The sequence below is a fragment of the Benincasa hispida genome, chromosome 1 (assembly GCF_027475165.1).
Source record: "Benincasa hispida cultivar pf3 chromosome 1, pf3_genome.v1.1, whole genome shotgun sequence".
Lineage (NCBI taxonomy): Eukaryota > Viridiplantae > Streptophyta > Magnoliopsida > Cucurbitales > Cucurbitaceae > Benincasa > Benincasa hispida.
The window spans coordinates 35,030,049-35,102,137 of NC_143478.1; the positions used below are offsets into that span (position 1 = coordinate 35,030,049).

Genomic DNA, 72,089 nt, shown 5'->3' on the forward strand with positions numbered 1-72,089 from the left:
GCGTTAATGACTATTGCATCCCTATTAATTCTCATAATTAAACTTCCATTGCTCAATCTGTTTAGTTAGGAGTAGGAGTAGCGCATAATCCTTTAGCTTCTATCTTTTCACTTTTATTCATCGTCTCAAATGCATCACTTCACAAATAGTATTGAGTTACAAATCCCTGTGTTCGACCTCGGATCATCTCGAGAAACTTACATTCTCGTTATACTTGGCAAGAAAGCGAGAAAACTTGTGGCAGGAACGTATGGTCATTGCATACATACTTAAATGTATATTGTGTATTTTCTAGTTCAACGCATGGCTATCAATGCATGGAGATCAACACATATCATAAATTGCATATTTATTTTCGGCTCATGTTTCTTAATGCAACAATAAACGTCTTAATTTGTCTTTTCTGTTTTGAATAGTAAAGTGACTAAGTGTATATATATATATATATATTAATCATTGAAAAATAATAAATTTTCCAAAGAATATTAGATAATAAGTTTCTAAACAACTCTAATTTCATATTAAGTTTTAAAAATAACTATGAGTAAAAAATTTGAAAAATCAAAATTATATCAAAAGAAAATTATAGACTTAATTAACTAAAAATAACAGACAAAGTAATTAGTATTGTAAGTAAGAACAATTCATTAGTCGTCCATGTCAAAATGAGAGCATAGTTCAACTAGCATCAAGTAAGTACTATCAACCTTGATGTCAAAGATTCGATTCTCTCATCCCACGAATTTAATTACAAAGAGAAATATTGGATCACACAAATTGACTATTTGAGAAGAATACAAGGTATTTTTCGGACCATGTGCTTCAATCTAATAATCTAGTCGAGTTTGTGTCCTAACCGTTTTCTTGCACTCCCATTGTCTAAAAACATAGCAATCCATGAATTACAATATTATCAAACAAAATCTAGTGCTTAATTTAAGATTTTCAGAAATAATTCCACTTCTTTTACGAGAAATCAAACCTCTAACTTCTAGAGAGTTGGGATATGTCAATAATTGTTGAGCCAAGTTCACTTTGTTTTTTTTTTTATTATTATTAATTCATAACCCAAAGCATTATATACATTAATACATAGTTTACCACTTTTATACATTGTTATATTGTTCACTGATATATTATTGTTATTATTATTATTATTGTGATGATGATGACGACGCGGACGATGAAACAAGGGCTTGTAGGTTTGATATGTACTAGAGATGATGATGAAACAAGGGCTTGTAGGTTTGATATGTACTAGAGACTAGCCCATAGGGTCATATTCCTTTAAATCTATAATGGGTTCAATCACATTTTCGTATTAGTTGAAATTTAAGATTATTGGTCATTCACAATTTGATATTATATTCATAATCATAATCAATATAGTTTAACTATTCTTTGTTATTTTTTATATAAAAAATCGACTATAATTAAATGACAACACTAAGAAAATTACTGAACTATTGATGAGCTCGTTGATTTATTTAATAAATAATTGGTCTAAATATTGACCGAAGATAATTTTGAGCCAAAGTTAAAAAATTTGACGAATTTCTGAGTTTTGGTAAATTTATTTAAAACTTAACCAATCTATTGGTCAAACTTAATTTTGTATTTCAAACTCGATATTGGATTAATATTAGAATATCTTACGAAGATTTTTATATTTTGTTTTAGTTACAAGTTCGAGAAAATAGAATTCTAATTCGATCAAGTTAGAAGTTTAGTATGAAAATTATTTTAATCCACAATTTTTTAGTTTTTTTTTTTCCAATTGACAACTCCATCACTTCGCGATTAAAATTTGACTTCCAAGTTCCAACAACTTCATTACTTTTCCCTTAAAATTGTATTTTTTAGAAAACTTAAAATTGTATTTTATTATTATTGAAATATATTGCTAGCATTTGGTATGACAGGTAAAATTAAGGGACAGTTGCAGATATAACAAAAAAAAATTGATATTGCCTGTGTTGTCTATGTTTTTTTCTCTTTTGCAAATGTAGCTGATAGCTGGTAGAAATACAAGCTATTGTAGCTTTTTATTTAGAATTATGAGGGCCAACAAGCAGAATATGAGTTGATACTACTAAGAATTTATGTGAAAAGTGAGCTTGCATCGATCAGCACCGAAAATCTTTGCTAACCCAATATTATGCATTATTATGCGTCAAAATGTCTATTTTATAGCTATCTCAGGAATCGATCACATGCGTTGAATCCCAGACCATCGAAAAGTTGATCGCATGCATTCATCTTATGGATGTTGTGGCTACAGAGTAATAACCGTGATAGAGAGTTGATCGCAAGGTGGGTGGAATGCATTGGTACTTTGGAGAAACAAGCATGAACGCATACCTTGAGAGTATAAAAAAGATAAGATGATATTGACATTTCACCTACCACATCAGAAGTGGCAATGATTCGAGCGAGACCACCAATGCTGTTAGCGTTTGAGCTCTATAAATAAAACCTTAGAGCCCAAATTCAAGGTATCCGAGCTTCTACCTTAAAGCGGATCCTTGTAATCACAGATGAGAGCATGAGCAGACATTCTTTGAGGATTCTCCACCTCCATAGCCCTTTCCGAGTGACGACCACAGTTATGTCGAAGATAGAGCCCGAGAGAGACTTCTCCCACCACCAGCAGCCTTGACGCATTTAGGATGAAAAGTAAGAGATTGTTTTCATCTAACCTTCCACCTCTCCTCTTATCTCTATATTGTATTATATTTTAGCTTAAGACATTAATACATTTTGTAATCAATGCATCTCTTAGTTCCTTCAGCTCCATCTTCTTCATATTCTTTTCCTTTGTCATCGTTTAGTTATCAAAGGTAGTCACATACTCAATCGTGCAGCCCAGAGATAGGATGCATGTAGTAACCCACCGAGAGGTGTGTGTTGTTGGAGTATAGTGAGTTAATCTTCTTTGCTTGGTGTGAGGTGGAAGAAACGCTCGTCTATGAGCCATTGCAATGCTTGTCTATGAGCTGTTTAGCCGCAACTAACTGCTGAGAGGGTGAGTAGTGGAACACACTAATTGTTCCTAGAGATAGGCACGATCTTATGCTCGACACAACCATGCATTATAGAGATATAGGCATGCGGCTAGCCACCGAGAGGTGTGTGATGTGTTAGTGTGACGAGTTGGGATTACTTGGGCGACCTAACATAATGAACATTATTATGCGTCAACAGTTGCTGCATCTCTTCCAATTCTCATAGTTAAACTTCCATTGCTCAATCTGGTTAGTTAGGAATAGGAGTAGGGGAATATTCCATTAATTTTTGTCTTTTTACTTTTGTTCTTCACCTCAAACGTATTACTTCACAACATTATGAGTTGTAAGTCCCTGAGTTCGACCTCGGATTACCCCGAGAAACTTGCGTTCTAGTTAGACTTGGCGACAAAGCGAGAAAACTTGTGATAGGAATGCATGATCATCGCATACATTCTTAAACGCAAATTGTATATTTTCTAGTCCAACGCATGACCATCGACGCCTAGAGATCAATGCATAACATAAGATGCATATATATTTTTCCTCTCTCCTTTTCCAACCATCAGTAGCAAAAAAACACCAACTCAACCCAAATAGAATTAATAAAAGTCTGAAAAACCTTATATACCCAAATCATACAGAGATTCAACGAAAATGGAAAACATGTTAACTTTCCAAGTATATTTGAGGTACTTCATTAATAAAGGACTAAAATTATATACCTTATATATGTAGTATATAATTATATATATAGTTTCTAATTCATACATTACGTTATTAGCTAGTTAGGTAATCTTAATGATATACTTGAATTTTGAATGAATGTTGATATATACTACTGATACACTTCAATACTTATATACAATTGCTATATTTTATAGTAGGTATATTTGATGCTTGATAGCGTAATGGTGTACTTGGAAAGCTTGTTGATTGATGTCTGATACTTTGTTGATATATTTAATATAACGTCAATTGAATTTTTAACTAATATATATTGTATACTTTATTTTAGGCATATCATTAAAATAAAGTTTATCAATACAATAGTGTATTGAAGATACATTCAATATCACGTAGATCAATTAATTAAGTGTATCAATATACCAAAAATAAACTATATCAATACAATAGTATATCAATGATATACTTAATATTAACTACATCAGTTAAGAAATATCAATTATGTGATTGATACACTTTTACACTTTGATATTAATTGTATAAGCTTTCTAAAAACTATGTCAAACAATTAGAGAACCAAGGAATACATTATCACGTTTTCTAAAAACTCTTTTTATCATTTTCAAAATTCCTTGAGAAAAACGTTTTTAATGTTAAAAAAAGAAAATCCAATTGGTTACCAAGTTCATGGAGTAAGCTATAAAGTCAGTATATCAATGTAAAAACAAAGCTAATTATTATGGATTTCAGTTGCTTCTTCCTTTGCCTTCTCTGTTGAAGTAGCAGTAGAAGCAGAGCATCTAAAATGGAGGTTGAGCACGCGCCATTGTTACAGCACCTTGGTCATGGCGACGAAAAAGAAGTGGGTAAGGGAAGAATCCGGTGGTGGAATAGTATCATTGACATCGAGGAGACCAAGACACAGTTGTTGTTTTCGCTGTCCATGATTATTGCTAATGCTTCCTATTACTTAATTCCTTTAGTTTCTGCCATGTTCGTCGGTCATCTTGCCGACCTTGAGCTTGCCGGTGCAACTCCTGTGCCATCATTTCCGGATTTTCTTTCTCCTCTGGACTTTGTGGTTGTTCTTAGTCCATTTTTATATTTTTATCTAAAGAGTCTTTTGAAGACATTCTTCATGTCAATAGATAAAAAACAAAAAATAATAAGAGAAAATTTTGTTGATTATTTTCTATCTTTTATAAATTCTTTTAATGATGTAATGAAAATTTTGATTGAATAATCAAGCGAACAAAGCATCTATATTGAAAAATGGTGTTTTTGTTTTGTTGCGGACATAGAACAAATTGATATCTTTCTCTTCTTTTGATCTATAAGTATGATTTTTCATCGATCAATTTACAGGTTTTCGTCGATCAATTTACAGGTTGATGAGGAAGGATTTTTACATTTGTTTCCTTTTTCTTTTTTAAATATGAAATTCAATGTAAAAATATTGATAGAAATTATGTTGACATGTCGATAAAAATTTAATACAATTCTATGAGATCGCGAGTGTGTTTGGTTTTGAAAATAAGTTTTTTTTTATTTTTTTTTTAAAGTTGAATTATTTGGCAACCTTTCAAAATAGCTTTTGGAACACTTTCAAAGTGTATTTTAAATAATTATTATCAAAAGATTTAAATAAAAATCATTTTATTAAAAAATATTTTTTTTTCTAGTCAATCCAAACAAGACATACATTTATACACCGATTCTTTTCTTGGAGATACTCTCCTAGGTCAAAGATTTGAACCCCTAATTTGAAACTTTCATACACTACAAGAATTTTGGGCTTTAATGTTGGTTGGAAAAAGTGAAATCAGATGTATAATGTCGGTTTAAAAAAATGGATCTTTAATGTCAGTTTTAAACCGACATTGAAGATGGACAAACCGACATTAAAGGTCTAATTTATTTTTTTTCTCACTTTATTAAAAAATCACTTTCATTTCGACAAATCATGCCCCCAAACCCTTTCATTTCTCTCTTACCCAAACCCTATCTCTCCTTGGTCGTGCGAATCAGGGTGTCCGTCCGTCCGTCAATGGTTGTCCGCCGTCTGTCCGTCCGTGGTTGTCCGCCGTCTGTCAGTCTCTGTCACTCTCCATCACATTTGCCGTCCGTCCGTCAGTCTCCATCGCGTCAGTGTTTAGATCTGTAGCCGTGGGTCGTCTCTACCAGTGTGTCATGGGTCGTCTCTGTTGTGGGTTGTCTCTGTTGTGGGTTGTCTCTGCCAGTGGGTCGTCTCTGCCATTTGTCGTTGCTATTCCTTGTGGTTGTGGTCGTGAGTCGTCTCTGCCACGAATCAAATACTCTATTGATATTATAATATTTACACGGGTCCTTAGTCTTCTAAGAGGTATTCATTTAAACATGAACTGGTTTTAACTTACAACAAAGTATTTGATTTGTGTTTTCTGAACTCCGAAAGGTTAATGTAGGTTTTTCTTCCTTGATGGATGTTCGCATAGCGTATCTAGATATAATGAGACTGTTTGCTGAATTTGTGAATTATTGACAAATACCATCATGATATATAAATCTGTGAAAAAATAAGGTATTTTTCTTCTTTAGAAAGGTTCTGGATTCTTATATGCAGGTTCATGGCAGCAAATTATTCTCAAACCCTCCACTATTGGGCAAACATTACATGATAGTATAAATTCTTAGACTTTCTTTTTAGGATTGTTGATTCATTGTTTGCATATGTTAAATTGAGATAAGAATTAAACTATTTCAGAGTAAGGTTATTTTGGAAAGTAGTTGAATTATAATCTTTGAGCCAACTCATTTGAGCAATAATGAAATGATTTTGAGTGAAGCCACAAATGCCTGTATTTTTGAGTTACATCTAGGTTCAAATCCTATAGAGCGTGATTTGATTCTTGTTGTTGAAGACTAAATTTTGATTCTTAGGGATTTGGAAGGAAGATAGGAAGATTGCATTGGACATGTTTTAAGAAGGTTAACAAGTGGAGAAGGTAATACAAAAAGGACTTCATAACAATATTAATAACAAGTAGAAGGTGATATTTATAAGATGCTTATCTTAAAAGTCTATTTGTTCTAAATTTGTTGATGTTGCATATTTTACAATCATATTTTTATGCTTTTAAATTTCCCTTGTTATTGTTTTTTTTTTTTTTTTTTTTTTGTAGATTAAGTTTGCATATTTTTAATTACAATCATGAATAATCAATCGGATGAAAATGAATAGAATGGTCCATTTGAGTATGGTTTAAGGGTCGAGATTTTTATTAAAAATGGTCCTATCAACATTCAAATATACCGGAATAGTCATGAGTTGTCCATGTATGAAGTGTGTGAATGCAAAGACTCTAATGTGAACAAAATAAGAAGATCCATTATTTTTTAATTGGTATAGATTAAAGTTATCAGACATAGATTTTACACGGTGAATCATTACCAATTACCGAGTAAGAGAAACAATGAAAATATGTACTCGAGACAACACCAGTGGAATTAGGATCTAATTACACTCTAATTGCTTATAATTAAAAGTAAACTAGCATGCAAATAAATGGAAAAATAGTAAATTAATAGATAGGATACAACCTTTGTAACTCCCGAAAACTGCATTTCCTCGCTGAATCTCGACCCGAACTCTTTCGGACCACTACTAGAGTTGACCTACTATCCCTGGACTCAGAACCAGGTTGTGGGACCCGATGAATGAAGAAAACCGAGAGAGAGAAAGAGATGGAAAAAGATGGAGATTTTTGGGTTGGGTTTTTAATTTTTCAGCCCAATTTTGAAAACTACCTTTTTGCAAAAAAATGGCAAAAGTCTTTAATCCAAATTCAAAAGCCCATTTTATAAAAAAAAAAACTATGCAACATTTACATGAAACAAATCCATGGAAACCCAACACCTAGAATTCACTATCTAAGTGGACTTATGTCTCCACTATAAGCCAACACCTAGCCACTATTTTGTTAGTGAAATTATCCAACAAAAGTGGTGGATTTTCCCACTACCTTTAGTCAAAGGGCAAAATAGTCAGTTTGTCAAAGTCACAACTTTGACCAAAAATCAACATTTTGACCTTTTTATGATTTTTTTCATACCTTTTTATGATTTTATTCCCGTGTTGACTATTTTTGACCTCCCGAGCATAATTCCACATATTCATTTCTCAAAATTTAAATCACATTTTGAATATAAGGTCGATCAAAGTTTGACTTTTCAAAGTCAACTCTTTGACTTGTTACATCCGTTGACCATTTCCATTATTTTCGAGCTTCCAAATATGAACGTATTCATATTCTTGATATTTAAATCACATTTAAATATTAAAGATGTATCTCTAAACTGAAAAACCGACTACTATATCACATATACTTGTCGGTTTCTCTCTCTTTACCTAATTCGAACAATTCGAATTATTCTGTCATACTGTTCTAAGTTTATTCCATATGAGCTAGTAGGGGAACCTAATGGACCTATAGATCATGGGCTCCAATGATCCGAGATTAGCTGGCTAAACTCTTTAGATGGAGTTAATCAACATTCGTTAACTAACGGGTCATTCCACTATAGTTCCGTAGTTGCACTCCTCTCACTATAGATATATTTGTGTCCATTTGATATAACCATGATTAGTAAGCTAATCCTTCACAGGTTGTTCGTAATCTCGGCTGGGTCATAAAAACCGTTTTACCCCCGAGACTACATCTTATTCCTTAAGTTCCACTGATCCTCTAATGAACAATTAGTTTAAGGTCAAACCTATAAACCGAATCCCTCTCGGGCCAAGGAGAGGGTGGGCCCCCTTGTTCAAGACCTGGATTCAGTACTAAAGGCAACAACCTATCTACTATCCCTATAATGGGTAAGAGTGAATTCCGTCTTGCACCCTATATTCCCAGCTATCCACCTGATCTTACCCCTGAAATAGGAGGTTTATTGGGCCAGCGATAATGAGCTGCCCTCACCTATGCAGATTTAAGGATAATTTCGAGTGAACAGGATTTCATAGTTAGCTTAGGATTAAGATTAAGTTACCTAGGTCATCAATTGATGAAATAGTCAGTTTTATACATAAAACGACATTTAGAACGTAAAAAGTGACTATTTCATTGTTCAGTCTTATGCAAACTCATTGCATAAGATGCCCCCACTCACATATCTCTATATGAACGATTCAGGATCACATCGTTTGTACTAACTACAAAGTGGCCGCATCCATAGATCGCGAATAAGGCGCCCAACCTGATTCATATACTATAGACCATTTGTGGCTATATATTGTGAACTTGATCCACATTTATGTCACTACATAAAGTTCAAAACTACATTAGATAGCCCTCAGAACCCGTTAGTTTTATGGATTCAAGATGATAATTTCGAATAACCAGTTTAAATCCAAAAACAAAAAATAGAATACAGAATAGGTTTATAAATTTAAATGATTACAAACTACAGTTTTAGGACATAAAATCCAACAAAAAATGTGTCTACTAGTGAAACAGGCGAAGTTGATGAGGATGATGTTGATGTTGATGACACAATTGGAATGTTTGAGGTTGCATATAATAACTATTTTAGTGAAAAATCCGATAATTTTGATGAATTATTAGATGATGTGAAGAAACCATTGTACTCAAATTGTAAAACTTTTTCCAAAATATCTACATTGGTAAAGTTATATAATTTGAAAGCTAAATTTGGATGGAGCGATAAGAGTTTCACTGAGTTGTTGGAATTAATTCATGACATATTACCTAGTCCTAATGAAATTCCAATTTCTACTTATGAAGCAAAAAAGATGTTGGGTACTCTTGAAATGAAGTACGAGAAGATTCATGCATGTAGAAATGATTGTTGCTTGTTCAGAAAAGAACTCTCTAATGCAAATGTATGCCCCATTTGTGGTACATTAAGATGGAAGCTTCAAAAAAATTTAAAGGAAAGGGTAAGAATATCCCAGCAAAAGGTTTGAAAGAATGTTTTCGAAATCAAGAAACAAACAAGTTATTGACCATGACATGCTATAAAAAAAAAAAGAAATAGATGGTTTATTAAAACATCCCAAAGATGCCCTAAGTGGAAAAAAAGTAGACAATTTATGGCCAGAGTTTAGGTCAAAACCTAGAAATCTTCGTCTTGCTCTTTCGACAGATGGGGTAAATCCACATGGAGATCTTAGTAGTAGATATAGTGATTGGCCAGTGATGTTAGTGACGTACAATCTACCTCCATGGTTGTGCATGAAGTGAAAATTTTTTATGTTTACACCAATATCTAGTCCTAAACAACCGGAAAATGACATAGATGTTTATTTAACTCCGTTAGTAGATGACTTAAAAAAACTTTGGAAAGATGGGATAGAATGTTACGATGCATATGAAGAACAAGATTTCATGCTTAAAGCTATTTTATTATGGACCATTAATGATTTTCCTGCGTATGGTAACTTGTGTGGTTGTACGGTTAAAGGATATCGTGCATGTCCAATTTGTGAAGAGAATACTTCATCCACTTATTTACCAAAAGGGAAGAAGATGGCATATCTCGGGCATCGCAAGTTTCTACCCCGCCATCATCCATATAGGAAAAAAAGAAACTTTTAATGGTACATAAGAATTAGAATTTGCTCCAGAGCCATTGAGTGGGGAAGAAATTCTTGCAGAAACAAGTAAGTATCAATATTCATTTGGTAAGAAAACTATCAAGGAAAAGAACAGTGGAGATAGCCCTTCAACTTATTGGAAAAAAAAATCTATTCTTTTTGAGTTAGAATACTGGAAGTATCTTGACGTGCGACATTGTTTAGACGTGATGCACATTAAAAAGAATGTACGTGCAAATCTTATTGGCACATTGCTTGATATTCATGGTAAAACGAAGGATAGAATAAAAACTCGATTAGATCTGATGGAACTGAACATTAGATCAGAGTTAGCCCCCTCAAGTAGGACAGAAGAAAGTCTTTTTACCTCTCGCATGTTATACATTAACACGAGCTGAGAAATTGAGTTTTTGTAAGATACTATCAGAAATTAAAGTACCTGAAGGCTATTCATCGAACATTCAAAGTTTAGTGTCGCTCACATATTTGAAACTTTACGGACTTAAGTCGCATGACCATCACATTCTTATGCAACAATTATTACCGGTAGCCATTCGTGATATTTTACCCAAACATGTAAGATTTGCAATTACTCACCTATGCTTCTTCTATAGTGCTATATGTTGCAAGGCGATCGATTCGTCTTAGTTAAAGGGTATGCAAGAGGATATCGTTGTCACTCTATGCCTCTTAGAGAAGTATTTTCCACCATTATTATTCCCAATAATGGTACACCTTGTAGTGCATCTCATAAGAGAAGTTGAGTATTGTGGACCTGTTTATTTAAGATGGATGTATCCTTTTGAATGATACATGTAAGTGTTGAAAACTTATGTACGAAATAGAAATTGACTAGAAGGATGTTTTGAAGAAAATTATATTGTCGAAGAGAATATAGAGCTTCGTTTTGAATTCATATCTGGTGTAATTCTATTGGGCTTAACTCATCAATAAAGAAAGCGAACTCAAACATTGATAGAGCATTGTCAGCTACTTCTTTTATCAGACCGAGTAAGGATAAGTTGGATCAAGCTCATCTTTATGTCATTCGAAATGTAAATGATGTGCTTTCTTACGTCAAGTATGTAGATCTCCATATTATTCTCATTTTAGGTTACTTGATTATTCAATAATCTACTAACTTTGTCATTTATAATAGGCAACATATGGATATTTTGTCTAAGCTCAATTCTAGTAAAAATAAAAGTAGAAAGTGGCTTCAAGAAGAGCCTAATTGTACATTCAGTCGGTGGTTGTCCACATGGGTAATCTCTAGAGAACTACTATTTGATGTATAGTTAAATGTTAACTACTAAAATAGTGTGAAATATATCGTAGGTTGCACTAGCTCTCGAAGTTCCCAAAAATTACATATCGTCTTCTTTGAGATGGATAGCTAATGGACCTTGTCCAATTGGGCCAATAGGTATGGTTAACTAATGGAGGTAGCAAAGAAACACAAATGTTGATATATCTATTGAGATTGATGATACAACTGCACGATACATTATAAAATGATGTTGAGGTAGATGAGTTGATAAATAATGTATTAATCATGGTATGTCATTTACTGGGTGATATGATTTAAATATAAGATTATATGTTTTTGTGTGAGTAATGTTTTTTTTTTTTTTTTTTTTTTTTTTTTTTTTTTTGCAGATTGACATGGAAAGTTCAACAAGTAGCAGTGAGGATGATAGAAATATGATCCCACAAAAACATAGCTGAATAAGTATACCACGTGGCCCAACTACAATGTCTGAGTGACACAAATAAAAACATATGGGCAACGGTTGACCATTGATTATAATGAACATGGACAACCGGTTGGATCTAGAGCAAAGAAGATGCAAAGTTATATAGGAGTTTTTGTTCGAAAAAAAATACCTATAACATATAATTCTTGGAAAAAAGTTCCAAACCATTTAAAAGACAAACTTTTTGATTGTGTAGCGGTGTGTTTTCTAAAATTTTAATTCATGTGCATAGTAGTTTATTAGTTTATTGTTTAACTACTTTTTTCATTGTGCAGATGTCATTCGATGTGGACTCTAAGTCCAAACATTGTATACTAATGTCTTCCTCTAAGAAGTTTCGGACTTTCAAGACAATATTGACTCAAAAGTTCATACTTCCATTTAAGGATGAACCCTCGGTCTTGCAATTTCCTCCCCACCAATATTCTCATATAGAGAAAAATCAGTGGACATCGTTCGTCAATGAACGATTGAGTGAAGAATGGGATGTGAGTTATTCACAATAAATTAAATGTCAACATTATCATTTTTTTGATAGGTAACTTCAACTAGATTTGTTGTATAGAAAATCAGTCGTCTTCAAAAAGAAAGACGTGCGAAATGTGTATATAATCATCACATTTCTCGGAAGGGTTATGTGAATCTTGCCCAAGAATTAGTGAGTTATTCGACTTAAATTAAATCTTTTATTCTAATATGTTTATGCTAATTAAATATGTATGTTCATGTAGAACCTATCGAATGATTCTTCTTATAGGGCGAGTTTATGGAAAAAAGCAAGAAAAGGACAAAATAATGAATACTTTGATGAAGTTACTCGAGAATGTGCCAATCGAATTGTAAGTATATGTTGTGCAAAGGTTAAGATGACATATATATAATGTTTGGAACTTGTGATGATATAGATATTGTGTGAAAATTATAATATGTTTTACAGGATAAATTGGTTGAAGTCTATGAAGGTGAAGATGTTCCCACCAAAGCATTGGGTACAGAGGAACATTGGGGATATGTTAGAGGAATGGGTGATTTTGTTTCCCATTCTCAATATTTCAAATTAGTAAAACCAATGTCCTCAATGAGTTAAGAAATTGAAGAAGGCTCTAGTAAAAAATGTTTGACATGGTAAAGTGTCAAGAGAAAGAACTCACAGCAGACAATCTCATCAGTCCAAATCATCTGTTGGAAATGTTGCACTAAATACATCTGAAGAAGACGATATTGAGAAGATTTCTAAAGAAGATTTGGAGGTAATTTATTTGTTGTGATTTTTAAATTTTAATCATATTGTACGTGCTTAACCATGCATGACATAAGTTCTTTTAAATTTGTTAAGGGGACACCATGGCACTTGGCTATACGAACTATAGATAATATTGTTGTAGTAGCCATAGCATTTGATGATGAGTGTCATGCTTAACTGTTAAAGTTCTGATTAACATTGGAGAAGATTTTCCTATACCAATTCCTATGAAAGGAAAAATAGAGATCTTAAATCAAGCAATGGGTAACTTCGTAAAATGGCCTCGTGAACTTGTAGTTATGGTTGACGAGAAAAAAGTTTAACTATTAAAGTTTTGATTTGACATTGGAGAAGATTTGCCTATACCAATTCCTGTGAAGGGTAAAATAGAGTCCTTAAATCAAGCAATGGGCAACTTCGTAAAATGGCCTCGTGAACTTGTAGTTATGGTTGACGAGAAAAAAATATGTCTCTTTTTCAGTATATGAGTTTGGTTATATACTATTTTTCCTACTTTGAATTTTTGTAACTTTGGTTATGGTAGGACCATTCAACAATTAAGAGCTTCAGCTAGTCCTCCAAATATACTGATGCCAATGGTACCATCAAACTATTGAATGGACATACCATGCATAACATGAACGATGTAGACATGATCCATATCACTTTGGACGAGCATATATTTGGAAGAGACAAATTTATTTATTTAGGTCACGATGATCTGATCCAAAATTGCAATATGGTTGAAATAGGCTACATGCGTATTTTGACATACATTGCGTAAGTATTACTCATCTAGATTCGCTCATATATACTTTGTTTCATGTTTAAATAAGAATTTTTACTTTGTTTAGGTATCTTTGGGATGAATGTGATCTTGATATTACGAAGAATTTTTTTATAATTGATCAAGCAAGAATATCGCCACATGTGAAGTCTCAAGATATTCGATCCAGAAATTTAGCTAATCAACTAGAATTGGCTAATTTAGACCAATTAATCCTTATTCCATATAACACAAGATAAGTTGATACAAGTTCTTAAGTTATTTTTAATTTGCATTATACACGTACTAATATTTCAAAATTGTTGTTTATTATAGTTATCATTGGATATTGATTGTAATCAATCTACAAAAAAATTTTGTTTATGTTTTGGACTCTCTTCGAAGTAAGGTTCAAGAGGATTTTCATGGAGTTATAAATATGTTTAACTAATGTTTTCAAACTATTTAATGGATTGAAAATATGGCAAGCCAAGCACGATCTTTAACACCATTGGTCTTCTCCAAAATGGAAACCTGTAAACGTAAATTTGCATTCATTTTTTAACAATTTATGTTCATTCGAACATAAGAATAATTGTTTTCAACTTCTTTATATGCAGTGCCCTCATCAATTAGATTCTGTAGGATGTGGGTACTATGTGCAAAAGTATATACACGAAATAGTGCATAATCCTACTACTCCCATTACTAGCCTCATACATAAATTATTTATTTTTTATATAGTATTAGCTTTAATTTAATAAATGGACGTAAACTTATGTTGAATTTATCTTTTTTTTTCCTCTTTGTAGTTCAATACAAAAAATGCATATATCCAAGGAGAGATTGACGTAATTCGAACCCAATTGGCAAGTTTTGTTGGCGATTTGTGTAAGGATGTAATTCTTGTTTTTTGTCTCAATAGAATGCAAATGCTAGTTTAGAATGATTGCAAATTTATCTAACCATGATCTGTTTATTATTGGAAGATTTATGTATACTATTTTTTGTGTTCATGGGGTATTTGGTATAAGTATTCATGGAATTAGTACTAATTGATATTTGTGAATGAGAAAAATGACGGCATGGTGTAAGTATTTATATGAAAGTTTGGTATTGTTATGCAAACGTTGGTGATTAGTGTGTTTATTTCATATTTTGATGAGTATATGTAATGGATTGGAAATATTGATTCTTGGTTGTGGATAAATTCATAGATGGAAGACAAATATTGATGGGCTTGCCATACAAATTATTTTTATACTTTTTAATATAAAACAATGACGGACATTTCCTGACCCATACGGGACATATAATGTCATTTTTAGCTTATTGACCAAAAAAATGGATTCGAAAACGGAATTAAAAAAAACGGATAGATTCTGTGCTTCAATGTCGGTTAAGAGAGTTTCATTTGAAAAAAGTCTTCAGCTGCAACCAACATTAAAGGGCTTTAATGTCGGTTGCAATAAACATTGAAGCTCTTTAATGTCGGTTGGAAATTTCATTGAAGACCTTTAATGTCGGTTACAACCGACATTGAAGACTGTATTATTAAAGCCCTTTAAAAAATCGACATTAAAGGCAACCGACATTAAAACCCGAAATTCTTCTAGTAATAACTTAAAAAAGGTAAATTAAAGAACAATATTTACCTACTAATTGGGCTCCACTTATCTTTTATAGCCCACCCATTAGCCAAAAAAAAATGCCAAAATATTAAGAAAAATGTTGTTGTGACACATGTGGTAGAAAAAACTTAGGTGCGACTCGAGCACCTAATAAAACATGTCATGTGGTAGTTTTTCTTTTTTAAAAAATAATTTTAAAATTTTTTCTATAGGATAGAACATGAGTTGCATGAGGATTAGACTGCATCTAATCATTACTCAATTATAATTAGACCTAACTAAAAACTTGTATGGGCTCTTAAAATGACCTTGGAGTATAGGAAAAACTTCATTTATGAACCCAATGAAAAAAAAATGAGCTTCGTTACTCTTATCAATAGATCTATACATAAAATCATTCTCTTCATGCTCTGATTCCCATTTCTATTCAATTTTTCTTTGATTCTAGATTAGACTTGGTGGAGCACTAGGGACACTTTGTGGGCAAGCATTTGGTGCCAAACAATATAGGAAGCTTGGGTTGTATTTGCAAGCCTCTTGCATTGTATCTTTATCCTTTTTTGTTATCTCATCTGTCTTATGGTACTACTCAGAGCCTCTCCTTATTTTACTCCATCAAGATCTTCCATTCCAAAAGTTGCCTCTACCTATGACAAATTTCTTATTCCAGCATTATTTGCTTATGGACTTTTCCAAAACCTCCTTAGGTTTCTTCAAACACATTCTGTTCTTTTTGCCCTTGGTTGTCTTTTCAACTGTTCCTATGATCATTCACATTTGTGAGGCATATGTTTTGGTGAATTGGACAAGTCTTGGTATCATTGGACCTGCCTTGGCAGCTTCCATTTCCTTGTGGATATCTTCTCTCATTTTGGGGACATATATGTTTAAGACAACTACCAAATTTCAACAAACATGGGAAGGGTTTTCATTTGAATCCTTTAACTACTTTCTCAGAACACTCAAACTAACCATCCCTTCTGCAACTATGGTTTGGTAAGTGCCCAACACCCTCGACCTTCTATCATTTCGTACTTTTTAAACCTTTTAAAAGCAAATGAGTGTGTTAAGAAACGATGGACCCCAATGATAGTATGATACTGTCTATTTTGGACATAAACTCTTATGGTTTTATTTTTTACTTTACCCCCTTCCTTATAAATTCATGATCATCTCTTTATCTAGCCAATGTAGGACTTTGATTGCATTTTCGAATAGAATGTTTTGTTTTTCTCATTGAATCGGCATTGGAAATACCTCAATTTTTGTTGAGCATTAAACTCAAATTGTCAGGTTTTTTGGTGGTATTTAGCAGGCATTTGGAAGGTCAAACGATATCCAAATTTAATATGTGATCATGAATTTTGATGCCCCAGATGTGTACTTTCTGATGGTTCAAGTCTCAAGTCGTTTGGAATTTTTCAAGAAAAGTAATGACAATTTGAGTAACAAAGGGTCAAGAATTACTACAACTTTTGAAATTTTGTCTTAATTATTGTAATCTCTTTCATTTGCTCTTATTAGTGATTTATTGAAGAAATTTAACACTTTGTGAGACTATATATAGTGGTATTGTAATCTTTGCCAAGACAAGGTTGAGAAACAAATCAATAGAAGATTGAGTTTACTTTATTCTTTCTCTCTTCAATAAAAAACTCCACCACTCAAATAATTTAGTTTTTTTTTTCAATTTGTTGGTGTCTATTGTTTAAATTGTCTAGTTTGGAGTACTAGGCCTTTAAATTTTTAGTGTTCTTAGCCGAGCTTTGGAACTTCCAATACCTTATTGTCTTCATGCCATCGCTTATAAGGATCACAATAGGCTAAGACAAAAGTTGAATCAGGGACTTCTTTTTCATCACCAAAAGTTGGAAAATCATATTCTTGCAATTTTTCTTCTGAGCTATCAGAGGAAATGCAACTGACAAAAGTTCTGACATATCCATCAGATTCGCAATCTTCATTAGACTCCTCATTAGACAGAGTCAATATATAACCTTTGTTCTGTCGTTTCAAGAAGGTCAGACATTTGGCTTGGAAGTCACCAAAACCTTCACACTCTCTGCATCTAACAAATTTCTCCTTAGCAAATAATCTACCTTTATTAATATCCTTCTTTATCCTCTAATCTTTTCTAAGAACCAAACCCTGAATGACCTCTTGACTTGGTATTCCGATGAGGGAAAGAGCTTGGCCTTCTGTCAATATTTTTTAACACATGAGATAATTGTTTTGACAGGAGAGAAATTGCGTCAACATGATTTTCATCTGATTCTTCAACTCGATCTTGTTCTTTATCTTCTAAACGGATTGCAAGGCAATGCTACGACTCTTTTTATCAGGCTTGTCCTCTAGAGACATTTCAAATGTAAGAAGAGAACCAAAGAGATCATCAACTCTCACAGAAGAATTATCATGAGCTTCTTCAATTACAGTCACTTTCATATTGGGAAGAGATCTAAGGATTTTTCTCACAAGTTTCTCCTTTGAGATTTTCTCTCCAAAAGCAAAGGATTCTTTTGCAAGTTCAAGAAATTTCACATTAAACTCTTCTATGGTTTTATCTTCGTGCATCTTAAGATTTTCAAATTTTGTGGCTAACAATTGAAGTCTTAATATTTTAACTTTTGATGCCCCTTCATGAGCAACAACAAGAATATTCCAAGCTTCCATTACAGAGACACATATGTTTATCAGCCTAAAAATGTTTTTTGTCAACACCATTGAAAATGACATTTAATACTCTAGAGTTTTTTTAGAGAGGCTTTATCCTTAGCCTTGGACCACTCCACTTCTGGTTTGAGTTCCTTTTCACCTTTTATATTAGTGATTTTACGAGACAAAATTTTAGGATCTTTTGTCATTGGACTTCTGAAAGGCTATCATCCTTGCCTTTCAATATGCATAGTTTGTTTCATCCAAGACCGATGGACGAGAGGTAGAGCCACCTTCTTTGGTTCTTTTCGTAGAAATACATCAGGATCACAACACCAGAGATAATAGTGACCCACCCGCTCTGATACCAAATGAAAATAATATTGAAGTACCTATCGCACAATAAAATGTGTTACAAATTTCATGACAATTCACAAAACAATTAACAAATAGAAATAGAAAAGCAAAATAATACTAGATATCGTTAACCCAGTTCGATGATTAACACCTATGTCTTGATGGCAGTGTGTCCATGGAAAGATAACTTCACAAATAAAAATGTAATGCAATTATGACATATTTCTTTATCTATATTGATAACTCTAATACAGTGACCTCTATAAAGCTCAACCACTAAATCATAGACTCCCGTAGATGAGATATCCCTCTCTTTTGATACTTAGACTCCTCTTAAGTAATAATATCAGTGATGAATGTCTTAAGCTCTCCCTAAGAAACAGACTTCCTCTCGGCAAGACTTGAGTTCCCCTCAAGATGTGAGACTACTTCTCACTTGTAGGTTATCTTTTCTATTCAAGTAAAGAACACTTCACTTGATTAGTTGAGGATCCCCCTAAGCTTGAGGATCTTTTCTCAAGTAGTATAATGATGAAGTACATAGCAGCTTTGAGTATATCTCCAATCTCACAGCATCACAATCTTCAATGGCTTCAAAGATTGATAGAATAAACACTTGTGACGAAAGAAACTTCACAAGACAAATAGCTCTTAAATTCTTTTTTTCAAAATGGCTAGCCTTCTAACAAAAACAAAGTTTCTTGATATACATGTAGCGGATGCAAAGAAAACCAACCCTAATTTTCAAAATTACTTGCACATGGAGAAGGAAAGATCTGCAAGAATACTACAGATATAGAATAATCCACGTAAGAAGGTATTTTGCAGAGACGACATTTCTATATGACAACCTTAAGCCACAAGATCAAATACAGAGACATTCTAAAAGACATCAGCTGAACATAAATAAATATTGTCAATACACAAAGTGTAACATCATTTCATATGGTTTTATAATTGTCTTCTGGGGAATTTTTGGTAGTCTTCTACTCTTTAAGAGATGGAGACATACGTACTTCAAGTGTCTAAGAAATATAATCGAGAAATTTTAATGAAACAATTAAAACTAGGTATTTTATTTCTCCATTTATCACATAAGAAGGCTAATCTAAGGAAGTAATCAAGATGTTCAAGATAAATTATTCTAATCCCGTCAACACACCAGTGGAATGGGGAATCCAACTATTACGTTGTGAAGGAAGGCGAAAGGGTAGACCTAACACTCTTTAAAAGCTTGGTTGGAAGTTTGCAGTATTTAACATGCACAAGGCTTGACATTCTTCATGCAGTTGGAGTTTTCAGTCGCTTGATGGAGAAACCAACAACCACACACTCAAAAGCAGCAAGGAGAATTCTTCGGTACATCAAAGGTACGACAAACTACGATCTTTACTATTTTGTTTATGATACTTATAAACTCTTGGGATATACTGATATTGATTAGGGTGGAGATGTGGATGACCACAAGAGTACGACTGGTTTTGAGTTTTACATGGGAGACATTGCCTTCATGTGGATATCAAAGAAGCAATCAGTTATTACTTTCTCCACATGTGAAGCAAAATATGTGACAGCTATCTCATGTAGTTGTCATGCAATTTTGCCGAGAAATCTACTATGGGAGTTAGGACTACCACAAGAGGAGCCCATCAAAATTTTTGTAGACAACAAATCAACAATTGCTTTGGCTAAGAATACAATCTTCTATAACTAGAGTAAGCACATCGATGCGCGTTATCATTATATTAGAGAGTGAATCGGAAGAAAGGATGTGCAATTAGAGTATATGAAGACTCACAATCAGGTAGGTTGCATTTTTATAGAGCCTCTTTAGAAAGAAGACTTCACAAGATTGAGAGATTTGCTTAGAGTAACAAAATCAAGTTTAAGAGGAGATATTGAAATATAGACTTGATTTTGGGTTAGAATTATTTGGACTTAGTCCAAAACCCAATTTCTAGTAAGTATCAAGTATTAGAATTCTATAGACATTACATGTAGGAGATGCTTAGAGTAGATTGAAGGATTATCTAGAAAATATGAGAAAAAAGTCTTATTATAAAGAATATTCGAGAGAAATTTGTAACCAATAGATCATAATGTGTTGACAAAATTCTAGTCATAAAATTAGGGGTGCCAACTATTATAAATAAGAAGGATGTCTTACCATTTATATCAAGCCAAAAGAATTAGAAGTGTTCAATATCACAAGTAGTCTCTTTCTCAATTTTCTCTCCAAAATTTCCTCTAACTTACAAAATTTCTTTCCAACATTATGGTATCTTTTTTAAAAAATTTAAAATTCAAATATGGGCAAAGTTCTAGATTTGTTAGTGAAATACTTCAAAGGAATATACTTTATCAATTTTGAGTTGAACAAATTTGTGGTGGAAATTCTCGCCTTTCTTTTCCAATCTACTTCACGTCATCTTTCAAATAATAATTTTTCTGACATTACTGGCTTATGTGAATTCATCAACTCACTTTTGTTAGCATTGAATCTCTCTAACAACCAACTATTATATTTATGAAAGCATTCCAACTTGTATCCATAACTTCAATGTCTTGACACAAACATCATACCCAATTGACCCAATTCTCATAATAAATAAACAAATAATAATAATAAAAGTGTATTTGAAGTATCAAATAAGGTGTGAGAGTCTTCTCTCTGAGTTTTCTAACCCTAACCGATAACATAGGTTAATTTAGATGGCGACCTCTAAAATGAGAGTTTGAAGTATAACTTATACAAAGTCTTCCATTTTTGTTTCACTACCGGAGTTTTCAAAGATATTGACTACTTGTGATAGAATGAAAGGACTAAAAATTAAGATTATAGTTTTCCCTCTTTAGTCACTCCCAATCAAATTAAAAGATATCACATTACGTGAAATTTAAGTCATATTGAACCATTCAAAATTTCTATGAAAATATGTTAGAATCTTGATTCTCAATTTAAAGTTTCAAGTAGCACAATATATATGTAAGAAAAAAATTAAACAATGTGGACGAAACTTTTTGCTTGTTTAGGTAAAAATGTACCTTCTTTGTTTTTGTTGAGATATTTATGCGTTAATTTATGTATTATGCATATATTTAGGCTATAATGTGTAATGCATCTTGAAACCTAGGGAGCAATGAAAACAAGAATCAAAATCAGGGATCAAATGAAAAGAAGAATCAAAACCAGGGACCAAAAAGATACTTTATCCTAATAAACTTTTTTTAACTTCATAAAACATCTCATAATTTTACATACGACTTCTAAATTTAATTATAAATTGAAGCATACAATGAGAGTATCCATGGCTCTGATTTGGTATTTTGCTTCCATCCATCTCATCCTTTTGTTTTCTATGTTAAAAAATATCTTGACTTTTTTGGACAATTGCGATTAACAAACTTCCTGTGTTACAAAGTTTGTTTTTAAGCTATTGTGGCCTTCCAACCCCTATTCTATCCTCTCATCATTCAAACACCAATTTCTCACGATTTCTAGTTGAGTTGGACCTCTCTTGGAATCATATTAATTTCAATTCCTCCAAATTTTATTCATGGTTGATCAACTTAACTAATCTCGTTCATTTAAATCTTAGATCCAACAATCTACAAGTATTTCTTGATCTAAATTCTACTCAAGTTAATTTTCGTTCTCTCAAGTCTTTCGGAAGTCTTTGCAGTTTAAATTCATTACACTTATCTCAAAACAATATAGGAGGATTGGTATCTAATTTTCTCAAAGCTTTTCGACCACGTGTGCTTCACTCATTTCAGTCTCTATATCTTGCATTAAATAACTTTAGTGGATTCTTTCCAAACTTTAAAAGAATTAGACTTGGAATTATATCTCAATGACAATTTATTGGAAAGCGAAGTTTGTGAAACTCATTTTGCAAAGGTTACACATCTAAAATATTTGGATCTATCTACATAAATCCTCATTGGTTTTGGACCAACTTGCCTCGAAACTTGAACTACATAAATCTTTCTGGGAATAAAATCATGTGTGAAATTTCAGACTTGCCATTGAATTACTTCAAAGGAATAGAGACTAATAATTTTGAGTCGAACAAATTTGTGGACCGAATTCCTGCCTTTCTTTTTCAATCACAATATCTCAGTCCTTCAAATAATAATTTTTCTGACTTGACATGCTTATGCAAAATTGGCATCTCTCCTTTAAAGGAATTGGACCTTTCTAACAACCAATTATCAAGACAACTTCCTAATTGTTGGGACTCCATGGACAACTTAGATGTATTAAAATTGTCTGATAATTACTTTTCTAGAGACCTTCCACATTCATTTGAATACCTTACTTTTATGCAACAATCAATTCTGTGGAGGCTTTGATTCTTTGTCCAACTTGTCATCTTTGAAAGCCATTGATGCAATGAATAACAATTTATTTGGAGCAATACCATCGTGGATTGGATCAGAGTTGCTTCATTTGACTTACCTGAATTTGAAGTCAAATAACTTCTATGGAAATTTGCCTTCAAGTATTTGCAACCTCAAACGGATTTATGTATTGGATATTTCATCCAACAATGTATCTGGAAGCGTACCAACCTGCATTCATAATTTTCAAGCCTTCAAACAAACATCAGACACAAGTAATGATTTTGATGTTCACGATAATAGTATGGAGTTGAAGTGTTTTTTTTCCTTGTACAGACACGGGCACTTTGGAGATATATTTAGCCAAGTATGGGAGCTCTCTAGTGGATGAATAATTAAACTTCCAATGTGTCTGCAGAATTGTTTAATTAGATTTTTTTTCTCTTTAATTTTAAAGGTTCAACAGAGTGTTGTCGAAGTTCGAGTCTATTTCGAATCTATAATTTAGTAGAGTTATTTGAATGTCTTTTGAAGGGATCTCAAATCTAAGACAATAATAGACGTTCATTACTATCACTATCAATCATTGATCTGATAAATAGTGATAGAAGTCTATTACTATCCATCATTAAAAATTGAGAATTTCAGGCCTTCAACATTTTTTTTTTTGTGCCTTCATTGTTCTTGTTGGACATTTACAAAGCATTCAAAATAAAGTTTTCTGTATTTGCAATTAGTTTTAAGTTTTGTTATTTTTTCAATATTTAGCCTCATTTTTTCATATATGCAAGATGAGCCCTTAATAAAAATGGAATAAATATTATAATTATATATTGGCACTCAACGTGAATATGCCTAAATTTTATTTAATTTAGATAGTAGATTTGTAATTAAATAAAAACTCAAAGGGGTAAAATAGTCTAAAAATGATTTTAAAAAAATCCTTTCTTTTAATATATATATATTAACAAATTACTAGAGGGATAGGGAATAATAGATGCAACCAAGTATCTCAACTAGGTTGACGCACCCTTAGCGTCCTAATCACATCCCAGATCTAAAAGTACTTCATTAATCAAAGAGAAGTACAGAACGAGTTAGAGGAGAGCTCAAAGACAAATCCATATACAAGTCGTTTGGTGTTTTCTATGAAAAGTTATGCCAGTTCCAGTAACAAAAGGGTCAAGAATTACTACAACTTTTGAAATTTTGTCTTAATTATTATAATCTCTTTGCTTTTATTAGTGATTTATTGAAGGAAATTAGGGAAATATTTTGTGAGACTCTATATAGTGGTAATGTAATCTTTGCCAAGACGAGGTTGAGAAAGAAATCAATAAAAGATTGAGTATTAGTGTCCATACTTTATTTTTTTCTCTCTTCAATAAAAAGCTCCACCACTCAAATAATTTTTCTTTTCAATTTGGTATCAGAGCTATGTCGAATCATGGGAGCACAGTGTTGGGATAGATGCAGTTACCACGACTCACCAAGATAAACTATGACAACTGGAGTATTCAAATGCGTGTCTTGCTCGGTCTTGAAGGTCTTGAAGGGGAGGCTCCAATTGCAAATTTGACAGCAAACCAATTGAGGGAAATAAAAGAGATGCGCATGATAGATAAAACCACTCTCTATCTCATGTTCCAAGTTGTGGATGAGTCAAGTTTTGAGAAAATTGCAGGTGCAAAGACATCGAAGGAAGCATGGTACACACTACAGAAGGTTTTCAAGGGTGTTGATCGAGTTAAACAAGTGAGGCTCCAAACTCTTCGAAGCGAATTGAAAACCATGAAAATGAAGGAGTTAGAAAGAGTAACTAACTGCATCACCCGGGTTCAAACAGTGGTGAATCAATTTAAACGCAATGGAGAAATTCTTGAAGATGTCAGGGTTGTGGAGAAAATCCTTCAATAATTGACAAATGATTTTGAGAATGTGGTATGTGCTATCGAGGAATCAAAGAATTTGGAAGAAATGACTATTGATGATCTTGCAAGTTTTCTTAAAGCACATGAACCAAGAAAGGAGAAAAAGAAACAAGAGGTCTTAGAGGAGGCCTTACAAACAAAGATGACCATCAAAGAAGACAAGGCAATGTATGTGCAACACAACTGTGGTCGTGGTTGTCGCAGTTTCGGTCGCAGCAGAGGTCGTGGTCATGGAAACAACAATGAAAAGAAAGAAGAAACAAGCCAACTAAATTGGCGAGGACGAGGCTGAGGTCGTGGAAGAGGCATTGATCAATGGAGAAAAATAAAAGAAAATTCGAAAATCGGAAGCAAGGTAGTGTTAAACAAGCATTGCAACGTCGCCCCATGATTCTGAAAGGCAGAGAGCTCATGGAAATAGCATAGTGTCACAACGCTGCACGCTACGATTAGTAATGCTAAAATTACCGTCAGTGTTGCAATGCTACATTGGAGCATTGCAACGCTATGACGACTGTCTATATACGCAGTTTTTGGCCGATTTGATTTTAAAAGGCACTTTTAGGGCTATTTTGAGAGCGTAAAGTGATATTTCAGTGAGGTCTCCCTGGGGAGTGTAATTCTGAATAGAGGCGACATCTCAGAGTTTCAAAGGATCAAAGATTTGAAGAGATTGTTGGGTTGCAATTCTAGATTCGAGGATGAAAGTCAAGAACAAGACTTGTAATTTCTTTCCTCTTTTCTTTTACGTTCCTTTGTGTTTGGAAACCTCATGAATGGTCTATGTTTGTGTTGTAACCATGAGTGACTAATCTGTGTTTCTAGGGTGTTGATCTAGTTTTATGGATTGCAAAAACTGATTTGGTTATTTCTTAGATTGAATTTATACATAATTATTTTAGGATGTTTGTTCTTAATGCTTTTGATTAACTAATCACTAATTGAATGTTCCTTACTTAATGTTTGTCTCGAGGGAGAATGTGTTGAGTTCGATCTACAGGTTAAACTGTTAATCAAGTATGCATGAGAGTGATAGGAGATTACTAGAGATTGTTAACGAAAGAACTTAATACTGTGGTTAGTCAAGTGATAGAAGAGATTTGGGTTGATCGTTAGTCATTAAAAAGGGTTGAGCTCGAGAGAGGATACCTGGATAAAAGACTCCTAGATCTATAATTTACATGAATCAATGTAAGGTCAAAATAATTAATTTTGTTAATCCGTTTAACGAGATAATACCCTAGAACATGTCTTTGTCTAGTTTCACTTCAGTTTTATCTTTCTTTTCTTTTAGGATTAGATTAGTTAGGTTCTCATCATAGTCCGGTCCCCTAAATAAAATTAGAAGAATCTCTTAATAGCTAAACAAGTCAAACCAATTCCTTAGAGGACGATACTCGATCTTTTGACCATTTTACTATATTATAATTGACGTGTGCGCTTGTGCTACTTTCATGTTTTTGGCATCATTGCCGGGGAATTGTGTTTTGAGTTCTTTTAATATTTAAGAGATTTGACTGATTTTAATTTAGGGTGTAGATTATTTTTTTTATCTCATTTTTGTTTTTTTTTTTTATTTTGAGTTTTCTCTTGTATGATTGCTTGTGGTGTTTACTTTATCATGTCTTATCATAATTTTGGGTGGCCTTATGGGTTTTACCAATCTAATCTAGGTCCAACACCACCACTACCACCACTAGGAATGTCTTTCAACCCACCCCCATATCCCATTAGTTACCCATCCCATAACCATAGGAGTTTTTATGTTTATCCACCCCCAGTAGAGGAGAAACCTTCTTTAGAGGACCTGTTAAAAGAGTCTATCTTAGAGTCCCAATTTAGAAGGTTTTGTATGAAAGAGAGGAGGAGGTTGGATAGGATAGAAGCCCAATTGGTAGAGAATGAGGCAGCCTTGAAACATTTAAGAGATCAACTTAGTCTGATAGTTGACACATTTAGAGTTTGTATCAGAAGCATATTTCCAATGCCACTGAGGTATGGAGGTAAGTTATTGTAGATTCTGATGATGGGGATGAGTTGGAAGCATTAGAGTCATACTAAGAGCCGGTTCGTGAGATTAAGTGAGAAGATGTGCCCAATTTAGATAAGGAGGTTCAAGTAATTAAGGTTGAGGTTGAGAAGCCTTATGTTCCATCACTAAAGAGTCCTTTTGCCATTGATCTTTCTCTCCCATATTCTTATGAGTCGTGTTAGTTTGAGTCTGCTTTTAATTGAGTCTTTTTATTTTTCAAAAATTAAAAATACCAAAAATAAGTTTTTGCTTTTAGGTACCCTGAAAAAGATGGAAAGCCTATAAGACTTTGTAGGTTATATTGATTCAAGCAAGAAGGGACCTGAAAAATTGGAGAATTTTATGTACCTTGATGGGCAATCTCCCATGTCATCTGGCTTGGATGTTAAACTCAGCACGTCTTGGGAGGAAACCCAAGCTTTTATGTTATTTTTGCTATTTTAGTTTATTTTAGTTTTAGTTCAGTGCTCATGGTTTGGACTCTTATCTTTTTCTGGTCCAGGTTTTATAGGTGCCCTAAAATTAAATCATGGTTTGTAAGTCTAACACATGTGCATTACTTCATTAATCAAGCCAATTTCACTCACTTCTTGTGTTTATTTTATTCCATTAAGGACAATGCATGTTTCTAAGTTTGGGGTAGGGGATGTATTGCATATTGTTGTTTGTCTTGTATTTTTATCCTGCTATGCATGTTATTTAGAAAAATTGTCTTATGCATGATTATTGATTAATTGTTTTGAGTGGCTGAATTTTGAATAAAATTTCAAAAAAATGATTTAAAAAGAGGATCTTGTACTTAAATTATGAAATTTTTTTAGGATGTAGTGATTATGATTGCCTATGAGTTATTCTTTTAGGATGTAGTGATTATGATTGCCTATGAGTTATTCTAAATTTGCATGTTAGATGATCTGCTGTGGAAATAGGATGAAATACTCCTGAATTAAATTATCTTTAATTCCCTCTTTGAGTCTCCCATAGCATGAGCACGTAGTCACTTTAATTTAGAAACTTTAACTAAAATGAGGAATAAGTGAAGTGTATTTGGTTGTCACCTCGAAAGGTACCACCGGTTAGAGGGTTGATATGTATGATGGTTTGTAATGTTAGACTAAGAGAAAAACAAAATAATATTATTATTGCCTTTGAGAAAAAATAGAGTATATACCTGTGTGCTTAAAAAAAAATATCTTTTTATTATTTTAAACCTGTAATGTGTATGCACGGATGGGGGTAAAAAGAGTTGTCGTTGCTGTGATCAGTTAGGACATCTAGAAATTGACTAGGTATGGTTCCCTGCAGTGGATGTGTGAAAGCTAGTATCCTTAGATAAAATGATGCAAGTTTAGGGCTTTTTTTGTTGTTAAAAAGAATAATAAAAACAAGACACCTTAGTGGACATATTACTTTCTTGAATGTATGGATGCTTAATGATTGGTGCATGAGCCAAAGTAGGAGAAAACCGGAGAAGTTGTCTTGAACCTGACTTTAGTTCTTGTTTTTTGAATTAAATATGACTTCCACACACAGGTGGGAGATGATGAGATTTGGCCTTGAAATCTTTTAATGTTGGGATGTGCTTGAAAGTTTCTACTAATGGATCTAATATGCTTATTCTGAATGATGAGGTTTTGAGTCACTTGCATGCTTGTCTAAATTTCATTATAGTCTTGTTCTTTCTTTGCTCTGGATTAGTAAAGTTCTAAGTTTGCGGTGGTGAAATGCATAAAAAATGTGCATTTTTTGGGCTTAGAATTTAGTTAGTCCTATGCTTAATTTGATATCTTTGATGCTTTTATTGTTTGATTGTAGGAAATCGAGCAATTGAATTAGAACAAGCAATTTTGAAAAATTAATGACAAAAATACCCCCAAGAAGGTCAAAGTTTTGACCCAGGAAATTGATCAATGGAGAAAAAGAAAAGAAAATTCGGAAATCGGAGGCAGGGTAGCATTGAACAAACGTTGCAACGCTGCCCCATGATGCTGCAAGGCAGATAGCTCATGGAAATAGGACAGCGTCGCAACGCTGCTTCGACGCTACGATTAGTAATGCTGAAATTACTGCCAGCATTGCAATGCTGCGACGACTATCTATATAAGTAGTTTTTGGCCGATTTGATTCGGGGAGGTACTTTTAGGGCTATTTTGAGAGTGTGAAGTGATACTTCGGTGAGGCCTCCCTAGGGAGTGTAATTTTTGACAGATGCGACATCTCAGAGCTTTAAAGGACTGATGATTTGAAGAGATTGTTGGGTTACAATTTCGGATTCGGGACGAGAGTCAAGAACATGGCTTGCAATCTCTTCCCTATTTTATTTTATGTTTCTTTGGATTTGGAAACCTTATGAATGGTCTATGTTTGTGTTGTAAGCATGAGTAACTGATTTGTGTTTTTAGGGTGTTGATCTAGTTTTATGGATTGCGAAAACTGGTTTGGTTATTTCTTGGATTTAATTTATGCATAATTATTTTAGCATGTTTGTTCTTAGTGCTTTTAATTAACTAATCACTAATTAAATGTTCTTTACTTAATGTCTGTCTCGAGAGAGAAGGTGTTGGGTTGGATCTAGCATGTTAAACTATTAATCGAGTATGCACGAGAGTGATAGGAGATTAATAAAGATTGTTGACAGAGGAACTTATGTTGTGGCTAGTCAAGCGATAGAAGAGATCCAGGTCAATGGTTAGTCATTAGAAAGGGATGAGCTCGAGAGAGGATAACTGGATAAAAGACTCCTAGATCTATAATTTGCATGAATCAATCAAAGGTCAAAATAATTATTGTTTCAAAGTCCAGTCCCCTAAAGAAAATTCGAATAATCTTTGAATAGCTAAAAGAGTCAAACCAATTTCTCAGAGGACGATACTCGATCTCTTGACCGTTTTACTATAATATTATAATTTAATGTGTGCGCTTGCGCTACCATCACTGGGTCAAATTACTATTATAGTTCTTTAGTTACATCTAACTTCTTAAGTATCACTAATCCCTCTAATGAACAAACAGTTTATAGTCCGACTATTAACTAACACCTATGGGCCAGTGAAAGGTTAAGGTCTCAATGTTCAAGATCTAAAATTAGCTATTAAGAGAGAAATTTAACTACTTCCCCTAAAGACGGAAATGAGTAACTTCCATCTTGTATAGCTGTGTTCCCAACTCCCCAATCAGACAAATTCTTAAAATGGTAGGCTTGTTAAGTCGACTAATCTGACACTCTCACCCATACAAATCAAAGGATCTCCCTCATCGAAAAGAGTTCACAACTCTCTTAGGATTAAACTCAAGTCACCACTGGTCATCCTAGTGAAATGTAAGTCTCTTCTATCAACAGTGTTATATAGAGAGTCTATTCACTTCGTCGTTCGGTCTTATACAAATTCTTTGTATAGGATCAGATCATTTGTAGCACTTTACAACAATTGTTTTATAATAATTGTAACATCTACAAAGTGGGTCGTATTCCTAGTGTCACCAGGATAAGGTACCCAACCTTATCTATATACTACATGTCATTTAGGTTATCACTTAAACATGATCCACCTGTATGTCTTCACATACATGTTTAAGTTTCATCAGATAACCTTGGATCTTAGTTTATTAGATTGAATTAATACAGTCTAAACATCAATAAAATACTTGTTATTTTATTATATATGTAATTTGTCTTTACAAACCACAAGATACATAAGATTTAGGACATAAACTCCAACAAGGAATACTCGAGAACGAGCATTGTGGGGGTGGGATAACTTGTAGAAATACAAATTATTGTTCTCTCAAAGTTGAAATAATTAGGATTATTAGTGTTGTAAATGCACTCTTGTTAAAAGAAAATGCATGAAATTTTATATATGTGATAAACTCATACAAAAGTATCCTTTAAGTGAAAAACTGCTTCACTAACGCACTTTAATACAGGAATCATAAAAGTCTACTATATGTTGTAGATAAGGTCAATACAAGGGGTATGCTTCCAAACTACTCGACACATGGAAGATACATTTGGCTTGTACAATACACGTCAAGTCATCAACTTGTAGGCATGAGAATCTGACTAAAGTCGTCTGATCAAGGCAGAGTGAAAAGCAACTATCTCAGGGTATGAAATTTAATGCAATCACATCACCAAGTGGCTAAGTCATTTCCTATATAAGGAGAAGCTACCTGTAAGAGAAGAAGTTCGAGAGTTAGACAGTAGACAGTTAGCAAGTAGTTAGACATTCTTCACCTCTGCCGTCTACAAGCCAGGAATAGGAGAGGCGAACACCATTTTCCATCGTTGATAGCGAGGTGCTGCTGGAGAGAAGATTGAGAGAGACATTTCCTTCAACTCCTCCACCAAGTTAGCTACAAAAAGCATTAAAAACAAGCCAAAGAGGATAAAAGATTGAACTCTATGACTTGACTTATTTCTTTTCCTTTTCATTCTCATTAACCATTCCACTTATTAAACTAAGAGTGGCATTTTCATCGAGAATTCTCTACATTCAGAAGACTCTTTGATTCCTGAAGACTAAATCACTCCTTGAAGCTTAAGTTTTGAAGATACAAAGATTTTTCCAAGACTTCAACTTCAAAAACATCACGCATTTCGCTTCCCCAAGTCAAGTGTACGCAATCAATTGAGAGAATCGGAGGATTAAGCACTAGAGATCGAACCACATTGCATCAAATCAATACAAACACAAGTTCAACTCTATGAAACAAGTTTATCCAGAAACCTTGTGCGAACACTAGTATTTTTTTTATAATGATTTGCATCTTTTTTAAGTACAATTGTTGAACGTTTAGCCAATTTTTCTTTTTTAAAAAAATAAACTTTTAAAACCTACTTTATTTAGTTTTCAAAAGTTGGGTTGTTTTTTGAAAACATGGGTAAAAAGTAGATAATAAAGTATGAATTTTGAGGTGGTAGAGATGTTTGTATCCTCAATTTTCAAAAACTAAAAATAAAAAACCAAGACCCGATTTGGTAATCATTTCATTTTTTGTTTTTGTTATTAAAAATTAAGTCTATTTCCTCTCCGTTTCTTACAATGATTTGTATCACTATCAAGTACAATGATTGACTTTTAGCCAAATTTTAAATACATAAACAAGATTTTAAAAGCTTTTTTTCTTTTTTTCTTTTTTTTCCAAATTTGGGCTTTGTTTTTTGAACTATTGGTAAAAGGTAGATAACCAAGTAAGAAATTTGGAGATGGAAAAACAAAAACTCAAAAATCAGATCGTTACCAAACGAGGTCTAAATGATTATAAAATGGATCGTAAATTATCAAAATATAACAATTCTAAAAAGGGAAATTGTATTGGGTGTCCATTTAAGTTTAGGGATTTGCAAGCATGTCTTCAACTTTTTAAATATTATAAATATGTCAAAATTTCCAACTTTTCCTAAAAATAGAGCAATAAAATGCATTTTAAATATAGTAACAAACAAATGACAATCTAAAAAATACCACGTGTTTTCTTTATCATTTACAGAGTTTGGTCAGTGCTTATGGATTGGGAATGTCCATATTTGAACTTTTCAAATGCTCATACTCAACTTTTTAAAGTTTTCAAATGATCTATGGAGTTGCCCATCTTCGACATACCAACGATCAATATCCACTTCACTCGCCAATTGTCTGTTGCGGCTGTTGGTAAGTTTCTATGCATTTTTCTCTCTCCTCTTTGTGCGTCAGTCCTCCCATTTCCAACATAAAGTAGTCCTAATTAAATAAGATATATTTAATTACAAAAATTTCACAAAGTCTTTATTTATATAAATGTCCTTCAATTTACAACACTTAGAATAACTAGTTATTTTCAATTTATTAAAAAATATTGAAACTAAATTGTTACGAACTAAAATCCATAACCTAAATTGTTTTGCAACACATAAATAATTATTTGAAAGCCTCCGCAGAGCTCATGCTTCACTTTCTTTTCTTCCTTTTTTCAAAGCATTGATTATTTTCTCTCTATATATATATCAAATACGTACATCCGAATTATATTTTGAACCTAGTTGATTTTTTAGAAATTTATCCTTTTAATCCTTAAATTTTGAAAAATGTGTGTTTGATCCTTGAATTTTTAACATATACCTTTTTAATTTTTGACTTTTTTTTAATAGATTCATTTGGTTCATAAGTTATGTATATATTCGTCTCCAAATTTTTAAAAATAGTTTAAAAAGGTTTCTGAGTAAATTTTTATTCTTATTTTTTTAAAATTACCTCTTCTTTCTAAAATTATTTTTTAAACAGATTTTATAATTCAAAATTTTATATAATTATATATAATAAAAAAAAGTTTATGACCAAATACACTTATTCTTAAAAACTTGTGAATTAAATCTTTTTTTCTTGAAAACTTAGGGATCAAATGTACCTATTCTAAAAAAACTCAAGGACTAAAAATGTATTTTTTTGAAAACTCAAATATCAAAGACATCTATTCTTCAAAATTTATAGACTAGAAAGATAGTTTTTCCAAGATTTTATTAATCAATAATGAGTTGAATTCCGTTTAAGTTTAAAAAAATAAAAAAAATAAAAAATAAAACATTCAGAAAGCTAGATGTACCGGACAAAATAAAAGTTTTAATAAAAGCTAAAATATAATTTCTATGTTCCATTTTGATTCTATTATATTCAAATATGTTCATAGAGAAAAACTGTTTTGAAGAAAAAAAAGTCAACTAAAAATTAACTGAAAATACTATTTTTGTGATTCATTAGAAGTATATGTATTGAAATAGTCCAAAATGCAGTATTTTTCCTTTTCTTATTATTATCATCATCATCATTATTATTATTTGTATTTTATTCGTAATTTGTTCCTTTTTTTCCTTCTTATTTTCTGTTTTCTATTTGTCTTTTACATTTTCAAATAAAAATAACGGACAAAAAAATAAATTTTCCAAAGGATATTAGATAATAAGTTTCTAAACAACTCTAATTTCATAATAAGTTTTAAAAATAACAATATTAGTAAAAAAAAATTGAAAAATCAAAATGATATTTTATTCAAAAGAAAATTATAGACTTAGTTAACTAAAAATAACGGACAAAGTAATTAGTATTGTAAGTAAAAACAATTCATTAGTCATCCATACCAAAAAGAGAGTATAGTTCAACTAGCATCAAGTAAGTACTATCAATTTTGATGTCAAAGATTCGATTTTCTCATCCAGCGAATTTAATTACAAAGATAAATATTGGATCACACAAAAATTTGACGAATTTGTGAGTTTTGGTAAATTTATTCAAAATTTAATTAATCTATTGGTCAAACTTAATTTTGTATTTCAAACTCCATATAGGACTAATATTAAAATATCTTATGAAGAATTTTATATTTTGTTTTAGTTACAAGTTCGAGAAAATTAGAATTCTAATTCGATGAAGCTAGAAGTTTAGTATAAAAATTATTTTAATCCACAATTTTTTTAGTTTTTTTTCCAATTGACAACTCCATCACTTCGTGATTAAAATTTGACATCCAAGTTCCAACAACTCCATTACTTTTCACTTAAAATTGTATTTTTTTTTTAGAAAACTTCAAATTGTATTTTATTATTATTGAAATATGACAGGTAAAATTAAAGAACAATTGTAGATATAACAAAAAAAAAAAAATTGATATTGCATATGTGGTCTATGTTTTTTTCTCTTTTGAAAATGTAGCCAAAAAACACAAACTCAACCCAAATAGAATTAATAAAAGTCTGAAAAACCTTATATACCCCAAATCATACAGAGATTCATCGAAAATGGAAAACATGTTAACTTTTTAAGTATATTTGATGTACTTCATTAATAAAGGACTAAAATTATATACCTTATATATGTAGTATATAATTCTTTTTTTTAATATATATAGTTTCTAATTGATACTTAGCTAGTTAGATAATCATCTTAATGATATACTTGAGATAGCGTAATGGTGTACTTGAAAAGCTTGTTGATTGATGTCTGTTACTTTGTTGATGTATTTAAAATAACGTTAATTGATTTTTTAAGTAATATACTATGGTATACTTTATTTTAGGTATATTATTAAAATAAAGTTTATCAATAAAATAGCGTATTGAAGATATATCCAATATCAAGTAGATCAATTAATTAAGTGTATCAATAATATACCAAAAATAAACTATATCAATTCAATAATGTATCAACAATATACTTAATATTAACTATATCTGTTAAGATATATCAGTTATGTGATTGATATACGTTTAAACTTTGATATTAAATGTATAAGCTTTCTAAAAACTATGTCAACAGTTAGAGAACAAGGAGTACATTATCAAGTTTTCTAAAAAACTCTTTTTATCATTTTCAAATTCCTTGAGAAAAACGTTTTTAATGTTCAAAAAAGATAATGCAATTGGTTACCAAGTTCATGGAGTAAGCTATAAAGTCAGTATATCAATGTAAAAACAAAGCTAGTTATTATGGATTTCAGTTGCTTCTTCATTTGCCTTCTCTGTTGAAGTAGCAGTAGAAGTAGAGCATCTAAAATGGAGGGTGAGCACGCGCCATTGTTGCAGCACATTGGTCATGGCGGCGAAAAAGAAGTGGGTAAGGGAAGAATCCAGTGGTGGAATAGTGTCATTGACATTGAGGAGACCAAGACACAGTTATTGTTTTCGCTACCCATGATTATTGCTAATGCTTCTTATTACATAATCCCTTTAGTTTCTGCCATGTTCGCCGGTCATCTTGCTACCCTCGAGCTTGCCGGTGCAACTCCTGTGTCACCGTCTCCAGATTTGCTTTCTCCTCTGGACTTCGTGGTTGTTCTTAGTCCATTTTTACATTTTTATCTAGAGAGTTTAAATAAAAATGACTTCCTTTTAAAATATTTTTTTAAAATGTTCACCTCAATAGATAAAAAATAAAAAATAATAAGATCTATACATAAAATCATTCTCTTCATGCTCTGATTCCCTTTTCTATTCAATTTTCTTTGATTCTAGATTGGACTTAGTGGAGAGCACTAGGGATACTTTGTGGGCAAGCATTTGGTGCCAAACAATATAGGAAGCTTGGGTTGTATCTGCAAGCCTCTTGCATTGTATCTTTATCCTTTTTTGTTATCTCATCTGTCTTATGGTACTACTCAGAGCCTCTCCTTATTTTACTCCATCAAGATCTTCCATTCCAAAAGTTGCCTCTACCTATGAAAAATTTCTTATTCCAGCATTATTTGCTTATGGACGTTTCCATAACCTCCTTAGGTTTCTTCAAACACAATCTGTTGTTTTTGCCCTTGGTTGTCTTTTCATCTATTCCTATGATCATTCACATTTATGAGGCATATGTTTTGGTGAATTGGACAAGTCTTGGTATCATTGGACCTGCCTTGGCAGCTTCCATTTCCTTGTGGATATCTTCTCTCATTTTGGGGACATATATGTTTAAGACAACTACCAAATTTCAACAAACATGGGAAGGGTTTACATTTGAATCCTTTACCTACTTTCTCACAACACTCAAACTAACCATCCCTTCTGCAACTATGGTTTGGTAAGCGCCCAACACCCTCGACCTTCTATCATTTTATACTTTTTAAACCTTTTAAAGGCAAATGAGTGTGTTAAGAAACGATGGACCCCATGATAGTATGATACTGTCTATTTTGGATATAAACTCTTATGGTTTTATTTTTTCTTCACTCAAAAGACCTTATATCATTGAAGATGGTTGTCCTTCCTCATAAACTCATGATCATCTCTTTGTCTAGCCAATGTAGGACTTTGATTGTATTTTCGAATAGAATGCTTTGTTTTTCTCATTGAATCAGCATTGTTAATACCTCAATTTTTGTTGAGCATTAAACTTAAATTGTCAGATTTTTTGGCGGTTTTTAGCAGGCATTTGGAAGGTCAAACGATATCCAAATTAAATGTGTGATCTATGGATTTTGATGCCCCAGATGTGTACTTTCTAATGGTTCAAATCTCAAGTCATTTGGAATTTTTCAAGAAAAGTAATGGTAATTTGAGTAACAAAGGGTCAAGAATTACTACAACTTTTGAAATTTTGTCTTAATTATTGTAATTTCTTTAATTTGCTCTTATTAGTGATTTATTGAAGGAATTCAGGTAGACACTTTGTGAGACTATATATAGTGGTATTGTAATCTTTTCCAAAACAAGGTTGAGAAAGAAATCAATAGAAGATTGAGTATTAGTGTCTATACTTTATTCTTTCTCTCTTCAATAAAAAGTTCCACCACTCAAATAATTTTGTTTTTTTTCAATTTCTTGGTGTCCATTCTTTAAATCTGTCTAGTTTGGAGTACTGGGCCTTTAAATTTTTAGTGTTCTTAGCCGAGCTTTTGAACTTCCAACACCTTATTGTCTTCATGCCATCACTTATAAGGATCACGATAGGCTAAGACAAAAGATGAATCATGAACTTCTTTTTCATCACCAAAAGTTAGAGAATCATATTACTACAGTTTTTCTTCTGAGCTATCGGGGAAATGCGACTGACAAAAGTTCTGACATCTCCATCAAATTCACAATCCTCATTAGACTCCTCTTCAAACAGAGTCAATATATAACATTTGTTCTGTCGTTTCAAGAAGGTCAGACATTTGGCTTAGAAGTGGCCAAAACCTTCACTCTCCGCATCTAACAAAATTCGCTTTAGCAAATAATCCACCTTTATCAGCATCCTTCTTTATCCTCTGAGCTTTTCTGAGAACCAAACCCTGAATGACCTCTTGACTTGGTATTCCGAGGAGGGAAAGAGCTTGGCCTTCTGTTAAATTTTTTTAACACATGAGATAATTGTTTAGACATGAGAGAAATTGCATCAACAAGATTTTCATCTGATTCTTCAACTTGATCTTGTTCTTTATCTTCTAAACAGATTGCAAGGCAATGCTACGACTCTTTTTATCAGGCTTTTCCTTTAAAGACATTTCAAATGTAAGAAGAGAACCAAAGAGATCATCAATTCTCATAGAAGAAATATCATGAGCTTCTTCAATCACAATCACTTTCATATTGGGAAGAGATCTTAGGATTTTTCTCACAAGTTTCTCCTTTCAGATTTTCTCTCCAAAAGCAAAGGATTCCTTTGCAAGTTCAAGCAATCTCACATTAAACTCAACTATGGTTTCATCTTTGTGCATCTTAAGATTTTCAAATTTTGTGGCTAACAACTAAAGTCTTAATATTTTAACTTTTGATGCCCCTTCATGAGCAACAACAAGAACATTCCAAGCTTCCATTACAGAGGCACATATGTTTATCAGCCTAAAAATGTTTTTGTCAACACTATTAAAAATGGCATTTAATACTCTAGAGTTTTTGTAGAGAGGCTTTATCCTCAGCCTTGGACCACTCCACTTCTGGTTTGAGTTCCTTTTCACCTTTTATATTAGTGATTTTAAGGTGGAACAAACCCACTAGGACAAAATTTTAGGATCTTTTGTCAATGGACTTCTGAAAGGCTATTATCCTTGCCTTTCAATATGCATAGTTTGTTCCATCCAAGACCGGTGGATGTGAGGTAGAGCCACCTTCTTTGGTTTCTTTCGTGGAAATAAATCAGGATCACAACACCAGAGATAATAGTGACCCACCCGCTCTGATACCAAATGAAAATAATATTGAAGTACCTATCGCACAATAAAATGTGTTACAAATTTCATGACAATTCACAGAACAATTAATAAATAGAAATAGGAAAACAAAATAATACTAGATATTGTTAACCCAGTTCGATGATTAACACCTATGTCTTGATGGCAGTGTGCCCATGGAAAGATAACTTCATTAATAAAAATGTAATGTAATTACGACATATACTTTATCTATATTGATAACTCTAATATAGTGACCTCTATAGAGCTCAACCACTCAATGGTACACCTAGGCTCCCCTAGATGAGAGATTCCTCTCTTTTGATACTTAGGCTCCCCTTAAGTAATAATATCAGTGATGAATGTCTTAGGCTCTCCCTAAGAAACAGACTTCCTCTCGGCAAGACTTGAGTTCCCCTCAAGATGTGAGACTACATCTCAATTGCATGTTATCTTTTCCATTCAAGTAAAAAACACTTCACTTGATTAGCTTAGGATCCCGCTAAGCTTGAGGGTCTTTTCTCAAGTAGTATAATGATGAAGCACACAGCCGTCTTGGAGTATATCTCCAACCTCACAGCATCACAATCTTCAATGGCTTCAAAGATTTATAGAATAAACACTTATGACGAAAGAAACTTCACAAGACAAACAGCTCTTAAATTCTTTTTTTCAAAATGGCCAACCTTCTAACAAAAACCAAGTGTCTTGATATAAATGTAGCGGATGCAAAGAAGACCAACCTTAAATTTCAAAATTACTTGCACACGGAGAAGGAAAGATATGCAAGTATACTACAGATATAGAATAATCCACATAAGGAAGTATTTTGCAGAGACAACATGTAACACCCCACATTTTTTTTTAGTAATAATGTAATTTCAGTAATTTTTATTATTGAAGGGCATTTTTGAAATTTTGGACTTCAAATGTAATTGCGGGAATTTAATTGTTGACGTGAAATTATTCAATTTGAAAAGTAATGATAGGAATTAATTTCATTTTGAGAAGAAAAGGAATTTAATAGTATAAAGTATAATAAGGAAAAGAATAAAATATAGTTTATTTTTATTTCCTTTTTAATTTTTTATTATTATTATTATTTTTATAAACCCCCCTCTCGATTTTTTTTTCCTTTTCTTCCCTGCTCGTCGCCGACCTCGCCAGCCGCCCATCCTCCTCAGCCCGACTAGATCGTCACCGCCCGAGCCAGTAGCAAGTCTCCATAGCCGCTCGCCGCCGATCGACCGAGCCGCCGCCGACCAACGTTGCCCACGAGCCAACTAGCGCCGCTCCTCTGTGCGTCACCTACGAGCCGACCAGCGCCGTCGCAGCAGTCGTCCCTTTTGGCCAGACACTTCTGCACCCGAGCCGCCAACGCCAGCGCCGCTCCTCTCCTTCAATCGACCAGATATGCACCGGATTCCTCCTGTCGTCGCTGTCGTTGCTTGTGCCGTCATCATATTTATCAATTTGGGTAAGATTTCTGCTGTTTGGGGTTGTTTTTAGTTGATTCTTAACTGCCAATTTACTTTTGTCACCAATCGATTGAGGCCTTTATGTTTTAGCTTTGGATTCATGTTCTTGAAAGTATTAAGGTGCTGTTAGGTGAAGTTGGAATTGTTTTAGCAGATTTGGTGCACCTCATATCACACCTTGGGTGAGTTTACCCAGATTTTTGGCAGTACTTGGAGTATGTGTGATTAGGCCTTGGTTTTAATTTTAAAACTTGGTGGTGTTCTTATGTCAGGGTCTTACTTGGAGTTACTGGTTTCGTTGGTTGTCTGATATTATCATTTCCGATTTAGGTAAAGTTAAATTGAAGATCTTTAAATAATTTGGTTAATTTGATTAGACCCCAAAGATGAGTTTAAAACTTTGGATTTGTTATTTTTGGACAAGGGGTGCTGAATTAATATTTGTAATGATTGTTATAGGGTGGATTCAAAGCCTTCCAGGAGTTGTAAGAGGGTTAATTACTTGGATTAATTTGTGACCAAATTTGAGGTAAGTAATCTACTCTTGGAACTACCCATGGGCTAGGCACTAGATGTAGTTAGTATGATAGATGAATATTATGACAAAACAATGGCATGATAGACTGATAGTTTAGTATCAACGATGTATGTTCTTGATTGAGGATCTGAAAATTTTATTTGTGCACGTAGATACATGAATGCTAGCATGAGATGATATTGATTCCATGAGGTTGTATTTGATTTAAGGATATTAAGGCATGTATGTATGTTGTAGAGCCATGATGTTGAGGCATATATGTACGTCATAGAACCATATTATGATAATTATGATGTTGAGACTATGATAGTGATTTTACTAATTAGTTGATGCCCACTAGATATTGTGTTTCCTTCGAGATTCACCATATTGTGTTTCCTTCGGGATTCACTAGATTGTATTTTCTTTGGGATTCACTAGATATTGTGTTTTCTTCAGAATTCATCAGAGGTAGTGGACATACTTAATTACAGTAGGATAGAAACTAGTTTTGCATGTATGTATGTATCCCATGAGGACTAGGGCAGTCTATATGTTCCACCAGAGGTAGGCATCTAGAGGACATAGATGCCTAACCTGACATAGTAGTGGGGTTACTTACTGAGTATTTTATATTCATTCTTTCTCATGTTGTTGTTTCAGGTAAAGGTAGAGATGCACCGACGATGGAAAAGAAAAATTCGTGATCGAGCCACTGGGGCTAGTTTTATGCTTCCGCTCATGAGATTTAGATTTCCTTTCATGTTTTGCTTAACTTTCAATTTTGATATTTGAAACCTACTATTAAGAATTCTTTTCAGACTTATTTATTAATATTTATGATTTATGGGTACCCTATTATTGTTTTTAATATTTGCATTTAATAAAGGACTTTTGAACTTACCTTATTTATTTAGCATTTATTTCACCATAAAAGAGTGTCGTTTTAAGTTCCATGCATGCATGTATTTAGTAACGGCCTAACTTAAGTCCTAGGGGGTCGGGTCGTTACACAACATTTTCATATGACAACCTTAAGCCACAAGATCAAATACAGAGACATTCTAAAAGACATCAACAGACATAAATAAATATTACCAATACACAAAGTGTAACACCATTTCATCTGGATTTATAATTGTCTTCTGGGGAATCTTTGGTAGTCTTCTACTCTTTAAGAAATGGAGACATACATACTTCAAGTTTCTAAGAAATATAATCGAATTAAAACTAGGTATTTTATTTCTTAATTTATCACATAAGAAGGCTATGCTAAGGAAGTGATCAAGATGTTCAAGATAAATTATTCTAATCCCGTCAACACACTAGTGGAATGGGGAATCCAACTATTACGTTGTGAAGGAAGGAGAAAGGGTAGACCTAACACTCTTTAAAAGCTTGGTTGGAAGTTTGCAGTATTTAACATGCACAAGGCTTGACATTCTTTATGCAGTTGGAGTTTTCAGTCGCTTGATGGAGAAACCAATGACCACACACTCGAAGGCAGCAAGGAGAATTCTTCGATACATCAAAGGTACGACAAACTACGGTCTTTACTATTTTGTTTATGATACTTATAAGCTCTTGTTAGTGAAATACTTCAAAAGAATATACTTTATCAATTTTGAGTTAAACAAATTTGTGGTGGAAATTCTCGCCTTTCTTTTCCAATCTACTTCACTTCATCTTTCAAATAATAATTTTTCTGACAAAACTGGCTTATGTGAATTCATCAACTCTCTTTTGTTAGCATTGAATCTCTCTAACAACCAACTATTATATTTAAGAAAGCATTCCAACTTGTATCCATAACTTCAATGTCTTGACACAAACATCATACCCAATTGACCCAATTCTCATAATAAATAAACAAATAATAATAATAAAAGTGTATTTGAAGTATCAAATGAGGTGTGAGAGTCTTCTCTCTGAGTTTTCTAACCCTAACCCATAACATAAGTTAATATAGATGGCGACCTCTAAAATAAGAGTGAAGTATAACTTATACAAAGTCTTCCATTTTTGTTTCATTACCGGAGTCTTCAAATATATTGACCAGTTGTGATAAAATGAAAGGACTAAGAATTAAGATTATAGTTTTTCTTCTTCAGTCATTTCCAATCAAATTAAAAGACATCACATTACTGAAATTTAAGTCACATTGAACCATTTAAAATTTCTATGAAAATATGTTAGAATCTTGATTCTCAATTTAAAGCTTTCAAGTAGCATAATATATATGTTAGGAAAAAAAAAATGAAACAATGTGAACAAAACTTTTTGCTTGTTTAGGCAAAAATGTTCCTTCTTTGTTTTTTTGTTGAGATATTTAGGCCTTAATTTATGTATTATGTATATATTTAGGCTATAATTAGGAAATTTGATTATTGTCCTATCTATAAATTCTCTATGTAAATCTCAAGTTAAGATAGAAAATATTCATTCAAATATTATTTCCATATTTTAACAAGGGGACAATCTGATGATTAACTTTATGTCTGAATTTTTTTTTTAAAATAATGTTATTTTAATATTTATTGACAAAAATAGGATTGGTTTGAAACTATTGACAAAAATAATGATCAATTGTAGGTATGAAATTCAAATTTTCAAAGACCTATAGTAAAATAAAAATTAAACCAAATTTCTAGGAACGAATTAAGGTTAAATTTTTTTTTTTCACATTTTCCCCTAACTTTTGTCTTCTTCTTTTATTTTTTTAGTGTTTTTTTATATTTTCAAAGAATTTTTTACTATGAAATTCAAATTGTTAAAAGGTCTACAGTAAAATAAAAATTAAATCACATTTCTAGTCACGAATTATTTCAAAATCTTTTTTTTTCCACATTTTCCCCCAACTTCTATTTTTTTCTTTTATTTTTTTAGTTTTTTTTTAAATAAAAATTGAATCAAATTCTTAGTCACGAATTAAGGTTAAATCTATTTTTTTTCACATTTTCCCCAACTTCTGTCTTCCTTTATTTTTTTAGTGTTTTTTTGTATTTTTGGAGAATTTTTCACTCTAACTTTGAAATTTTTAAAGGCTTATGGTAAAATAAAAATTGAAATCAAATTTCTAATCAAGAATGAAGGATAAATCTATTTTTTTCACATAGATTTGTTTTACCTAATATAAAAATTGTGTACCGAATACACGATTTTGTTACCCTATTTTTGTCAATATTTTTTCCCTCCACCGTACTTTTGTAATTTCTTTCCTAAATACCATATTTTTGTTATTACTTTTAAAAATACACTATTCTTGAACTTACCACTATTTTTGTAATTTCTTTCCTAAATACCCTATTCTTGAAGTATCAAATGAGGTATGAGAGTCTTCTCTCTGAGTTTTCTAATCCTAACCCATAACATAAGTTAATTTAGATGGCGACCTCTAAAATGAGAGTTTGAAGTATAACTTATACAAAGTCTTCCATTTTTGTTTCATTAAGGAGTCTTCAAAGATATTGACCACTTGTGATAAAATGAAAGGACTAAGAATTAAAATTATAGTTTTTCTTCTTTAGTCATTTCCAATCAAATTAAAAGACATCACATTACGTGAAATTTAAATCATATTGAACCATTTAAAATTTCTATGAAAATATGTTAGAATCTTGATTCTCAATTTAAAGCTTTCAAGTAGCAGAATATATAGGTAAGAAAAAAAAAATGAAACAATGTGAACAAAACTTTTTGCTTGTTCAGGCAAAATGTTCCTTCATTGTTTTTTGTTGAGATATTTAGGCCTCAATTTATGTATTATGTATATATTTAGGCTATAGTTAGAAAATTTGGATATTGTCTTATCTATAATTTTCTATGTAAATCTCAAATTAAGATAGAAAATATTCATTCAAATATTATTTCCACATTTTAACAAGGAGAGAATCTAATGATCAATTGTATGTATGCTTTATGTTTTCCATGTTTATTTTTATTTAAAAGAAAGGATAGACATGTTGGGATGGAAGTCATTTTTATGTAATGATTTCTTTTTCCTTTTTTATTTTTAAAAAATATTATTTTGATTAATTGCTTCTATTTCAACATACTTAAATAAATTAAAATTTAGTGCAAAATCTCGATGGTATAAGCTATTATATTTTTCAGAATGAGTATATCGTGTATTTAAAATAATTTTGAAGTAAATTTTGAAATTTAAAATTAATAGCGATAAAAAAAATAGGGAAACTTAATTTACTATAATTATTTTAACACTAAATACATCAAATGAGTAATTAATAAAAAAAATTAAGGTTAAAAGTGTGAATTTAAAATCCAATGACTAAATTCAAACCAAATTCTGAACTTAAAAGATAAGGCCATGTTCGGTAATTATTTGATTTTTTGTTTTTAATTTTTGAAAGGTAAGCCTACAAACATCCTTTCTACTTCTAGTTTTCTTGTTTTGTTATCCACTCTATAGGAATGTTTTTAAAACCAAGCTAAATTTTTTAAAACTAAAATGGTAGTTTTTAGAAACTTGTTTTTGTTTTTAGATTTTGGTTAATAATTCAACTCTCTTACTTAAGAAAAATATTCATGATTGTATCAAAATGAAATAATATCAGCTTAATCTTCAAAAATCAAAAACAAAAAACAAAAAACAAAATAGTTATCAAAAAGGGTCATTGGTAATATTTTGAAATCAAGAGATCAAATAGAAACTAAACCCAAAACCTATAACCAAATAGGTATCTTTCCAAATAATTTTTTCTTTTTTTCTTTTTGAAAAAAATCATAAAATTGACCTACTTCATCAACAATATTTTACATGTTCTAAACTTTAGTTATATTTCATAATTAAATTTTTAATTTTTTTTTTTTTTTTTGGATAATTTTAACCTTGTAGTACACTCTTTCTCCAAATGTCTTCATTAATTTGTAATTAAAATATTAAAAACAATTCAAAACGTTTTTAGTAATAATTATTTGAAAATTTTTCTTTAAATAATTGATTTCATTATATATTATCATTAATTGTATATCTTCATTTAATGATTTTTTATTAACGGTATATATCCCTTACTTTTAGGATAATGTTTGCACTCTCATATTAAATTTTTATATTATTTTATAATGAAAATATTTTTTAAAATTCAAACTGAATTTAGTATTTATTAAATTCGGTTTATATTACATTAATAATCTCCTTGATTTTATGAGTTTTTTCTTTTGAAGAATAATTTTCCAATTAATGACAATAGTCAAACAAAAAATCTCTAACAAAATAAAAAAGGCAATTTTGAAATTTGTAAAAAGTTAAAACGTGTTTGCTATAATTGAAATGCTTTTTTTTTCTATTTTTACAAATATTTTCATCGAATTTACAACACAATACAAAACCCCTAAAAATTATGACCTTTGCAAAAAGAAATATATTTATTAATAATAAAATAATAGGTAAAATTATAAAAATGATAAATGTGAACGTGGAATAAAAATTAAACCATTTTTCTGTTTGGATTATCATTTTTGTAAATTTACGACTTCTCTTCAAGCTAAGTGGCTCCCTGAATAATTAGCACAACATTTAGAAAATATTCAATTTTAGCCCCCTCTCTTTAACACGATATATGTTAGATCATACCTTCAACTTCTATAATAAAAATTAAAAAGTGCATGTCAATTATTTAGTTAAGCTCATTTTGGTAGGATCTGTTAAATAATTTGTTTCTTCCTTTCTCATCTTCTTCCCTTGTCTCCTATCTTTTTCTTTCGCTCTTAAAGGAAAATTATTTCAAATGGTAAAATTATTAAAAATATTTACAACATATGATAAAATTTTAGAACTATCAATGATAGATGTTGATAAATATTGATAAACTTCTATCAGTGTTTATCAATGTCACTAATAGACACGGATAGAATATCATTGATAATTCTAAAATTTTGTTATATTTTATAAATATTTTGGTTCATTACTCTATATTTAAAATCAGTTCGCTCCTAAATAATAAATAAATAAATAAAAGGTACATTTAAAATATCAAACGGTTGTGATGATTTTCTCCGAGTTTTCTAACCCCAACCCGTACATTAAGCTATTTGGGATATATTCATTGGATAAAAATAATCTATATTCCTAAAGATAATAAAATAAGTTTCAACCAATTATTTTGCATGTAAAAACTAAAAAAAGATTAAATAAATTTGTATCACTTTTTCTATCCTAATGAAGGTTAAATTTGTTATAGCAAAAGAGTCTAATTCAAATGACACGTGTTAGTAATTAAGAGATTTGTGGTTAGTCAATATAAAAAATTGACCCCTTTCTATTATCATGTAATTGGGTGGAGTGGGTCTCACTAGTTAAATACACATGTCTCTTAGGTTAATTTAGATGCCGACCTCTAAAATATTGAGTTAAGTTATAATTTATGCAGGTCTTCCGCGTAAAAAGTCTTCCACTAAAGGATTCTTCAAAGATATGCATCACTTTTGATAGAATGAAAGGACTAAAAATTAAAATATTCAAAGTCTTTACTCTTCAATTGCAATATAGTAATTCTCAATCAAATTAAAAGACATCACATCACGAGAAATCTAAGTCAAATGAACCATTTGAAATTTCTACGAATATATTAACATTAATTGATATGCATATTTAAAATAATTATGAAGTGAAAATATAATTTTAAATTTAATAGTGATGAAAACTAGTGAAAATTAATTAATTACAATTCTTTTCAATTAATTAATAGTTAGACATTAACATTAAAGACGAAAAATAAGTAATTAGCAAAAATCGAAGTTAAAATTGTGAATTTTGAAACTTAGGGACAAAATTGAAACAAAACTCAACATTGAGGTGTAAAAGTGTAACAGTATGGTACTTAAGTTCTAAATTGAAACCAAATTCAAAATTTAAAGACTAAATGTGTAACACGTCTTGAAACCTAAGAACCAAATGAAAACAAAAATTAAAATCAGGGATCAAATGAAAAGAAGAATCAAAATCAAGGACCAAAACGGTACTTTATCCTAATAAACTTTTTTTTATAAAAATCTCATATTTTATATGCAACTTCTAAATTTTACTATAAATTGACAAGTTTGGGGAACATACTTTAGCAATTAATAGTCTTCACCCACAGCATGCAATGAGAGTATCCATAGCTCTGATTTGGTATTTTGCTTCCATCCATCTCATCCTTTTGCTTTCTGTGTCAAAAAATGTTGCCCATCTTGAATTGAATGGATCTGTCAAAGAGAAAATAAGGTGTATGGAGAAGGAAAGAGTAGCACTTTTATCCTTCAAGCAAAAATTGGTGGATGAATATGATATACTCTCTTCTTGGGACACAGATGTCAACAGTGATTGTTGCAATTGGAAAGGTGTTGAATGCAGCAACACTACTACCACTCATCATCATATCATTGGACTTGATCTTCATGCCTCTGATAATTATGAAAGGTGTTTGAAGGGTGAGGTTGGTTCTTCCTTGACTCAGTTGTCACACCTTAAATACTTGGATCTTAGCAATAATTTGTTTGATCAAATTGTCTCTGAGGATATTGCTTCTCTTATGGAATTGAATTATCTAAACTTGTCTTATAATAACTTTGCAACTCCCATTCCTCCTCATCTTGGGAACCTTTCCAAATTGTCTATTCTTGATCTTTCATCAAATTATTGGTTAAATCATGACCTTAGATGGCTGATCCCGAATACTTTGTCATCATTAAAATATCTTGACTTGAGTTCAGTAGTCTCTGAAGATGCCAATGATTGGACAATTGCGATTAACAAACTTCCCGTGTTACAAAGTTTGTTTTTAAGCAATTGTGGCCTTCCAACCCCTATTCTATCATCTCATCATTCAAACATCAATTTCTCAAGATTTCTAGTTGAGTTGGACTTCTCTTGGAATCATATTAATTTTAATTCCTCCAAATTTTATTCATGGTTGATCAACTTAACTAATCTCGTTTATTTGAATCTTAGATCCAACAATCTACAGGGTTTGAACTATAATGATTTTGAAAATATGACTTCACTTGTATTTCTTGATCTAACTTCCACTAGAGTTAATTTTCATTCCCTCAAGTCTTTTGGAAGTCTTTGCAATTTGAATTCATTACACTTAAATTTCAATAATATAGGAGGATTGCTATCTGATTTTTTTAAAGCTTTTCCACCATGCCTGCTTCACTCAGTTCAGTCTCTACATCTTGCATCAAATAACTTTAGTGGATTCTTGCCAAATTTTACTATGCTTCCATCTTTAAAAGAAATAGATTTATCATACAACATGTTGCATGGAAGAGTTCCCCAAAATTTGGGACAATTATCAAAATTGGAGGAATTATATCTCAATGACAATTTATTGGAAGGCGAAGTTTGTGAAACTCATTTTGCAAAGGTTACACATTTAAAATATTTGGATCTATCTAATAATCCTAATTTGAATTTAAACTTCAAGTCTAATTGGGTCCCTCCTTTTCAGTTGGAGGAAATCTATTTGAGATCAATCAAGTTGGGTCCAATTTTTCCCAAGTGGTTACCAACTCAGAATTTCTCTTATCTCATTGATATTTCATTTGCTCAAATTTCAGACATCATTCCTCATTGGTTTTGGACCAACTTGTCTGCGAACTTGTACTACATAGATCTTTCTGGGAATAAAATCATGGGTGAAATTCCAGACTTGCCATTGAATTACTTCAAAGGAATACAGACTATTAATTTTGAGTCAAACAAATTTGTGGGGCGAATTCCCGCCTTTCTTTTTCAATCACGATTGCTCAGTCTTTCAAATAATAATTTTTCTGACTTAACATGCTTATGCAAAATTGGCATCTCTCCTTTAAAGGAATTGGATCTTTCTAACAACCAATTATCAAGACAACTTCCTAATTGTTGGGACTCCATGGACAACTTAGAGGCATTAAAATTGTCTGATAATTACTTTTCCGGAGACCTTCCACACTCTATGAGTAGCCTCATTCATTTGAATACCTTACTTTTACGCAACAATCAATTCTGTGGAGGGTTTGATTCTTTGTCCAGCTTGTCATCTTTGAAAGCCATTGATGCAATGAATAACAATTTATTTGGAGCAATACCATCGTGGATTGGATCAAAGTTGCCTAATTTGACTTACCTGAATTTGAAGTCAAATAACTTCTATGGAAATTTGCCTTCAAGTATTTGCAATCTCAAACGGATTCATGTATTGGATATTTCATCCAACAATATATCTGGAAGCATACCAACCTGCATTCATAATTTCCAAGCCTTCAAACAAACATCAGACCCAAGTAATGATTTTGATGTTGACGATAATGGTATGGAGTTCATATTTTGGAAAAGAGAAAGGAGATTACTCGTGTCAGCTGGTTATGAAGGTTTGGTAATGGTGTTGAAAGGTAAAGAGAGACTGATCATAGGAAAAGTATTAAGATTTGAAAGATTTATTGATTTATCTTGCAATCATTTGACCGGAAAAATTCCTGATGAAATCACCGAGCTTGTTGGTTTGATTACTTTGAATCTCTCCAACAATGAATTAACAGGTCCAATTCCTGGTAACATGGGTCAACTTCAATCATTGGACTCTTTGGATTTATCAAGAAATCATTTATACGGTCCAATTCCAGCTACTCTTTCTCAAATATCAAGGTTGTCAGTATTGGATTTGTCATATAATAACCTTTCAGGAAAAATTCCCACAAGCACTCAGCTTCAAAGCTTCCAAAATTCTTCTTATGAAGGAAACCCTTATCTTTGTGGAGATCCGTTGAAAAAGTGCTTTAATGAAATCCCTCGAGAGCCAAATGATATTCATGTTAATGAAAATAAGAATGAAGATAGCTGGTTCGTACTAGGAGAATTTTTTATCAGCATGACATTTGGATATATTGTTGGTTTCTGGGGTATATTTGGCACTTTGTTACTTCATAAGAGATGGAGACATGCGTACTTCAAATTTCTAATGAACACAATCCATTGAAATCAGGTAAATATTCCTTTTTTTTATAATTAAAGCCATGTTTTTTTCTTAAAAAGATATCAAAATGGATGTTGCTTAGTATTTGAAGGATTTTTTTTTACCCTCGTACAGGTACAGGTACCTTGGAGATATCACTATCAATCATTGATTTGATATATAGTGATAGAAGTCTATTACCATCTATTACTGAAAATTGGAAATTTCAGGCCTTCAACATTTTTTTTTTGTACCTTTATTGGGCTTTTTGGATATTTAATAAAGTTGGCTGTATTTACAATTAGTTTTAAGTTTTGTTATTTTTTTCAATATTTTAGCCTCATTTTTTATATATATGCAATATGAGCCCTTAATAAAAATGGAATAAATATTATAATTATATATTTGAACTCAACGTGAATATGCCTAAATTTTATTTAATTTAGATGGTAGATTTATAATTAAATAAAAACTCATAGGGGTAAAATAGTCTAAAAATGATTTTAAAAAATCCTTTCTTTTAATATATATATTAACAAATTACTAGAGGGGTAGGGAATAGTAGAGCAACCAAGTATCTCAACTAGGCTCACACACCCTTAGCGTCCTAATCACATCCCAGATCTAAAAGCATTACATTAATCAAAGAGAAGTACAAAACGAGCTAGAGGAGAGCTTAAAGATAAATCCATATACAAGTAAGAGATAGGCTAGAGGAAGCTTTCCCATTTATGTTAAGCATTAAACTCAAATTGTCAAGTTTTTAGACAGTTTTTAGCAGGCATTTGGAAGGTCAAAAAATATTCAAATTAAATGTATGACCTATGAATTTTGATTCTCCGGATGTATATTTTCTGATGGTTCAAGTCTCAAGTCATTTGGTATTTTCTATAGAAAGTTATGGCAGTTCGAGTAACGAAGGGTCAAGAATTACTGCAACTTTTGAAATTTTGTCTTAATTATTGTAATCTCTTTCATCTGCTTTTATTAGTGACTTATTGAAGAAATTTAGGAAGACACTTTGTGAGACTATATATAGTGGTATTGTAATCTTTACCAAGACAAGGATGAGAAAGAAATCAATAGAAGATTGAGTATTAGTGTCCATACTTTATTCTTTCTCTCTTCAATAAAAAGCTCCACCACTCAATTTTTTTTTTTTTTTCAATTTGGTATCAGAGCTATGTCAAACCATGGGAGCACAATGTTGGGACAAATGCAGTTACCACGAATCACCAAGATAAACTATGACAATTGGAGTATTCAAATGCGTGCCTTGCTCGGTGCTCAAGACGAATGGGAAGTAGTCCAGGAAGGTCTTGAAGAGGAGGCTCCAATTGCAAATATGACAGCAAACCAATTGAGGGCGATAAAAGAGATGTGCATGGAAGACAAAACCACTCTCTATCTCATGATCCAAGTTGTGGATGAGTCAGGTTTTGAGAAAATTGTAGGTGCAAAGACATCGAAGGAAGCGTGGGACATACTGGAGAAGGTTTTCAAGGGTGTTGATCGAGTCAAACAAGTGAGGCTCCAAACTCTTCGAGGTGAATTGGAAACCATGAAAATGAAGGAGTCAGAAAGAGTATCTCACTACATCACCCGGGTCCAAACAGTGGTGAACCAACTTAAACGCAATGGAGAAACTCTTGAAGATGCCAAGGTTGTGGAGAAAATCCTTCGATCATTGACAAATGATTTTAAGAATGTGGTATGTGCTATTGAGGAATCAAAGACCTTGGAAGAAATGACTATTGATGATCTTGCAGGTTCCTTTGAAGCACATGAACAAAGAAAGAAGAAAAAGAAACAAGAGGTCTTGGATGAGGCCTTACAAACAAAGATGACCATGAAAGAAGACAAGGCAATGTATGTGAAACACAACTGAGGAAGAGAACATGGTCGTGGTGGTCGCAGTTTCAATTGCGGCAGAGGTCATGGTCGTGGAAACAACAATGAAAAGAGAGAAAAAATGAGCCAACTAAATTGGCATGGACGAGGTTAAGGTCGTGGAAGAGGCGATTGCTCAAATACCCCAAATGTCCAGTGTTACAATAGTAGAAAATATGGACACTACGAAAAGGATTGCTATGCCAAGAAGAATGTGGAAGAAAATGCGAACTTAGTCACAAAAGATGAGAGAAAAGCTGACAGTGTTCTCATGATGGCCCATGAAGGAATCACTCCAGACAGCGACATGGTATGATATCTTGATATCAGTGCAAGTAACCATTTGTGTGGGCACAAACATCTTTTTGTTGATATGCAAGAGATAGAATATGGATATGTGTCTTTTGGAGATGCATCAAAGATTCAAGTCAAAAGTTGAGGAAAAATACATTTTTCCCAAAGGAATGAAAAAAAAGGTACTATGGAAGATGTCTACTATGTACCTAACTTGAAGAGTAATATTCTAAGTATGGGCAGTTATTGGAGAAAGGATGTTCGATCTTCATGAAAGATCGAATGTTGCACTTGAATGACAGAAATGATCGAGTGCTCGCACACGTTGAGATGGGGAAGAATTGGATGTTCAAACTCAACATGAAGAATGTACAAGAGAGGTGTTTACAAGCCAGCATGGTGGACAAAGCATTCTTATGGCACTTACGGTTTGGACATTACACTACGACGAACTAAAAGAGTTAGCAAAGAAGGACAAGGTCCATGGGCTACCAAAAGTGGACTATACCAAGAAGTTTTGTGAAGGTTATGTACTTGGCAAACTAGCAAGGGCAACTTTCCAAAAGAAAATACAATATTGTTCAAAAGGACCTGTTGAGTTGATACACACAGACATGTGTGGCTCAATCACTCCAAAATCTTTCAGTGAGAAAAGGTATTTTAATTACCTTTATTGATGACTATACAAGAAAGACTTGGGTTTATTTTTTGAAGGAAAAGTTAGAAGTATTTGAAGTATTCAAAAAGTTCAAGGTGATGATAGAGAAGACAACCAATCTTTACATCAATGCTTTACAGTCAGATAGAGGTGGAGAATACATATCAACCGCTTTCACAAATTATTGTGAGGAACAAGGTATCAAAATATTTTTTACTATACCATATTCACCTCGGAAAAATGACGTTGTAGAAAAGAAAAATCAAACGATCCTTGATATGGTTCGATCAATGTTGAAGAGTAAAGATGTGCCAAAGGAATTCTTGGCAGAAGCAGTACAATGTGCTATGTATGTGCAAAACCAATGTCCACATACAAAATTGGTGAATCAAACACTGCAAGAGGCTTGGAGTGGTCATAAACCAACCATCTTACACCTTAAAGTGTTTGCTAGTGTGGCCTATGCACAAGAACCAGACCAAAGAAGAACCAAACTCAATTATAAGAGTAAGGAATATGTGTTTATTGGGTATGAATAAAAGACGAAGGCTTATAAATTATTCGATCTAATTGAAAAGAAGTTGATTGTAAGTCGTGACATTCAAGTGAATGAAGAAAGCGCGTGGAACTAGAATAATCAACATGAGGCATTACAAGAAGAGTCATTGAGAATTGCACCAATAAACACTGCAATGACTTCTAAAATATTTGACAAAGTGGAAGAGCTGAGTCAACCTAGGATGCAGAGTCTACAAGATCTATACGACTCAACCAATGAAGTACACCTAGTTTGCTTATTAGCAAACTCAGAGAACATTGCTTTTGAAGAAGCCATAAGAGACAAAAAGTGGAAAGTCGCAATGGATGAAGAGATAGAAGCAATTGAAAGAAACAAAACTTGGGATTTGATGGAATTGTCTGATGGATATAGACCTATTGGTGTAAAATGGGTATACAAGAAGAAGATGAATGCCTAAGGTGAGATTTAAAGGTACAAGGCGCGTCAAGTTGCAAAAGGTTACAGAAAAAAAAGCAGGAATCTATTATGACGAAGTTTTTGCTCCAGTTTCAAGAATGGAGACAATTCAACTCCTTTTATCTCTAGCTGCACAATTCAAGTGGGCTATCTATCAAATGGATGTAAAATCAGCATTTTTAAATGGAGTTCTTGAAGAAGAAATCTATACGGAGAAACCCCCTGGATACATGAAATTTGGAAAGGAAAATAAAGTATTGAAACTAAAGAAGGCACTCTATGGGTTAAAGCAAGAACCTCGAGCATAAAACACTCAAATTGATACTTACTTTAAGAAGAAAAAGTTCATACAATGCCCACATGAGTATGCATTATACGTAAAGAAAAAAGAAGGTAATCTACTTATCTTGCCCTTTATGTTGATGATCTTATTTTCATGGGGAGTAATGAGAACTTGATTGTGGACTTTAAAGATGCTATGACGCGGGATTTTGAAATGACGAACTTAGGATTGATGAAATACTTTCTTGGTCTTGAAATTAGGCAAGAAAACTTTGGAATTTTTGTTTCACAGGAGGCATATACGAAGGCCATTTTGAAAAGAAATAAGATGGAAGAATGTAAGCCTGTAGCAACACCAATGGAGCTTGGCACAAAACTCTCTAGATTTGAGGGAGGAAATCAAGTAAATGCACGTGAATACCATAGTTTGGTAAGGTGTCTACGATAACTCACATGCACAAGACCGAATATTGCATATAATGTTGGTGTAATGAATTGATACATGAAGGATCCAAGGCTCTCGCACTTCAAAGCCATTAAATGAATTCTTCGATACATTCGAGGGATGAAATCACTCGGGCTTCTCTACACAAGGACGAGTGAATACAAGTTGATAGGATACTCTAACAGTGATGGGGCGGAGATATAGATGATAGAAAAATCACTTGAGAATATTGTTGGGGTTGATGCCCTAAACTCTCATAGGGTCTTGTAGTTTGTAAACACCTATATGAACAAACGCTTGTGATGTAATAATATGAGATATTTTCTTCACTGTTGTCTATGAAATATGAGATATTTTATTTGCTTTACCACAAACCAATAAACTAAGATCCCTTATTATCATTGTAACTTAAGCATGTATGCGGAGATATACAAGTGGATCATGCCTTGAATGATAACCAAAATGGTTTGTAGTATATAGATATAGGGGGGAAACCTTATCCTAGTGACATTATGGATGTGACCCACTTTGTAGATAGTTACAAATGTTGTGACATACTACAGATGGTATAATCCTGATCATTCATGTGGAGACATGCGAACGGGGTGTCTTATACAAAGGAGTTTGTATATGACTGGACCACGAAGTATTTAGTCTCGTTATATAACTGTAAGAGTGTAATAACATGTATCGAAAGTAACAAGGATCAATAAGCATTTAAGTTCACTAATTTTGGCAGAAACTAAAGCATGCTCATCTAAACAAGAGGGTTTTAGATCATAACTTTGGAGAACTCTTCAAGATCTCGATCAAACAGATGTAGTCTTCTCCAAAGATCACCGTGAACCACCTCAAGATATTCACCACTATCCTCTTGGAGCTTTAGACTGAGTTGTGGGACTCAAGAACAGCTTGAAGCAATGTAAAACGCAAGGAAAAGCTCACCACAACACTCACTCGAAGAATACTTCTTTAGCTGAAATTTTCTCTTAAATTTTTGTAGAATGCATTTTTCCAAATCACTCTATTCTTCTTTATTTATTGCAGGTGAACATGCAAAGAAGAAATGTGCATAGCTTGCAGCTCATGCTTGGAGTTAATGAAGAAGAGGAAGTGGGTTTTGTGTGAGCATAAAGAAGATGATAATGGAAAACTATGAAAATCCATTTTGTGCATGTTTTCCAATTTTTCAATTTATCTTAAAATCAAAATTTTGATTTTTTGATTTTAAAACTAGAAAATTAATTTCATAAATTAATTTAATATCAAATACTAAATTATTTTTTTGCACAAAACTATCTTCATATATTTAAATCATATTTAAATATATATTCTCCTATTCCTTTTAATTTTAATTTGAATGTTGCAAATTAATTTCTCAAGATACTCTAAAACTTAACCATTTACGAGCTAGTCAAGGGACCTCGTAAACCTATAGATCATGGGCTCCAATGATCCGAGATTAATCGGTTAAACTCATTAGACCGATCTAACCCACATTCTTTAACTAATGGGACACTTCACTATAGCCCATAGTTGAACTCCCATCACTGTAGATATATTATGTCCACTTTATAACCATAACCAGTAAATCGATCCTTCACAAGTTGTTCGTAATCACAGCTAGGTCAAAATAACCGTTTTACCCCTATGAATACATTTTGCTCCTTAAGTTCCCACTAACCCTCTATTGAACAATTCTGATTCATAATCCCTATGAATCAAATCCTTCCTCTATCATGAGAAAGTGAGGTCCAGATTGTTCAAAACCTGAAATCAGTACTTAATAGAACAACCTATCTGCTAACCCTAAATCGAGTAGGAGCAAATTCCATCTTGTAAGGTTATGTCCCCAGATATTCATCCGGTCTTATCCCTAAAATGGGAGGCTTATTGAGTAGTGTTGTTGGACTACTCTCACCATTTGCAGATCAAAAGATAATCCCGAACAAACAGAAGTTCATAGCTAGCTCAGGATTAAGATCGAGTTAACTTAGATTATTTAATAAATTAAATAATCAGTTTTAACGGTAAACGGTCGTTATAAAGAAAAGTGACTATTTACGTGGTCGAGTCTATATGCAAACTCATTGCATAGGATGCCCCTACTCACATATCTCAACATGAACGATCTATGGATAACATCGTTTGTAGCACTTTACAACTTCTTGTAACAATTACAAAGTGGGTCGCATCCCATAGTGTTACCAGGATGAGATACCCAATTTCATCTATATACTTATTATGACCATTTAAGCTATATACTGTTAACTTGATCCTATTTATGTCACTATATAAAATCACAGTATTCAGACTATAGCCATGGATATGTTTATGGGATTTTCATAATAAGATGCAAAATCAACAAGTTATTATTACTGATAAATAGAATTTTTAATATGAACTACGAGTTCTTGGACGTTCCCAACAATAACATCATTCATGACAGAGACTTCATTTCACTAGGATGACCATAAGTAACATGACCTTAATCCTGAGTGAGTTGGGAACTCCTTGAAGGAAATCAAACTCGAGATTTCCATGAGCAGCGAAAAATAGATCATTCCAAATTACAATCATGAATGAACATTACAATTACAATTGTAAACAAAACATGCGATTATACAATCAATATAGAAATTACAGCATGAACAACCACAAATGAATAAGAATAAATCTCTATGAACATTTGTAGACTCGTCTCCACATTCCTTGTTCACGAAAGCTCGAACACAGCAACCTCGAATGCTCGAACAACATGACCGCTCTGTAGCACGAACACCGCATATTCGTCTTTTGCGATCGCCTCAGTCACGAACTCCCCAGCAACACGAGCAGCCTCCACAGAACCTCAATGGTGTCGAGTTTAGTATGACACCAACAAGAAGGTTACCTTGGTATTCTCAGTCTGAGAATCCAAAGGGTGGGCTCTGTTCGGACTTGGAATAAGGCAGACGAAGAAGGAATGAATAATCGTGTACACGATTGGGCAAGTGGAAGAAGACAAAAACCTATCGCATAGGTCAATGCCCAATCATTTAGCTAAAGCTAAGCGATCTCTAGCAAAAGTTAAGCGATCGTTTAGCTCAATGTTTGTCGCCTACAAAACACTACACGATTGTTTACTAAAACACGTTGTCCCTTCGTAAATCGTTATTTACTTAACAAGCATCGTGAGTTTCTTTTTGCGAGAGAAAAAATGCAAAATCAATTTTTGACGTTTTGTAAAAACTTACTAAAATTAGGAAAATAATTTTTCTTTTATCTCATGGTTACCATGAATTACCAATGACCATCCACTCAATTGGTTATTAAAGAAAAAGAATTAATTATCCAATAATTAATATTATTATAATATAAATGATAACCAACTTATCATACTATATTTATAACCTATATTTTTAATATTTCATCTCATGAAATATATAAACTATAGTTTTTTTCTATTCCATGATAATTAATGTAAATCTCATTTACATCAATCCTCTACTGGATGTATCTCATACATCATACCGATTATATCCTATATAATCAAAATATCTCTTGTCAATTTGAACATTTCAAATCAACACCAAGAACTAATCCTCAACTGAATCCATTGAGCAACCAAGGGGACCTTATGAACCTGTAGCTCGAAGCTCCAATAATACGTGAATAATTGACTAAACTTTTTAGTCACGGGATCCACCATCCGTTAACTGCCAGGCACTTTACTAAAGACCGATAGTTGAACTCTCCTTACTACAGATATATTATGTGTCCATCTTAACCAATTAAAAGTGCGATAACCATTCACATATCGCTCGTAAGTACAGCTGGGCCAATAACTGTTATGCCCCTATAGTTACATCTAACTCCTTAGGTACCACTGATCCCTCTAAAGAGAAGCTTTGGCCACTATGTTCAAGCCCTGGAATCAGCCCTTAAGGGAGCAATCTCTCTACTTATCCCTACTTCAGGAAAGAAGTGAATTCCATCTTGTGGATTGAATTCCCAGCTACCAGATCAGACAAGTCCCTAAAAAGGTAGGCATGTTGAGTTGGCAACCTGGCCACTCTCACCCATACTAATCAAAAGACTGTCCTCAAATGCAGGAGTTCTCAAAACACTCAGGATTGAGGTCGTGTCACCTATGGTCATTTAGGTGAGATGTAAGTCTCTAGTATCAACGACGTTATATACAGAGTCTAATTATCTCATGGTTCAGGTTTTATACAAACTCTATGTATTGGACACCCCCGCTCGCATGTCTCCACATGAATGGTCAGGATCTACCATCTGTAGCACGTCATCCATACTACAGACCTATTGAGGTTATCACTTAAGGCATGATCCACTTGTATATCACATATACATGCTTAAGTTCACATAGATAACTAAGGAGCTTTGTTTATTGGATATGAGTAAATGCTAGAATTAAATAACACTTATTTTATTCATTAAACAATGTGTATCTTTACAAAATAACGAGACTCCGACAGAATTAAGACACCAATTCCAACACTCCTGCCTATGAGAGCAGTTCTTTGATTTGCATGGGTGCAAGTAGCCAGATTGCCGACTCAAACCTACCATTTTGGGGATTCGTCTGATTGGGGAGATGGAAACTTAGTTACATAAGATGGAATTGACTTCTTCCACGAAGTAGGGGTAAGTAGATAGATTGCTCCCTTAAGGGCTGATTCTAGGGCTTGAACGATGTGGCACCATACAGCTTCTCATGGCACAAGAGGTGTCCACTCATTGTAGGACTATGATGTATTGTTCAATAGAGGGATCAGTGATACTTAAGAAGTTAGATATAACTATAGGGGCAAAACGGTAAATTAGTCCAGTTGTACTTATGAGCATCTGTGGAGGGTTATCGTACTCTTGACTAGTTATATCTGATCAACAAAGAAATATATCTGTAGTCAGAAGAGTGCAGCTATTAGTCTTTAGTGGAGTGTCCGGCAGTTAACAATTGGTGGATCTCGTGACTAAAGAGTTTAGTTAGCTATTTAGGTACCATTGGAGCTTCAAACTACAGGTCCACAAGGTCCCCTTGGTAGCTTAATGTATTCAAGTTGAGAATTAGCTTTTGGGTCAATTTGAAGTGTTCAAATTGACAAGAGGGAGTTTGATTATATATGATATAATTAAATTGGTTCAATTATATATGATATAGTTGACATGATGGATGAGATACATTATTTGAAGGAATTTGATGTAAGTATGATTTATATCAAGTAAAGGAGAAAATGACTATGGTTTAAATGTTACATATGATGTGATATTGAAATTATAGGTTATAAATATAATATGATAAGTTAATTATTATATTTATTTATAATTAAAACGATTATAGGATAATTGTTGGTAGTTTCTCCTTTAACTGTGCATGAAAGTGGAAGGTTTTATTTAGTTTTCATAACTGAAGAATAAAATGAAAAAATGTTTTCATTTTATAGAGAATCGCATCATTAAGTGCACTGTTAATCATTTAGCTCATGAGAGACTACACGACAGCCTTCAACTATTTGTCTAAATGATCATGTACACACGCCTTTGACTAAGCGATCGTGTAGCATTTCACTAATAATCGCGTAGCAAGCAATTCACTAAACGATCGTATAGTTTTCTACTAAACATCGTGTGGCAAGTGATATTCACTAAACGATCAAGGCTATTTTTCTAAACGATCGTGTACCTACTGTTCTATTAAACGATCAAGCACAAAGTCTATACGATAGGCAGTATACTCTCCCACTTGCTTGGTCGTTGAGTTCGATCATTGTTTCCTCTAACCCTCTACCAAATTCATAACAGTGCCCACACCTCCTGGATTCTCACCCGAGAATACCAAGGTTACTAACTGGTGGTGTACAAGAGGTTACTTGTTCGTGGAGAAATTTGTTCGTGACTATTGGTAAATTGGGTTGGCATTCTAAGCGAAAGCGAGAGGTAGTTGTTCCAAGTTCTTCATGAAAGCGAGAGATCTGTGAAAGAAGAGTTCTTCAAAGGTGAGTCTCTCACTCCTTATGTATTTAATTACTATAACATGTCGTAATTTGTTAGAAAATGCATAACTAGTTTATATGTTTTGAATGCTTGTAATTCTGTCACAATGAATTTCGATCGATCGTGCTTCCGTTCATGGGTTCTCTTTGACAAGAGTTCCTTCAATTGGTATTAGAGATAGGTTCTGATATTCCAAATCCATTGATGTATAGAAATGCATTTACAGTTTTGGTGGGTAAATCATGTTTGCATTCTGTTTAAATGTTAAATATGTTTGTAGATGTGGATTAATGTAGTTTTCTAGGATGATTGCCTCTGAATGGTTGAATTCTTTTACATTCAAAGTTAATTGTAAGGGCCCCTGTGTTTTTTGGTATATTAACTTGCAATCGAGTCTGTAATTCAAAGTGTTTGCGTTAGTGTGAGTCGCTCGTGATGAAGCTTCAAAGCAAGGAGTTGCACATTACTTCGAGGAAGAAGAAGACCAAGCGTTGGTCAAATCGTGTAAAAGATGGGGTAAGCGATCATTGAATATGTGATACTCGACAGCAAAGTAGATGTGTGTGCACTAAACGATCGTGTAGCTCAACAAGCTTCATCGTTTAGTCACTGACTACACGATCTTGTAGTAAAAGTTACTTAGCGCGTGATCTATGATCGTCTAGATGATCGTGCTTCACAATAATGTAGTCATCTAAACGATCGTTTAGACTTGCGCTATTTAAATTAGTACGCTAAACGATTGAATGGCCTCATGCTTCATTGCATTATAAATGGTACTTGATCATAGCTATGGGATCGTGGTTACTCAAGCAATTTACTAAACGATCAGGAAGAAGTCTTCACCCGAACGGTTCAAGACCCAGTTCACTTGTGAATTGGTTTGCTCAATGGTTTTATGTAATAGATAGAATTTAAATTTCAGTTTTTTTAGGCTACTCATCCTGGTCCATTAATTTTTGTGAATGTATATAAGATGTATGTTTTATTATATGTCATATAGTATACCATATAGTTGAAATCCCACCTTAAGTTATGCATTGGTCATGCATCATCTCTATATTGTAAGTGTTTTGATATAGTAGTTTACATGATTAAGTTACTTAAAAAGCATGCTCATACATCATATAATATAAGAGTTTTATTTATGCATGCATTAAGCATAGACATGCATCATTTTTATATTATAAGTGTTATAGTAGAAGGGTGTATGGAAGCATGTATGCTTAGTTCATTACAAAGTATATAAGAGTTATATATAGTAATGAATGAACGTTGCATGAAGCATGACACATAGGTTAAATTTATAAGAGTTGTAAATACCTAGCTATGCATAGCAATGGGAATGGTTTTGGTTGTATCTTTTATAACTGTTATAAGGAAAATTAGAATTAAAATCAATAAGAAAGATATGTATGCGAACTTAGGCCTAAATCATGTTTTTAAAAGAGTTTTAAAACTTGATAAAGATAGACCTAAGATCACGGTTCTAATGAGATTAGCAACCTAATGTTTAATCTTTTAATCAGTTTAATAGGATTAAATTGACTAACAAAAAATTAAATATGTAGCAAATCTATCTATAAGGGACCTTTTGTCTATGGTGAGTTCTGTCTAGGCTGAGGTATTTAAACTGATAGAAACGGAACACCCCAACCTGGGAACCTACCTGGAAAGGTGAATTAGATATATTTTGGTGTCCTTATTCTCCCGGAGTCTCGTTGTTTGTAATTATACACACTGTTTTATGAATAAAATAACTATTATTTCATTCTGGCGTTTACTCATATCCAATAAACAAAGCTCCATAGTTATCTTATGTAAATTTAAGCATGTGTATATGATATACAAGTGGATCATGACTTAGGTGATAACCTAAATAGGTTTGTAGTATAAGGATTAAGGTAGAATACCTGATCCTGGTGACACTACGGATACGACCCACTTTGTAGAGGTTTGCAAGTGTTGTAAACTACTATAGATGGTAGATCCTGATCATTCATGTGGAGACATGCGAGCGGGGGTGTCCTATACAAAGAGTTTGTATAAGATCGAACCACAAGATGACTAGACTTTGTATATAACGTCATTGATACTAGAGACTTACATCTCACCTAAACTACCATAGGTGACACGACCTCAATCCTGAGTGTTTTGGGAACTCATACCTTTGAGGGCGGTCCTTTTATTAGTATTGGTGAGAGTAGCCAAATTGCCAACTCAACATGTTTACCCTTTTAAGGACTTGTCTGATTTGGGAGCTGAGAACTCAATATACAAGATGGAATTCACTCCTTTCTCGAAGTATGGATAAGTAGAGAGATTGCTCCCTTAAGGGTTGATTTCAGGGCTTGAACATAGTGGCCACAACTTCACTTTGGAAGAGAGGACTCTTCATAGTAGGACTATGACTTATGTTCATTAGAGGAATCAATGGTACTTAAGAAGTTAGATGTAACTACAGAGGCATAACAGTTATTGGTCCAGCTGTACTTACGAGCGATCTGTGAAGGGTTGTCATACTATTGATTGGTTAAGATGGACATATAATATCTGTGGTAAGGAGAGTTCAGTTGTCGGTCTTTAGTGGAGTGCCTGGCAGTTAACGGATGGTGGATCCCGTGACTAAAGATTCTAGTCAGTTATTCACCTACCATTGGAGCTTCGAGCTACAGGTCCATAAGGTCCCGTTGGTAGCTCAATGGATTCAAGTTGAAGATCAGTTCTTAGTGTTGATTTGAAATGTTCAAATTGACAAGAGATATTTCGATTATATATGATATAATCGGTATGGTGTATGAGATACATCGAGTGGAGGATTAATGTAAATGAGATTTATATTAAGTGCCATGAAATAGAAAAAGAGCTATGATTTTTATGTTTCATGAGATGAAATATTACCACTATAGGTTATAAATATATTATGGTAAGCTAGTTATCATTTATATTTATAATAATATTAATTATTAGATAATTATCTCTTTCTCTCTAATAACCAATTTAGTAGGAGGTTAATGGTAATTTTATGGTAACCGTAAGTTAAAAGGAAAAATATTTTTCTAATTTTAGTAGGTGACAAAATTGTGATTTGAGATTTCCTCTCTCGGAAAATACTCACGGAGAGTTGTCAAGTAAATTAGATTTACTAAGGGATGGCTTGGAGTTAGCAAAACGATCGTGGAGTGTTAGTAGGTGATAGACACTCAGCAAAGCGATGAGTTAAATGATAGCATAGCTTTTGTTAGACTATCGCTGAGCTTTTGTTAAATGATTGGCATCGACCTATACGATGGGTTTTTCCATCTCCCATTTGCTCAATCGTTTAAACGATTTTTGTTCATCCATTTTTTTGCCTCAAACCAAGTCCACAAAGAGCCCACCCTCTGGATTCTCACACCGAGAATACCAAGGTAGCCTTCTTGGTGGTGTCATACTCAACTCGACATTGTCGAGGTTCTGTGGAGGTTGTTCGTGTTGTTTGGGGAGTTCGTGACCTTGGTGATCGCTGTGTTCGAGTGCGTGGTGTTCGTGCAGTGTAGCGGTCGTGTTGGACAAGCGTTCGTATGTTGCTGTTTTGCAGTGATCGAGTGTTTGTGATCAAGGAGCTTTATGATGAGTCTGCAAAAGTGTGTTACTCTTGTTCTTGATCATATGTATAACATGTTGTAATTTCTGTATTTAATGCATAACCGTATGTTTATTTTGAGATTGTAATTGTAAAGTTCGTATATGATTGTAATTTGGAATGGTCTTTCCACTGCTCAAGGAAATTTTCGTATTTGATTTCCTTCAATTTGATCAGAGCTAGATTGTTCTGATATTCCAAATTTCAATTTTGTTTTGAACTTCTTTTACAGTCTTGGTGATTTTTCTGCATTTGTGTTTAATTGTTAAGTACATTTGTGAATGGAGTTAATGAATGTTTACTGGTTTAATTGCCTTTGTTTAAAGCTTTCTTCAATTATAAAGTATTAATTTGTAAGGGCCCCTATGTTTTTGGGCGTAATTAACTTGCAATTGAGTCTGTAATTCAAAGTGTTTGAGTTTTTCGAGTCGTTCGTGATGAAATTTTGAAGCATGGAGATGCGGTTCTCAATGAGGAAGAAGACCAAGAGTTGGTCGTATCGTGTAGTCTAAGGTAAATGATCATTGGGATTTATCTAAACAATGGGGTAAATCGTTTACTTAATGGGGATTTACTCTATCGCATTGCATTGGTTTCCCGATCCCATAGGCGTTGTAGGTAGACAATCGTAGTGGGAGCATTTGATCGTGAAGTTAGCAAGCCTCATCGCTCAATTACTACCTACACGATCGCACGGTATACAATACAAAGGCACTTGTTAAGCGATTATGTAGGCGATCGTTCTTTGCCACATTGTAGTCGTTTAGACGATCGTATAACGCAAGCGTTCTGCAGAGTGCGCTAGACGATCGCATACCTTCATCGCTTAGTACAAGGTATACAATCGTTGCTAAATGATCGTTTAGCTTTAGGGGCATTGGTGAACGATAGAGCGAAGTGTTTGTTCTTTTATGTAGATGAACATGATGGTTGGAGACGCGTTGCTTCAAACGGACGGTTCAAGACCCGGTTCGCCTATTTGAACCAGAGACTCCTTGTTTTTATAATAGTTAGCTTTTTTTTTTTTTTTTGTGAACTTGAGGCAATTCTACCTGGTTCATCAACATTTGTTTATTATACATGTGATGTATGGTGCTTATATGGCAATGTGTTTGAAATATAGTTTAAAAACCCACCTTAGGTTGTGCAATTATTCATGCATCATGTATTATAAATGTTATAATCTAGCATGAAGAAATTACTTGAAAGCAAGCGCATGCATCATAAAATATAAGAGTTATATTTTGCATGTCGTGAGCATTATCATGCATCATCCGTTTATTATAAGTATTATAGTAAGTAGGTGAAGGGCGTGTGTCAACACGTCCTATGGTTTCTATCATTGGTTCACACCATGAGATCATTCTGTACTCCCTCGTGACACCCTGGGATCGTCCCCCTTCTGATGGGTTTTGTGCAGTTGGTCAAGATCAAGGTTAACTCCAGAAATGGACCGGGTCGCTTTAGGTTTTGCCCCAATCAGATTTTTTCCCTTCGAATTGGCTGCTTGGGGTAGATCTCTAGGGCCTAAAATGACGAGTCACACTTATGGGAGATTGTTAAGTAAGTTTATGATCTCTTGGCCAAATCAATGATGGCTAGTCATTATAGGAGTAAGAATTGTTCTGGTATTAATGACTGGTTGAGAACTTCTCAATTTAGAGGAGGGATAATTGACCTCCCTTCAGTAGCTTCTGTCCTAAACCTTTGAAGCGTCATTGCGAAACTAGATGTCACACTAGATTCATATTAGTTTTGCTAAAACCTTATTGGATGTAGTTTATTTTACAATGGGTATTTCCTCAAAAACCTAACGTAGGTCAGTGTGTTTTTCTATTCAGCAACTCGTTAGTATTTTCAATTAGTGCTTTTAATATGACTGAATACGTACAGTGGAAAGAATCATGTGAAACGTATTTTGCGGCAAACAACCTTAATTTTGTCATAGTTGAGGAATGTCCCCAAGTCCCAACCCTTGATGCACCATGACATGTTCATATGAGGTGTGGATGAAGGCTAATTCGTTGGTCCGACTTCATATTTTGGCAAACATACCTGATGTTTTGGCCAAAAGGGTTGACAATATGGTCATTGCACACGAGATCATGGACTCATTGCAAGATTTATTTGAACACCAGTCTTTACTTTTCGAGCATAAAGGGATGGATAACAAAACCAGTAGTGTCAGTTGTTCTGACACTGATCCCATTACTCTCCAAAAGAGGAGGAAAGACAATAAATCTGATTTATTGGTCTTGGAGACGTGTTTAGTTGAGAATGATGATTCTGCTTGGATCTTAGATTCGGGTGCTACCAATCATGTCAGTTCCTCTTACCAAGGATTCAGTTCCTAGAAGTTGCCACAGGGAGAGATGACTCTACGAGTCAATACTGGTGAGGTTGTTTCAGCTGTTGCTGTAGGCAGGCTAGAGTTATTTGTTGACAAGAAACGTTATTTGTTACTAGATAATATTTTCATAGTTCCTCATATTAAGAGGAACTTGATCTCGGTTTCTTGTCTCATTAAACAAGGGTATACATCTCCTTTATTGAGAATAAATGTTTATTTTCAAGAATGGAATGGAGATTGGTTATGGTTCAATGGAAAGTAACTTATATGTACTAAGGTCATTAATCATAAAAGCCTTGTTTAACACTGAAATATTCAGTACAATAACAACAACTAAAAGACCAAAGGTTTCTCCTAAAGAAAAGGCACAACTTTGGCATCTAAGGTTAGGTCACATCAACCTCAATAGGATTGAGAAGTTGGTGAAAAGTGAACTTCTAAAGAGTTTAGAAGAAAACTCCTTCCCAGTATGTGAACCATGCCTCGAAGGCAAAATGAGCAAACGACCTTTTATTGGAAAAGGTTACAGAGCCAAGGACACCTTGGAGCTTGTACATTCAGACCTCTGTGGTCTGATGAATGTTAGAGCTCAGGGTGGGTATGAATATTTCATCTCTTTCATAGATGATTATTTAAGATACGACTATCTCTACCTAATGCAACGTAAGTCTGAAGCCCTTGACAAGTTCAAGGAGTATAATGTTGAAGTTGAAATCTTGTTAAGTGATAACTTGTAGAAATACAAGTTATATGTATCGACATACATAGAATATGCGGCAATAGGAAGGAAACGTTGCGTCGAACGTAGTAAAATTGGCTTAGAAACATGAAGATTGTAAAAGTATCGCAAACACACCCGCTGACAGCATTGCGAAAGCAAAAAAGAATATTCAAACCTTTGTTTTGCAGGTAATAGGTATCACTGCATGCGGCGATTACTCATGGACAAAAAGATCAACGCATTCTTGGGGCATTCTGAAATTGTATAGCTTTTTCTGATGTACAGCCTGACAAATGGAATGTGGAGCAGAGCATACATTCCCACCAATTGCGACAAAAAAAACTAACTATTAAAAGCAGAACCACTGAGGATGGAGGTGCTCAAATCTATAAATAGCAACACTCAGCACAAGAAGAAGACACTGAAAAAAAAAGACAAAAAAGAAGAGGAAAAATAGCAAAAAAAATCCTAAGAACTCTCATGAGAAGAAAGTTCTCCACCTCATTCCTCCACTCATCCAATGAATCGGTAAGTAAGTAGCTCCGATCGGAATCCGTGCCAAGACATTGACACGCAGCTCTCGACTGTTCTTACTTTCTATTCATCATTTGTTGTTTATTTTCTCTCTATCATTCATATCTCTATGGAAAACGTTTTATATTTACCAATTAATATCACTATCATGTTCATCTCTTATCTCTCTATTAATGATTATGCATTCATCCTTCATTTCTTTCACCATGAATCACTAAACTTCTAAGGTGTGGGGGAATGATTGAGTGAGTGAGTCAATCCATGTTTAAGATGTTAGCTAAGTTTATTTAACGTATGCTCTATGGCATCTTCACCTGCGACAGCAGAAGTGAAAATGTTAATCCACCTCTTGAAAGAAGGGTGATAGAATATGTTAACTAAAGCAAGAAGTATTTCTAGAGATGGAAACAACCTTGTATTTGGAAACGTTCATCCTTGATCATCATTGAAATATGGTGACACGGGCATCACCGAGAGGTGTAAGCTAAGGGAAGACGGAACTTTAGTTACGTCCTTAGTAGGATTGACAAACTTGCAATAATCTTTTCCCTTAACCCGTTTCACTCTGTGTTTCTATCCACAAGACTTTCCATCAAATTCACTCACGCATACCTTGCACAATTTCAGCTTTCTTTGTTACCTGTTTGTTCATTTACCATCGCATTTTACTCTCTAGCACTTCACAATCATAATTTGTTTACGATCGCACATATCACTTCATTGTTGCACAAACATCGCAAATCCCCGCGTTTGACCTCAGATCATTATGAGAAACTCGCGGTGGAATTATACTTGGCTTTATCGCGAGAAAACTTGTGACACACATAACATTATCTGAAAGGATGAATTGGTATTTTACAGTAAACTCTATAACATCGCATATATCATCTGTTTTCGTGATTAAGACATCACATATCATTTTTGCATTGGCATGACAAAAAGAACAATTTTTTGGTGCCATTGCCGGGTATTGGCGACTTTAGTTCTGATATTTTTGTTATATTATGCAGGACAAGTTTCTGGAGTACAGTGTGCTTAAATGAAGAGCCACTGACGGTGTATGAGTACTGGGATGGATCTAGAATTCAATGTCGACCCAGAAATCGGGAGAACCTTCCATAGGAGAGCATGCTAAAATCGTAATAGGCATCGCAGAAATATGGAGAACAACAACAATGATAGAGCCAAAGTAAAAAGAATGAATCAGCCGCCATAAGACCCCAGTCTTCTTGGCTGCTAATCGTAATATTCGTATGTGGAACTATGTTGCGCCCAACTTATACGATTTTCTTCTTGGTATCGCAAGATTAACTGTGGAAGAAAATGCCAGGTTCAAGATTAAACCTATTATGCTCCAAATAATACAAAACGCGGGCCAATTTGGAGGTTTGCAAGGAGAAGACCCACATGCACACCTTACCAGTTTTGTCGAGATGTGCAATACGTTCTCCATTCATGGCGTCACACCCAAAGGCATCATACTCTATCTATTTCCTTACACACTCCAAGATGAGGCCAAGAAATGGGTCCATTCTTTAGAGCCAAACGAAATTAACTTCTAGGATCAGCTGGTAGAAAGATTTATAAAGAAGTTCTTCCCTCCTACCATTAAGGCCAGAAGACGACGGGAAGCACTAAATTTCGAGCAGGCAGACAATGGAACTCTAAGCATAACATGGGTGCGCTTTCAACGTTTGGTGAAGAACTATCCGCATATAGGAATCCCAGATTGCGTTCTTATGGAAACTTTCTATAATGGCCTGAACAAAGCAACATAAGCGATCGCAGACGCCTCAGCAGCTGGAGGTTTTATCGATAAGACATATACCAAAGCCAAAGTCATCCTAGATCGCATATCGTAAAATACAGATGATTGGGTTGATGACGGATATGGAGGTAAGACACGGAACGAAGGAAAACAAACAATGTCATTGTACCAGTGAACATAATGACGACGCTGGCCACTCAAATGGCCGTAATCACCTCACTTCTGCAAACCATGGCCATAAATCAAGGAGCACTCTCTCAGAACGCAATGCAAACCAATGCACTGACACAAATGGCAACAGTAAGTTGTATACAATGTAGAGAGGCTCATTCAGTGGAAGTCTGCCCGTCAAATCAACAATCAATATATTTCATCCATAATAACCCCTTCAGCAACACTTATAACCTAGGTTGGAGGAATCATCCACACTTCAATTGGGGAGGGAACACTGACAAAGAAGGCCAGATGAATCTGCACACCAATTATTCAGGAAATAGAGGAAATCCTCCAGGCTTTCAACATCAAGGTCAAGGCCAGAATCATAATTAGAACAGACAACCTCGCAATTAAGTGATCAGTCCATCGTATTGCATGCATAAAATCTGTCTTGAAGAAGGAAAAACTGGATCTTTAGAGAGGTAGCGCTGTCTAAACCCTGCCATGAGGGAGGTTGTCAAGAAAGAAATTTTTAAGTCACTTGATGTCGGTGTCATCTACCCCATATCTGATAGCGGCTGGGTAAGCCCAGTGCAATGTGTTCCAAAAAAAAAGGGTATGACTGATAACTGGTAGAAATACAAGTTATTACAGCTCAAATAAGTAAAATAATGAGAGAATGCAATGGTAAAATAAGCAATATCATGTTCAAAAGCGCTAAACTGAAAGGAATTGCAATCGCAAGTGCCCATCGCATAAAAGCAGCTAATTCACTTATTTTGTGCAGGAAAAATGTGATGGCGCAAGTAAAACTGTGATCAAAAGGAATAAGGCATCAGCGCACTTGAAGATTACGATCACAATTCATGCGATCGTATGCGATCGTGAGAAGTTTCTTAAAAAGGTGGCCGCATAAAGACTGCGCATCAAGGTGACAGCATAATAAATCACGATGGGACGGAAAGTTAGTAACGGTCGAAACTAGTTTACAAGCTGTTAAAAGCCACACTGTAACAAGTACACTAAACTTTTGGTGACCATTAATCAGCGCATCAGAGCAAAGGAATTAATGCCGCCCATCATTGCAATCATTAAAGAGAAATGCTACTTCATCTTGAGCTCTATAAATACCAAAGGCCACTAGTGTAAAAGGGAACAAGTTAAAGAGTTAGTAGTCCATTCACGCACATACTTGTACATATACTTAGAGGACGGAGAAGAGCAAGGGACGAGGAAGTCGAGAGATCATTCCCGAATAGATCGAGAGACTGCCGGAAACCTTTACAAAGGAGAGAAGGCCAACACTTGCGAGAGCAAGAATATACATCTGGAACAGAGTTGGAGTGAAAAAGAGCAGTGTAAAAGGCCACGTGAAGAAAGAAATTGCTTATCGGGATTCTTATCTCTCAAATCCATTTGATATTTTATATTTAGTACTTTATTTACAGCTAATGAACATCTTATTTCAATCTATGTTCAATCTCTCCATACTTTGCATGAGTAGCTAAATTTCTAAATGGGTTGAGAAGTACGTAGCTAGCATGACTTAAGATTTACATTTTAATGCGATCATCTTGCCTTATGTATGCATCATTCATCTTTAGATATACTTGAGAGAGTAGTCTAAAGATAGAATCTAGACTTGAAAGAGTCAGATTAGAATTTAGGCTTGAGAGTGTCAGATTAGAATCGCAAAAGCAAGGAATAGAAACTTAAACATAAGTTATATTGCTATTTACACATCGCATGCGCCCTAGAAATAGGAATGACTGTGTGCATCATTCATCATCACGTAGACAATAATAGAGGCTTAGACATAAGTCCTATCGACTTTTTCGTATACACATCGCATG

The 72,089-nt window shown here is 33.4% G+C and overlaps 3 protein-coding genes, 1 long non-coding RNA gene and 2 pseudogenes across 8 annotated transcripts; 5 read left to right on the forward strand and 1 right to left on the reverse strand.

Annotated features, from left to right (window-relative positions):
• The first annotated feature begins 4,497 nt into the window (after window positions 1-4,497).
• Window positions 4,498-17,511, forward strand: LOC120076857 (protein DETOXIFICATION 19 pseudogene; annotated as a pseudogene).
• A 474-nt stretch (window positions 17,512-17,985) lies between these two features.
• LOC150038403 (uncharacterized) lies at window positions 17,986-18,357 on the reverse strand. The gene has a single exon (XM_090313041.1). It carries the CDS (start codon window positions 18,355-18,357, stop codon window positions 17,986-17,988), a length of 372 nt encoding a protein of 123 aa, XP_090169167.1.
• A 17,170-nt stretch (window positions 18,358-35,527) lies between these two features.
• Window positions 35,528-37,410, forward strand: LOC120076867 (protein DETOXIFICATION 19 pseudogene; annotated as a pseudogene).
• Window positions 37,411-39,657: 2,247 nt separating this feature from the next.
• Window positions 39,658-41,455, forward strand: LOC120070274 (uncharacterized). 3 transcript variants are annotated; one of them, XR_005479834.2, is made up of 5 exons: window positions 39,658-40,084; window positions 40,176-40,267; window positions 40,358-40,415; window positions 40,545-40,614; window positions 41,266-41,455. It is a non-coding gene; the product is annotated as an uncharacterized LOC120070274 (long non-coding RNA). The 3 variants fall into 3 exon arrangements; XR_005479835.2 differs by having other exon boundaries at window positions 39,665-40,084; window positions 40,199-40,267; XR_016531862.1 differs by having other exon boundaries at window positions 39,667-40,084; window positions 40,216-40,267.
• Window positions 41,456-47,589: 6,134 nt separating this feature from the next.
• On the forward strand, window positions 47,590-55,411 carry LOC120070273 (receptor-like protein EIX2). 3 transcript variants are annotated; one of them, XR_005479832.2, is made up of 3 exons: window positions 47,590-50,567; window positions 51,717-52,200; window positions 52,307-55,411. XR_005479832.2 is itself a non-coding variant. In XM_039022171.2 (3 exons), the coding sequence occupies exons 1-2, from the start codon at window positions 47,709-47,711 to the stop codon at window positions 50,559-50,561; spliced, it is 1,722 nt and encodes a 573-aa protein (XP_038878099.2). In that variant the 5' UTR covers window positions 47,666-47,708; the 3' UTR covers window positions 50,562-50,567; window positions 50,673-50,841. The 3 variants fall into 3 exon arrangements, 2 of the variants coding, with proteins under 2 accessions (XP_038878097.2, XP_038878099.2); XM_039022171.2 differs by lacking the exons at window positions 51,717-52,200; window positions 52,307-55,411 and adding an exon at window positions 50,673-50,841 and having other exon boundaries at window positions 47,666-48,033; window positions 49,165-50,567; XM_039022169.2 differs by lacking the exons at window positions 51,717-52,200; window positions 52,307-55,411 and adding an exon at window positions 50,673-50,841.
• On the forward strand, window positions 51,720-55,411 carry LOC150038404 (uncharacterized). The gene has a single exon (XM_090317442.1). It carries the CDS (start codon window positions 51,721-51,723, stop codon window positions 52,423-52,425), a length of 705 nt encoding a protein of 234 aa, XP_090173568.1. The 5' UTR covers window position 51,720; the 3' UTR covers window positions 52,426-55,411.
• Window positions 55,412-72,089: the final 16,678 nt, after the last annotated feature.

Bases quoted from the DNA above. Each gene is read 5' to 3' on its own strand.
- LOC150038403 (XM_090313041.1), bottom strand. From the start codon at position 18,357: ATGGAAGCTTGGAATATTCTTGTTGTTGCTCATGAAGGGGCATCAAAA.
- LOC120070273 (XM_039022169.2), top strand. From the start codon at position 47,709: ATGAGAGTATCCATAGCTCTGATTTGGTATTTTGCTTCCATCCATCTC.
- LOC150038404 (XM_090317442.1), top strand. From the start codon at position 51,721: ATGTCAAACCATGGGAGCACAATGTTGGGACAAATGCAGTTACCACGA.